The 70,716-nt window shown below is 52.7% G+C and overlaps 3 long non-coding RNA genes across 3 annotated transcripts; 2 read left to right on the top strand and 1 right to left on the bottom strand.

Annotated features, from left to right (window-relative positions):
- The first annotated feature begins 49,739 nt into the window (after nt 1-49,739).
- Nucleotides 49,740-50,367, top strand: LOC309621552. The gene is made up of 2 exons (XR_014240082.1): nt 49,740-49,821; nt 49,862-50,367. It is a non-coding gene; the product is annotated as an uncharacterized lncRNA (long non-coding RNA).
- Nucleotides 50,368-50,602: 235 nt separating this feature from the next.
- On the bottom strand, nt 50,603-51,560 carry LOC309621554. Its single transcript, XR_014240084.1, has 3 exons — nt 51,516-51,560; nt 51,336-51,475; nt 50,603-50,657 (listed from the first exon to the last, which is right to left on the bottom strand). It is a non-coding gene; the product is annotated as an uncharacterized lncRNA (long non-coding RNA).
- LOC309621553 lies at nt 50,674-51,603 on the top strand. The gene is made up of 3 exons (XR_014240083.1): nt 50,674-50,820; nt 51,059-51,178; nt 51,581-51,603. It is a non-coding gene; the product is annotated as an uncharacterized lncRNA (long non-coding RNA).
- Nucleotides 51,604-70,716: the final 19,113 nt, after the last annotated feature.

Genomic DNA, 70,716 nt, shown 5'->3' with positions numbered 1-70,716 from the left:
CACCCTCCCACTACACGTGTGTAGCCAAAAGAGGCGCTGGGCAGTGGGTGTTCTCAGCCCAAGAGCAGTCCTTGTTCTGGGCCGCACCTGCTCTGTGGTTCAAAGGTTCTCTGAGTCTGCTCCTTTGGAGGCATTTCAGAGCTGACGCTATCCCTGGGCTGCCGAAGCAAAGAGGCATAGCGGCCTTTCCCACTGAAGGCATGGGCTTGTTTCCCATTCAGCGAGTGTATGTTGCCCCTCCCAGGCTGGAGGCGCGTTAGGTGACACCATTTGCGCCGTGCCCCTGGAAAATGCAAGTGGCTGTACCCGATTTGGGCTGCCTGGTGAAACAACTTGCAGTCACCAGCACCCTGAGTACCTTTCCTGAAGTCTGAGTCCTAGCTAGGTAAACTCGGCCTTCGGAGGCGAGAGGGGAGCAAACATGTTCAACTTGTGGGGAAAGTCTTTGACCAATGACCAGTATGCTTGTGCTTGGGCGAGGCTTAGGCAGGAGCTTTCCAACACAGGGTTTTGACCTTACCATAAGCCGCCCCTTTGGGCTGAAGCAGGCGGCGGGTCTGTCTGTATCACAGTCTGGGAAGGAGGGCCTCAGGTGAGTCTGCCAACTGACTGCCCTCCATCATAGCCAGCTGAGAAAATATGGCAAGGCTGATGGAACCCACTTACAGCGAAATGTTTCTCTTCCGAAGAGGAGATTTTGCTACCAAACGTCAGCAGCTCCTCAGAGTGCTGTTCTGGTGTAGACTAGGGAAAGCTCCCACGGTCCGAAGATTAGGAACGGCTCTTTTCCAGTTGCTTCATCCGAGAGAGAGCCAGAAGGGCTGATCTCAAGAAATAGGGCTGCACACCGCGAGTGCTTCGGGCAGGGCAGTCCTGAGCCAGTGTGCCACCTAAGGAATGAAAGCAAAGTTTCCTAGCCGCAGGAAAGCAGACCGAGGCCTGCTGTTTTCTCTAGGCGATTGACGTGAGCTTGAGGGTGAGGCCTGTACTACATTGTGGAAAAGCTCGGGGTCACGGCTGTCTTTCTCCCTCTCTCGGGCCCATACCCTGGGCTCAGCCATGGGGGAATGCTGAGTGGGAGAGACTGCCTCTCTGCCGGACTCAGAAGGCTTCCTCCCTTTAGGGCAAGTCCGTTTGTGTCTTACTTCGTGGAGGAGGAATGAGGGCGCCCAGAGATATTCTGACATGAAATGCCTAACGACAGAGGATCTGGAGGAGCTGGTTTGTCAGTGGAAGGAGCCAAAAAGCCTGCATTCCTAAGGCCTCGCTGAGAACTGCCAGACACTCTGCCGTCATAGGCCTAAGAACTGGAAATTGTGACGGCAAGGCAACACTTGGAATCCTAGGAGGCAGTGGAAGTGCGGCTCTCAAACTGGATTGGAAGAAGCTTCCAAGCATAGTGTTCTTTCATGTACCAAAGAGAACCCAAGTGTCTGAGGCTGCTCGCGGTGTTGCTGGAGAGAACTGGCATCCCCGTGGGCCTGTCGGCTCATTTGCTCTTTCTGACCCTCGAAGGAAAGTCTTCCAAAAAGCCTTTGGGACCCGCTTAGAGAGAACAGCTGCCAAGCTGATGCACAGAACTTTGACATAGAGACTAGCCCTGGGTCCCAAGCAGCCACCTATCTCTGGAGAGTACGTACCCCACCCAGGGATTCAAGCAGGGAGTTGGCCTTGTACAACTTACGCAGGACACTGGGAGGAGATGGAGGGCCACTCTACCTGCGCTCACACTACGTGGCCCGGAGAAGTTATCACGCAGCAGAATTCAACACCCTCCCACTACACGTGTGTAGCCAAAAGAGGCGCTGGGCAGTGGGTGTTCTCAGCCCAAGAGCAGTCCTTGTTCTGGGCCGCACCTGCTCTGTGGTTCAAAGGTTCTCTGAGTCTGCTCCTTTGGAGGCATTTCAGAGCTGACGCTATCCCTGGGCTGCCGAAGCAAAGAGGCATAGCGGCCTTTCCCACTGAAGGCATGGGCTTGTTTCCCATTCAGAGAGTGTATGTTGCCCCTCCCAGGCTGGAGGCGCGTTAGGTGACACCATTTGCGCCGTGCCCCTGGAAAATGCAAGTGGCTGTACCCGATTTGGGCTGCCTGGTGAAACAACTTGCAGTCACCAGCACCCTGAGAACCTTTGCTGAAGTCTGAGTCCTGGCTAGGTAAACTCGGCCTTCGGAGGCGAGAGGGGAGCAAACATGTTCAACTTGTGGGGAAAGTCTTTGACCAATGACCAGTATGCTTGTGCTTGGGCGAGGCTTAGGCAGGAGCTTTCCAACACAGGGTTTTGACCTTACCATAAGCCGTCCCTTTGGGCTGAAGCAGGCGGCGGGTCTGTGTGTATCACAGTCTGGGAAGGAGGGCCTCAGGTGAGTCTGCCAACTGACTGCCCTCCATCATAGCCAGCTGAGAAAATATGGCAAGGCTGATGGAACCCACTTACAGCGAAATGTTTCTCTTCAGAAGAGGAGATTTTGCTACCAAACGTCAGCAGCTCCTCAGAGTGCTGTTCTGGTGTAGACTAGGGAAAGCTCCCACGGTCCGAAGATTAGGAACGGCTCTTTTCCAGTGGCTTCATCCGAGAGAGAGCCAGAAGGGCTGATCTCAACAAATAGGGCTGCACACCGCGAGTGCTTCGGGCAGGGCAGTCCTGAGCCAGTGTGCCACCTAAGGAATGAAAGCAAAGTTTCCTAGCCGCAGGAAAGCAGACCGAGGCCTGCTGTTTTCTCTAGGCGATTGACGTGAGCTTGAGGGTGAGGCCTGTACTACATTGTGGAAAAGCTCGGGGTCACGGCTGTCTTCCTCCCTCTCTCGGGCCCATACCCTGGGCTCAGCCATGGGGGAATGCTGAGTGGGAGAGACTGCCTCTCTGCCGGACTCAGAAGGCTTCCTCCCTTTAGGGCAAGTCCGTTTGTGTCTTACTTCGTGGAGGAGGAATGAGGGCGCCCAGAGATATTCTGACATGAAATGCCTAACGACAGAGGATCTGGAGGAGCTGGTTTGTCAGTGGAAGGAGCCAAAAAGCCTGCATTCCTAAGGCCTCGCTGAGAACTGCCAGACACTCTGCCGTCATAGGCCTAAGAACTGGAAATTGTGACGGCAAGGCAACACTTGGAATCCTAGGAGGCAGTGGAAGTGCGGCTCTCAAACTGGATTGGAAGAAGCTTCCAAGCATAGTGTTCTTTCATGTACCAAAGAGAACCCAAGTGTCTGAGGCTGCTCGCGGTGTTGCTGGAGAGAACTGGCGACCCCGTGGGCCTGTCGGCTCATTTGCTCTTTCTGACCCTCGAAGGAAAGTCTTCCAAAAAGCCTTTGGGACCCGCTTAGAGAGAACAGCTGCCAAGCTGATGCACAGAACTTTGACATAGAGACTAGCCCTGGGTCCCAAGCAGCCACCTATCTCTGGAGAGTACGTACCCCACCCAGGGATTCAAGCAGGGAGTTGGCCTTGTACAACTTACGCAGGACACTGGGAGGAGATGGAGGGCCACTCTACCTGCGCTCACACTACGTGGCCCGGAGAAGTTATCACGCAGCAGAATTCAACACCCTCCCACTACACGTGTGTAGCCAAAAGAGGCGCTGGGCAGTGGGTGTTCTCAGCCCAAGAGCAGTCCTTGTTCTGGGCCGCACTTGCTCTGTGGTTCAAAGGTTCTCTGAGTCTGCTCCTTTGGAGGCATTTCAGAGCTGACGCTATCCCTGGGCTGCCGAAGCAAAGAGGCATAGCGGCCTTTCCCACTGAAGGCATGGGCCTGATTCCCATTCAGCGAGTGTATGTTGCCCCTCCCAGGCTGGAGGCGCGTTAGGTGACACCATTTGCGCCGTGCCCCCGGAAAATGCAAGTGGCTGTACCCGATTTGGGCTGCCTGGTGAAACAACTTGCAGTCACCAGCACCCTGAGAACCTTTGCTGAAGTCTGAGTCCTAGCTAGGTAAACTCGGCCTTCGGAGGCGAGAGGGGAGCAAACATGTTCAACTTGTGGGGAAAGTCTTTGACCAATGACCAGTATGCTTGTGCTTGGGCGAGGCTTAGGCAGGAGCTTTCCAACACAGGGTTTTGACCTTACCATAAGCCGCCCCTTTGGGCTGAAGCAGGCGGCGGGTCTGTGTGTATCACAGTCTGGGAAGGAGGGCCTCAGGTGAGTCTGCCAACTGACTGCCCTCCATCATAGCCAGCTGAGAAAATATGGCAAGGCTGATGGAACCCACTTACAGCGAAATGTTTCTCTTCAGAAGAGGAGATTTTGCTACCAAACGTCAGCAGCTCCTCAGAGTGCTGTTCTGGTGTAGACTAGGGAAAGCTCCCACGGTCCGAAGATTAGGAACGGCTCTTTTCCAGTTGCTTCATCCGAGAGAGAGCCAGAAGGGCTGATCTCAACAAATAGGGCTGCACACCGCGAGTGCTTCGGGCAGGGCAGTCCTGAGCCAGTGTGCCACCTAAGGAATGAAAGCAAAGTTTCCTAGCCGCAGGAAAGCAGACCGAGGCCTGCTGTTTTCTCTAGGCGATTGACGTGAGCTTGAGGGTGAGGCCTGTACTACATTGTGGAAAAGCTCGGGGTCACGGCTGTCTTCCTCCCTCTCTCGGGCCCATACCCTGGGCTCAGCCATGGGGGAATGCTGAGTGGGAGAGACTGCCTCTCTGCCGGACTCAGAAGGCTTCCTCCCTTTAGGGCAAGTCCGTTTGTGTCTTACTTCATGGAGGAGGAATGAGGGCGCCCAGAGATATTCTGACATGAAATGCCTAACGACAGAGGATCTGGAGGAGCTGGTTTGTCAGTGGAAGGAGCCAAAAAGCCTGCATTCCTAAGGCCTCGCTGAGAACTGCCAGACACTCTGCCGTCATAGGCCTAAGAACTGGAAATTGTGACGGCAAGGCAACACTTGGAATCCTAGGAGGCAGTGGAAGTGCGGCTCTCAAACTGGATTGGAAGAAGCTTCCAAGCATAGTGTTCTTTCATGTACCAAAGAGAACCCAAGTGTCTGAGGCTGCTCGCCGTGTTGCTGGAGAGAACTGGCGACCCCGTGGGCCTGTCGGCTCATTTGCTCTTTCTGACCCTCGAAGGAAAGTCTTCCAAAAAGCCTTTGGGACCCGCTTAGAGAGAACAGCTGCCAAGCTGATGCACAGAACTTTGACATAGAGACTAGCCCTGGGTCCCAAGCAGCCACCTATCTCTGGAGAGTACGTACCCCACCCAGGGATTCAAGCAGGGAGTTGGCCTTGTACAACTTACGCAGGACACTGGGAGGAGATGGAGGGCCACTCTACCTGCGCTCACACTACGTGGCCCGGAGAAGTTATCACGCAGCAGAATTCAACACCCTCCCACTACACGTGTGTAGCCAAAAGAGGCGCTGGGCAGTGGGTGTTCTCAGCCCAAGAGCAGTCCTTGTTCTGGGCCGCACTTGCTCTGTGGTTCAAAGGTTCTCTGAGTCTGCTCCTTTGGAGGCATTTCAGAGCTGACGCTATCCCTGGGCTGCCGAAGCAAAGAGGCATAGCGGCCTTTCCCACTGAAGGCATGGGCCTGATTCCCATTCAGCGAGTGTATGTTGCCCCTCCCAGGCTGGAGGCGCGTTAGGTGACACCATTTGCGCCGTGCCCCCGGAAAATGCAAGTGGCTGTACCCGATTTGGGCTGCCTGGTGAAACAACTTGCAGTCACCAGCACCCTGAGAACCTTTGCTGAAGTCTGAGTCCTAGCTAGGTAAACTCGGCCTTCGGAGGCGAGAGGGGAGCAAACATGTTCAACTTGTGGGGAAAGTCTTTGACCAATGACCAGTATGCTTGTGCTTGGGCGAGGCTTAGGCAGGAGCTTTCCAACACAGGGTTTTGACCTTACCATAAGCCGCCCCTTTGGGCTGAAGCAGGCGGCGGGTCTGTGTGTATCACAGTCTGGGAAGGAGGGCCTCAGGTGAGTCTGCCAACTGACTGCCCTCCATCATAGCCAGCTGAGAAAATATGGCAAGGCTGATGGAACCCACTTACAGCGAAATGTTTCTCTTCAGAAGAGGAGATTTTGCTACCAAACGTCAGCAGCTCCTCAGAGTGCTGTTCTGGTGTAGACTAGGGAAAGCTCCCACGGTCCGAAGATTAGGAACGGCTCTTTTCCAGTTGCTTCATCCGAGAGAGAGCCAGAAGGGCTGATCTCAACAAATAGGGCTGCACACCGCGAGTGCTTCGGGCAGGGCAGTCCTGAGCCAGTGTGCCACCTAAGGAATGAAAGCAAAGTTTCCTAGCCGCAGGAAAGCAGACCGAGGCCTGCTGTTTTCTCTAGGCGATTGACGTGAGCTTGAGGGTGAGGCCTGTACTACATTGTGGAAAAGCTCGGGGTCACGGCTGTCTTCCTCCCTCTCTCGGGCCCATACCCTGGGCTCAGCCATGGGGGAATGCTGAGTGGGAGAGACTGCCTCTCTGCCGGACTCAGAAGGCTTCCTCCCTTTAGGGCAAGTCCGTTTGTGTCTTACTTCGTGGAGGAGGAATGAGGGCGCCCAGAGATATTCTGACATGAAATGCCTAACGACAGAGGATCTGGAGGAGCTGGTTTGTCAGTGGAAGGAGCCAAAAAGCCTGCATTCCTAAGGCCTCGCTGAGAACTGCCAGACACTCTGCCGTCATAGGCCTAAGAACTGGAAATTGTGACGGCAAGGCAACACTTGGAATCCTAGGAGGCAGTGGAAGTGCGGCTCTCAAACTGGATGGAAGAAGCTTCCAAGCATAGTGTTCTTTCATGTACCAAAGAGAACCCAAGTGTCTGAGGCTGCTAGCCGTGTTGCTGGAGAGAACTGGCATCCCCGTGGGCCTGTCGGCTCATTTGCTCTTTCTGACCCTCGAAGGAAAGTCTTCCCAAAAGCCTTTGGGACCCGCTTAGAGAGAACAGCTGCCAAGCTGATGCACAGAACTTTGACATAGAGACTAGCCCTGGGTCCCAAGCAGCCACCTATCTCTGGAGAGTACGTACCCCACCCAGGGATTCAAGCAGGGAGTTGGCCTTGTACAACTTACGCAGGACACTGGGAGGAGATGGAGGGCCACTCTACCTGCGCTCACACTACGTGGCCCGGAGAAGTTATCACGCAGCAGAATTCAACACCCTCCCACTACACGTGTGTAGCCAAAAGAGGCGCTGGGCAGTGGGTGTTCTCAGCCCAAGAGCAGTCCTTGTTCTGGGCCGCACCTGCTCTGTGGTTCAAAGGTTCTCTGAGTCTGCTCCTTTGGAGGCATTTCAGAGCTGACGCTATCCCTGGGCTGCCGAAGCAAAGAGGCATAGCGGCCTTTCCCACTGAAGGCATGGGCTTGTTTCCCATTCAGCGAGTGTATGTTGCCCCTCCCAGGCTGGAGGCGCGTTAGGTGACACCATTTGCGCCGTGCCCCTGGAAAATGCAAGTGGCTGTACCCGATTTGGGCTGCCTGGTGAAACAACTTGCAGTCACCAGCACCCTGAGTACCTTTCCTGAAGTCTGAGTCCTAGCTAGGTAAACTCGGCCTTCGGAGGCGAGAGGGGAGCAAACATGTTCAACTTGTGGGGAAAGTCTTTGACCAATGACCAGTATGCTTGTGCTTGGGCGAGGCTTAGGCAGGAGCTTTCCAACACAGGGTTTTGACCTTACCATAAGCCGTCCCTTTGGGCTGAAGCAGGCGGCGGGTCTGTGTGTATCACAGTCTGGGAAGGAGGGCCTCAGGTGAGTCTGCCAACTGACTGCCCTCCATCATAGCCAGCTGAGAAAATATGGCAAGGCTGATGGAACCCACTTACAGCGAAATGTTTCTCTTCAGAAGAGGAGATTTTGCTACCAAACGTCAGCAGCTCCTCAGAGTGCTGTTCTGGTGTAGACTAGGGAAAGCTCCCACGGTCCGAAGATTAGGAACGGCTCTTTTCCAGTTGCTTCATCCGAGAGAGAGCCAGAAGGGCTGATCTCAACAAATAGGGCTGCACACCGCGAGTGCTTCGGGCAGGGCAGTCCTGAGCCAGTGTGCCACCTAAGGAATGAAAGCAAAGTTTCCTAGCCGCAGGAAAGCAGACCGAGGCCTGCTGTTTTCTCTAGGCGATTGACGTGAGCTTGAGGGTGAGGCCTGTACTACATTGTGGAAAAGCTCGGGGTCACGGCTGTCTTCCTCCCTCTCTCGGGCCCATACCCTGGGCTCAGCCATGGGGGAATGCTGAGTGGGAGAGACTGCCTCTCTGCCGGACTCAGAAGGCTTCCTCCCTTTAGGGCAAGTCCGTTTGTGTCTTACTTCGTGGAGGAGGAATGAGGGCGCCCAGAGATATTCTGACATGAAATGCCTAACGACAGAGGATCTGGAGGAGCTGGTTTGTCAGTGGAAGGAGCCAAAAAGCCTGCATTCCTAAGGCCTCGCTGAGAACTGCCAGACACTCTGCCGTCATAGGCCTAAGAACTGGAAATTGTGACGGCAAGGCAACACTTGGAATCCTAGGAGGCAGTGGAAGTGCGGCTCTCAAACTGGATTGGAAGAAGCTTCCAAGCATAGTGTTCTTTCATGTACCAAAGAGAACCCAAGTGTCTGAGGCTGCTCGCGGTGTTGCTGGAGAGAACTGGCATCCCCGTGGGCCTGTCGGCTCATTTGCTCTTTCTGACCCTCGAAGGAAAGTCTTCCAAAAAGCCTTTGGGACCCGCTTAGAGAGAACAGCTGCCAAGCTGATGCACAGAACTTTGACATAGAGACTAGCCCTGGGTCCCAAGCAGCCACCTATCTCTGGAGAGTACGTACCCCACCCAGGGATTCAAGCAGGGAGTTGGCCTTGTACAACTTACGCAGGACACTGGGAGGAGATGGAGGGCCACTCTACCTGCGCTCACACTACGTGGCCCGGAGAAGTTATCACGCAGCAGAATTCAACACCCTCCCACTACACGTGTGTAGCCAAAAGAGGCGCTGGGCAGTGGGTGTTCTCAGCCCAAGAGCAGTCCTTGTTCTGGGCCGCACCTGCTCTGTGGTTCAAAGGTTCTCTGAGTCTGCTCCTTTGGAGGCATTTCAGAGCTGACGCTATCCCTGGGCTGCCGAAGCAAAGAGGCATAGCGGCCTTTCCCACTGAAGGCATGGGCCTGTTTCCCATTCAGCGAGTGTATGTTGCCCCTCCCAGGCTGGAGGCGCGTTAGGTGACACCATTTGCGCCGTGCCCCTGGAAAATGCAAGTGGCTGTACCCGATTTGGGCTGCCTGGTGAAACAACTTGCAGTCACCAGCACCCTGAGAACCTTTGCTGAAGTCTGAGTCCTAGCTAGGTAAACTCGGCCTTCGGAGGCGAGAGGGGAGCAAACATGTTCAACTTGTGGGGAAAGTCTTTGACCAATGACCAGTATGCTTGTGCTTGGGCGAGGCTTAGGCAGGAGCTTTCCAACACAGGGTTTTGACCTTACCATAAGCCGCCCCTTTGGGCTGAAGCAGGCGGCGGGTCTGTCTATATCACAGTCTGGGAAGGAGGGCCTCAGGTGAGTCTGCCAACTGACTGCCCTCCATCATAGCCAGCTGAGAAAATATGGCAAGGCTGATGGAACCCACTTACAGCGAAATGTTTCTCTTCAGAAGAGGAGATTTTGCTACCAAACGTCAGCAGCTCCTCAGAGTGCTGTTCTGGTGTAGACTAGGGAAAGCTCCCACGGTCCGAAGATTAGGAACGGCTCTTTTCCAGTGGCTTCATCCGAGAGAGAGCCAGAAGGGCTGATCTCAACAAATAGGGCTGCACACCGCGAGTGCTTCGGGCAGGGCAGTCCTGAGCCAGTGTGCCACCTAAGGAATGAAAGCAAAGTTTCCTAGCCGCAGGAAAGCAGACCGAGGCCTGCTGTTTTCTCTAGGCGATTGACGTGAGCTTGAGGGTGAGGCCTGTACTACATTGTGGAAAAGCTCGGGGTCACGGCTGTCTTCCTCCCTCTCTCGGGCCCATACCCTGGGCTCAGCCATGGGGGAATGCTGAGTGGGAGAGACTGCCTCTCTGCCGGACTCAGAAGGCTTCCTCCCTTTAGGGCAAGTCCGTTTGTGTCTTACTTCGTGGAGGAGGAATGAGGGCGCCCAGAGATATTCTGACATGAAATGCCTAACGACAGAGGATCTGGAGGAGCTGGTTTGTCAGTGGAAGGAGCCAAAAAGCCTGCATTCCTAAGGCCTCGCTGAGAACTGCCAGACACTCTGCCGTCATAGGCCTAAGAACTGGAAATTGTGACGGCAAGGCAACACTTGGAATCCTAGGAGGCAGTGGAAGTGCGGCTCTCAAACTGGATTGGAAGAAGCTTCCAAGCATAGTGTTCTTTCATGTACCAAAGAGAACCCAAGTGTCTGAGGCTGCTCGCGGTGTTGCTGGAGAGAACTGGCATCCCCGTGGGCCTGTCGGCTCATTTGCTCTTTCTGACCCTCGAAGGAAAGTCTTCCAAAAAGCCTTTGGGACCCGCTTAGAGAGAACAGCTGCCAAGCTGATGCACAGAACTTTGACATAGAGACTAGCCCTGGGTCCCAAGCAGCCACCTATCTCTGGAGAGTACGTACCCCACCCAGGGATTCAAGCAGGGAGTTGGCCTTGTACAACTTACGCAGGACACTGGGAGGAGATGGAGGGCCACTCTACCTGCGCTCACACTACGTGGCCCGGAGAAGTTATCACGCAGCAGAATTCAACACCCTCCCACTACACGTGTGTAGCCAAAAGAGGCGCTGGGCAGTGGGTGTTCTCAGCCCAAGAGCAGTCCTTGTTCTGGGCCGCACCTGCTCTGTGGTTCAAAGGTTCTCTGAGTCTGCTCCTTTGGAGGCATTTCAGAGCTGACGCTATCCCTGGGCTGCCGAAGCAAAGAGGCATAGCGGCCTTTCCCACTGAAGGCATGGGCCTGTTTCCCATTCAGAGAGTGTATGTTGCCCCTCCCAGGCTGGAGGCGCGTTAGGTGACACCATTTGCGCCGTGCCCCTGGAAAATGCAAGTGGCTGTACCCGATTTGGGCTGCCTGGTGAAACAACTTGCAGTCACCAGCACCCTGAGAACCTTTGCTGAAGTCTGAGTCCTAGCTAGGTAAACTCGGCCTTCGGAGGCGAGAGGGGAGCAAACATGTTCAACTTGTGGGGAAAGTCTTTGACCAATGACCAGTATGCTTGTGCTTGGGCGAGGCTTAGGCAGGAGCTTTCCAACACAGGGTTTTGACCTTACCATAAGCCGCCCCTTTGGGCTGAAGCAGGCGGCGGGTCTGTCTGTATCACAGTCTGGGAAGGAGGGCCTCAGGTGAGTCTGCCAACTGACTGCCCTCCATCATAGCCAGCTGAGAAAATATGGCAAGGCTGATGGAACCCACTTACAGCGAAATGTTTCTCTTCAGAAGAGGAGATTTTGCTACCAAACGTCAGCAGCTCCTCAGAGTGCTGTTCTGGTGTAGACTAGGGAAAGCTCCCACGGTCCGAAGATTAGGAACGGCTCTTTTCCAGTGGCTTCATCCGAGAGAGAGCCAGAAGGGCTGATCTCAACAAATAGGGCTGCACACCGCGAGTGCTTCGGGCAGGGCAGTCCTGAGCCAGTGTGCCACCTAAGGAATGAAAGCAAAGTTTCCTAGCCGCAGGAAAGCAGACCGAGGCCTGCTGTTTTCTCTAGGCGATTGACGTGAGCTTGAGGGTGAGGCCTGTACTACATTGTGGAAAAGCTCGGGGTCACGGCTGTCTTCCTCCCTCTCTCGGGCCCATACCCTGGGCTCAGCCATGGGGGAATGCTGAGTGGGAGAGACTGCCTCTCTGCCGGACTCAGAAGGCTTCCTCCCTTTAGGGCAAGTCCGTTTGTGTCTTACTTCGTGGAGGAGGAATGAGGGCGCCCAGAGATATTCTGACATGAAATGCCTAACGACAGAGGATCTGGAGGAGCTGGTTTGTCAGTGGAAGGAGCCAAAAAGCCTGCATTCCTAAGGCCTCGCTGAGAACTGCCAGACACTCTGCCGTCATAGGCCTAAGAACTGGAAATTGTGACGGCAAGGCAACACTTGGAATCCTAGGAGGCAGTGGAAGTGCGGCTCTCAAACTGGATTGGAAGAAGCTTCCAAGCATAGTGTTCTTTCATGTACCAAAGAGAACCCAAGTGTCTGAGGCTGCTCGCGGTGTTGCTGGAGAGAACTGGCATCCCCGTGGGCCTGTCGGCTCATTTGCTCTTTCTGACCCTCGAAGGAAAGTCTTCCAAAAAGCCTTTGGGACCCGCTTAGAGAGAACAGCTGCCAAGCTGATGCACAGAACTTTGACATAGAGACTAGCCCTGGGTCCCAAGCAGCCACCTATCTCTGGAGAGTACGTACCCCACCCAGGGATTCAAGCAGGGAGTTGGCCTTGTACAACTTACGCAGGACACTGGGAGGAGATGGAGGGCCACTCTACCTGCGCTCACACTACGTGGCCCGGAGAAGTTATCACGCAGCAGAATTCAACACCCTCCCACTACACGTGTGTAGCCAAAAGAGGCGCTGGGCAGTGGGTGTTCTCAGCCCAAGAGCAGTCCTTGTTCTGGGCCGCACCTGCTCTGTGGTTCAAAGGTTCTCTGAGTCTGCTCCTTTGGAGGCATTTCAGAGCTGACGCTATCCCTGGGCTGCCGAAGCAAAGAGGCATAGCGGCCTTTCCCACTGAAGGCATGGGCCTGTTTCCCATTCAGAGAGTGTATGTTGCCCCTCCCAGGCTGGAGGCGCGTTAGGTGACACCATTTGCGCCGTGCCCCTGGAAAATGCAAGTGGCTGTACCCGATTTGGGCTGCCTGGTGAAACAACTTGCAGTCACCAGCACCCTGAGTACCTTTCCTGAAGTCTGAGTCCTAGCTAGGTAAACTCGGCCTTCGGAGGCGAGAGGGGAGCAAACATGTTCAACTTGTGGGGAAAGTCTTTGACCAATGACCAGTATGCTTGTGCTTGGGCGAGGCTTAGGCAGGAGCTTTCCAACACAGGGTTTTGACCTTACCATAAGCCGCCCCTTTGGGCTGAAGCAGGCGGCGGGTCTGTCTGTATCACAGTCTGGGAAGGAGGGCCTCAGGTGAGTCTGCCAACTGACTGCCCTCCATCATAGCCAGCTGAGAAAATATGGCAAGGCTGATGGAACCCACTTACAGCGAAATGTTTCTCTTCAGAAGAGGAGATTTTGCTACCAAACGTCAGCAGCTCCTCAGAGTGCTGTTCTGGTGTAGACTAGGGAAAGCTCCCACGGTCCGAAGATTAGGAACGGCTCTTTTCCAGTGGCTTCATCCGAGAGAGAGCCAGAAGGGCTGATCTCAACAAATAGGGCTGCACACCGCGAGTGCTTCGGGCAGGGCAGTCCTGAGCCAGTGTGCCACCTAAGGAATGAAAGCAAAGTTTCCTAGCCGCAGGAAAGCAGACCGAGGCCTGCTGTTTTCTCTAGGCGATTGACGTGAGCTTGAGGGTGAGGCCTGTACTACATTGTGGAAAAGCTCGGGGTCACGGCTGTCTTCCTCCCTCTCTCGGGCCCATACCCTGGGCTCAGCCATGGGGGAATGCTGAGTGGGAGAGACTGCCTCTCTGCCGGACTCAGAAGGCTTCCTCCCTTTAGGGCAAGTCCGTTTGTGTCTTACTTCGTGGAGGAGGAATGAGGGCGCCCAGAGATATTCTGACATGAAATGCCTAACGACAGAGGATCTGGAGGAGCTGGTTTGTCAGTGGAAGGAGCCAAAAAGCCTGCATTCCTAAGGCCTCTCTGAGAACTGCCAGACACTCTGCCGTCATAGGCCTAAGAACTGGAAATTGTGACGGCAAGGCAACACTTGGAATCCTAGGAGGCAGTGGAAGTGCGGCTCTCAAACTGGATTGGAAGAAGCTTCCAAGCATAGTGTTCTTTCATGTACCAAAGAGAACCCAAGTGTCTGAGGCTGCTCGCGGTGTTGCTGGAGAGAACTGGCATCCCCGTGGGCCTGTCGGCTCATTTGCTCTTTCTGACCCTCGAAGGAAAGTCTTCCAAAAAGCCTTTGGGACCCGCTTAGAGAGAACAGCTGCCAAGCTGATGCACAGAACTTTGACATAGAGACTAGCCCTGGGTCCCAAGCAGCCACCTATCTCTGGAGAGTACGTACCCCACCCAGGGATTCAAGCAGGGAGTTGGCCTTGTACAACTTACGCAGGACACTGGGAGGAGATGGAGGGCCACTCTACCTGCGCTCACACTACGTGGCCCGGAGAAGTTATCACGCAGCAGAATTCAACACCCTCCCACTACACGTGTGTAGCCAAAAGAGGCGCTGGGCAGTGGGTGTTCTCAGCCCAAGAGCAGTCCTTGTTCTGGGCCGCACCTGCTCTGTGGTTCAAAGGTTCTCTGAGTCTGCTCCTTTGGAGGCATTTCAGAGCTGACGCTATCCCTGGGCTGCCGAAGCAAAGAGGCATAGCGGCCTTTCCCACTGAAGGCATGGGCTTGTTTCCCATTCAGCGAGTGTATGTTGCCCCTCCCAGGCTGGAGGCGCGTTAGGTGACACCATTTGCGCCGTGCCCCTGGAAAATGCAAGTGGCTGTACCCGATTTGGGCTGCCTGGTGAAACAACTTGCAGTCACCAGCACCCTGAGTACCTTTCCTGAAGTCTGAGTCCTAGCTAGGTAAACTCGGCCTTCGGAGGCGAGAGGGGAGCAAACATGTTCAACTTGTGGGGAAAGTCTTTGACCAATGACCAGTATGCTTGTGCTTGGGCGAGGCTTAGGCAGGAGCTTTCCAACACAGGGTTTTGACCTTACCATAAGCCGCCCCTTTGGGCTGAAGCAGGCGGCGGGTCTGTCTGTATCACAGTCTGGGAAGGAGGGCCTCAGGTGAGTCTGCCAACTGACTGCCCTCCATCATAGCCAGCTGAGAAAATATGGCAAGGCTGATGGAACCCACTTACAGCGAAATGTTTCTCTTCAGAAGAGGAGATTTTGCTACCAAACGTCAGCAGCTCCTCAGAGTGCTGTTCTGGTGTAGACTAGGGAAAGCTCCCACGGTCCGAAGATTAGGAACGGCTCTTTTCCAGTTGCTTCATCCGAGAGAGAGCCAGAAGGGCTGATCTCAACAAATAGGGCTGCACACCGCGAGTGCTTCGGGCAGGGCAGTCCTGAGCCAGTGTGCCACCTAAGGAATGAAAGCAAAGTTTCCTAGCCGCAGGAAAGCAGACCGAGGCCTGCTGTTTTCTCTAGGCGATTGACGTGAGCTTGAGGGTGAGGCCTGTACTACATTGTGGAAAAGCTCGGGGTCACGGCTGTCTTCCTCCCTCTCTCGGGCCCATACCCTGGGCTCAGCCATGGGGGAATGCTGAGTGGGAGAGACTGCCTCTCTGCCGGACTCAGAAGGCTTCCTCCCTTTAGGGCAAGTCCGTTTGTGTCTTACTTCGTGGAGGAGGAATGAGGGCGCCCAGAGATATTCTGACATGAAATGCCTAACGACAGAGGATCTGGAGGAGCTGGTTTGTCAGTGGAAGGAGCCAAAAAGCCTGCATTCCTAAGGCCTCGCTGAGAACTGCCAGACACTCTGCCGTCATAGGCCTAAGAACTGGAAATTGTGACGGCAAGGCAACACTTGGAATCCTAGGAGGCAGTGGAAGTGCGGCTCTCAAACTGGATTGGAAGAAGCTTCCAAGCATAGTGTTCTTTCATGTACCAAAGAGAACCCAAGTGTCTGAGGCTGCTCGCGGTGTTGCTGGAGAGAACTGGCGACCCCGTGGGCCTGTCGGCTCATTTGCTCTTTCTGACCCTCGAAGGAAAGTCTTCCAAAAAGCCTTTGGGACCCGCTTAGAGAGAACAGCTGCCAAGCTGATGCACAGAACTTTGACATAGAGACTAGCCCTGGGTCCCAAGCAGCCACCTATCTCTGGAGAGTACGTACCCCACCCAGGGATTCAAGCAGGGAGTTGGCCTTGTACAACTTACGCAGGACACTGGGAGGAGATGGAGGGCCACTCTACCTGCGCTCACACTACGTGGCCCGGAGAAGTTATCACGCAGCAGAATTCAACACCCTCCCACTACACGTGTGTAGCCAAAAGAGGCGCTGGGCAGTGGGTGTTCTCAGCCCAAGAGCAGTCCTTGTTCTGGGCCGCACCTGCTCTGTGGTTCAAAGGTTCTCTGAGTCTGCTCCTTTGGAGGCATTTCAGAGCTGACGCTATCCCTGGGCTGCCGAAGCAAAGAGGCATAGCGGCCTTTCCCACTGAAGGCATGGGCTTGTTTCCCATTCAGAGAGTGTATGTTGCCCCTCCCAGGCTGGAGGCGCGTTAGGTGACACCATTTGCGCCGTGCCCCTGGAAAATGCAAGTGGCTGTACCCGATTTGGGCTGCCTGGTGAAACAACTTGCAGTCACCAGCACCCTGAGAACCTTTGCTGAAGTCTGAGTCCTGGCTAGGTAAACTCGGCCTTCGGAGGCGAGAGGGGAGCAAACATGTTCAACTTGTGGGGAAAGTCTTTGACCAATGACCAGTATGCTTGTGCTTGGGCGAGGCTTAGGCAGGAGCTTTCCAACACAGGGTTTTGACCTTACCATAAGCCGTCCCTTTGGGCTGAAGCAGGCGGCGGGTCTGTGTGTATCACAGTCTGGGAAGGAGGGCCTCAGGTGAGTCTGCCAACTGACTGCCCTCCATCATAGCCAGCTGAGAAAATATGGCAAGGCTGATGGAACCCACTTACAGCGAAATGTTTCTCTTCCGAAGAGGAGATTTTGCTACCAAACGTCAGCAGCTCCTCAGAGTGCTGTTCTGGTGTAGACTAGGGAAAGCTCCCACGGTCCGAAGATTAGGAACGGCTCTTTTCCAGTGGCTTCATCCGAGAGAGAGCCAGAAGGGCTGATCTCAACAAATAGGGCTGCACACCGCGAGTGCTTCGGGCAGGGCAGTCCTGAGCCAGTGTGCCACCTAAGGAATGAAAGCAAAGTTTCCTAGCCGCAGGAAAGCAGACCGAGGCCTGCTGTTTTCTCTAGGCGATTGACGTGAGCTTGAGGGTGAGGCCTGTACTACATTGTGGAAAAGCTCGGGGTCACGGCTGTCTTCCTCCCTCTCTCGGGCCCATACCCTGGGCTCAGCCATGGGGGAATGCTGAGTGGGAGAGACTGCCTCTCTGCCGGACTCAGAAGGCTTCCTCCCTTTAGGGCAAGTCCGTTTGGGTCTTACTTCGTGGAGGAGGAATGAGGGCGCCCAGAGATATTCTGACATGAAATGCCTAACGACAGAGGATCTGGAGGAGCTGGTTTGTCAGTGGAAGGAGCCAAAAAGCCTGCATTCCTAAGGCCTCGCTGAGAACTGCCAGACACTCTGCCGTCATAGGCCTAAGAACTGGAAATTGTGACGGCAAGGCAACACTTGGAATCCTAGGAGGCAGTGGAAGTGCGGCTCTCAAACTGGATTGGAAGAAGCTTCCAAGCATAGTGTTCTTTCATGTACCAAAGAGAATCCAAGTGTCTGAGGCTCCTCGCGGTGTTGCTGGAGAGAACTGGCGACCCCGTGGGCCTGTCGGCTCATTTGCTCTTTCTGACCCTCGAAGGAAAGTCTTCCAAAAAGCCTTTGGGACCCGCTTAGAGAGAACAGCTGCCAAGCTGATGCACAGAACTTTGACATAGAGACTAGCCCTGGGTCCCAAGCAGCCACCTATCTCTGGAGAGTACGTACCCCACCCAGGGATTCAAGCAGGGAGTTGGCCTTGTACAACTTACGCAGGACACTGGGAGGAGATGGAGGGCCACTCTACCTGCGCTCACACTACGTGGCCCGGAGAAGTTATCACGCAGCAGAATTCAACACCCTCCCACTACACGTGTGTAGCCAAAAGAGGCGCTGGGCAGTGGGTGTTCTCAGCCCAAGAGCAGTCCTTGTTCTGGGCCGCACCTGCTCTGTGGTTCAAAGGTTCTCTGAGTCTGCTCCTTTGGAGGCATTTCAGAGCTGACGCTATCCCTGGGCTGCCGAAGCAAAGAGGCATAGCGGCCTTTCCCACTGAAGGCATGGGCCTGTTTCCCATTCAGAGAGTGTATGTTGCCCCTCCCAGGCTGGAGGCGCGTTAGGTGACACCATTTGCGCCGTGCCCCTGGAAAATGCAAGTGGCTGTACCCGATTTGGGCTGCCTGGTGAAACAACTTGCAGTCACCAGCACCCTGAGTACCTTTCCTGAAGTCTGAGTCCTAGCTAGGTAAACTCGGCCTTCGGAGGCGAGAGGGGAGCAAACATGTTCAACTTGTGGGGAAAGTCTTTGACCAATGACCAGTATGCTTGTGCTTGGGCGAGGCTTAGGCAGGAGCTTTCCAACACAGGGTTTTGACCTTACCATAAGCCGCCCCTTTGGGCTGAAGCAGGCGGCGGGTCTGTCTGTATCACAGTCTGGGAAGGAGGGCCTCAGGTGAGTCTGCCAACTGACTGCCCTCCATCATAGCCAGCTGAGAAAATATGGCAAGGCTGATGGAACCCACTTACAGCGAAATGTTTCTCTTCAGAAGAGGAGATTTTGCTACCAAACGTCAGCAGCTCCTCAGAGTGCTGTTCTGGTGTAGACTAGGGAAAGCTCCCACGGTCCGAAGATTAGGAACGGCTCTTTTCCAGTTGCTTCATCCGAGAGAGAGCCAGAAGGGCTGATCTCAACAAATAGGGCTGCACACCGCGAGTGCTTCGGGCAGGGCAGTCCTGAGCCAGTGTGCCACCTAAGGAATGAAAGCAAAGTTTCCTAGCCGCAGGAAAGCAGACCGAGGCCTGCTGTTTTCTCTAGGCGATTGACGTGAGCTTGAGGGTGAGGCCTGTACTACATTGTGGAAAAGCTCGGGGTCACGGCTGTCTTCCTCCCTCTCTCGGGCCCATACCCTGGGCTCAGCCATGGGGGAATGCTGAGTGGGAGAGACTGCCTCTCTGCCGGACTCAGAAGGCTTCCTCCCTTTAGGGCAAGTCCGTTTGTGTCTTACTTCGTGGAGGAGGAATGAGGGCGCCCAGAGATATTCTGACATGAAATGCCTAACGACAGAGGATCTGGAGGAGCTGGTTTGTCAGTGGAAGGAGCCAAAAAGCCTGCATTCCTAAGGCCTCGCTGAGAACTGCCAGACACTCTGCCGTCATAGGCCTAAGAACTGGAAATTGTGACGGCAAGGCAACACTTGGAATCCTAGGAGGCAGTGGAAGTGCGGCTCTCAAACTGGATTGGAAGAAGCTTCCAAGCATAGTGTTCTTTCATGTACCAAAGAGAACCCAAGTGTCTGAGGCTGCTCGCGGTGTTGCTGGAGAGAACTGGCATCCCCGTGGGCCTGTCGGCTCATTTGCTCTTTCTGACCCTCGAAGGAAAGTCTTCCAAAAAGCCTTTGGGACCCGCTTAGAGAGAACAGCTGCCAAGCTGATGCACAGAACTTTGACATAGAGACTAGCCCTGGGTCCCAAGCAGCCACCTATCTCTGGAGAGTACGTACCCCACCCAGGGATTCAAGCAGGGAGTTGGCCTTGTACAACTTACGCAGGACACTGGGAGGAGATGGAGGGCCACTCTACCTGCGCTCACACTACGTGGCCCGGAGAAGTTATCACGCAGCAGAATTCAACACCCTCCCACTACACGTGTGTAGCCAAAAGAGGCGCTGGGCAGTGGGTGTTCTCAGCCCAAGAGCAGTCCTTGTTCTGGGCCGCACCTGCTCTGTGGTTCAAAGGTTCTCTGAGTCTGCTCCTTTGGAGGCATTTCAGAGCTGACGCTATCCCTGGGCTGCCGAAGCAAAGAGGCATAGCGGCCTTTCCCACTGAAGGCATGGGCTTGTTTCCCATTCAGCGAGTGTATGTTGCCCCTCCCAGGCTGGAGGCGCGTTAGGTGACACCATTTGCGCCGTGCCCCTGGAAAATGCAAGTGGCTGTACCCGATTTGGGCTGCCTGGTGAAACAACTTGCAGTCACCAGCACCCTGAGTACCTTTCCTGAAGTCTGAGTCCTAGCTAGGTAAACTCGGCCTTCGGAGGCGAGAGGGGAGCAAACATGTTCAACTTGTGGGGAAAGTCTTTGACCAATGACCAGTATGCTTGTGCTTGGGCGAGGCTTAGGCAGGAGCTTTCCAACACAGGGTTTTGACCTTACCATAAGCCGCCCCTTTGGGCTGAAGCAGGCGGCGGGTCTGTCTGTATCACAGTCTGGGAAGGAGGGCCTCAGGTGAGTCTGCCAACTGACTGCCCTCCATCATAGCCAGCTGAGAAAATATGGCAAGGCTGATGGAACCCACTTACAGCGAAATGTTTCTCTTCAGAAGAGGAGATTTTGCTACCAAACGTCAGCAGCTCCTCAGAGTGCTGTTCTGGTGTAGACTAGGGAAAGCTCCCACGGTCCGAAGATTAGGAACGGCTCTTTTCCAGTTGCTTCATCCGAGAGAGAGCCAGAAGGGCTGATCTCAACAAATAGGGCTGCACACCGCGAGTGCTTCGGGCAGGGCAGTCCTGAGCCAGTGTGCCACCTAAGGAATGAAAGCAAAGTTTCCTAGCCGCAGGAAAGCAGACCGAGGCCTGCTGTTTTCTCTAGGCGATTGACGTGAGCTTGAGGGTGAGGCCTGTACTACATTGTGGAAAAGCTCGGGGTCACGGCTGTCTTCCTCCCTCTCTCGGGCCCATACCCTGGGCTCAGCCATGGGGGAATGCTGAGTGGGAGAGACTGCCTCTCTGCCGGACTCAGAAGGCTTCCTCCCTTTAGGGCAAGTCCGTTTGTGTCTTACTTCGTGGAGGAGGAATGAGGGCGCCCAGAGATATTCTGACATGAAATGCCTAACGACAGAGGATCTGGAGGAGCTGGTTTGTCAGTGGAAGGAGCCAAAAAGCCTGCATTCCTAAGGCCTCGCTGAGAACTGCCAGACACTCTGCCGTCATAGGCCTAAGAACTGGAAATTGTGACGGCAAGGCAACACTTGGAATCCTAGGAGGCAGTGGAAGTGCGGCTCTCAAACTGGATTGGAAGAAGCTTCCAAGCATAGTGTTCTTTCATGTACCAAAGAGAACCCAAGTGTCTGAGGCTGCTCGCGGTGTTGCTGGAGAGAACTGGCGACCCCGTGGGCCTGTCGGCTCATTTGCTCTTTCTGACCCTCGAAGGAAAGTCTTCCAAAAAGCCTTTGGGACCCGCTTAGAGAGAACAGCTGCCAAGCTGATGCACAGAACTTTGACATAGAGACTAGCCCTGGGTCCCAAGCAGCCACCTATCTCTGGAGAGTACGTACCCCACCCAGGGATTCAAGCAGGGAGTTGGCCTTGTACAACTTACGCAGGACACTGGGAGGAGATGGAGGGCCACTCTACCTGCGCTCACACTACGTGGCCCGGAGAAGTTATCACGCAGCAGAATTCAACACCCTCCCACTACACGTGTGTAGCCAAAAGAGGCGCTGGGCAGTGGGTGTTCTCAGCCCAAGAGCAGTCCTTGTTCTGGGCCGCACCTGCTCTGTGGTTCAAAGGTTCTCTGAGTCTGCTCCTTTGGAGGCATTTCAGAGCTGACGCTATCCCTGGGCTGCCGAAGCAAAGAGGCATAGCGGCCTTTCCCACTGAAGGCATGGGCTTGTTTCCCATTCAGAGAGTGTATGTTGCCCCTCCCAGGCTGGAGGCGCGTTAGGTGACACCATTTGCGCCGTGCCCCTGGAAAATGCAAGTGGCTGTACCCGATTTGGGCTGCCTGGTGAAACAACTTGCAGTCACCAGCACCCTGAGAACCTTTGCTGAAGTCTGAGTCCTGGCTAGGTAAACTCGGCCTTCGGAGGCGAGAGGGGAGCAAACATGTTCAACTTGTGGGGAAAGTCTTTGACCAATGACCAGTATGCTTGTGCTTGGGCGAGGCTTAGGCAGGAGCTTTCCAACACAGGGTTTTGACCTTACCATAAGCCGTCCCTTTGGGCTGAAGCAGGCGGCGGGTCTGTGTGTATCACAGTCTGGGAAGGAGGGCCTCAGGTGAGTCTGCCAACTGACTGCCCTCCATCATAGCCAGCTGAGAAAATATGGCAAGGCTGATGGAACCCACTTACAGCGAAATGTTTCTCTTCAGAAGAGGAGATTTTGCTACCAAACGTCAGCAGCTCCTCAGAGTGCTGTTCTGGTGTAGACTAGGGAAAGCTCCCACGGTCCGAAGATTAGGAACGGCTCTTTTCCAGTGGCTTCATCCGAGAGAGAGCCAGAAGGGCTGATCTCAACAAATAGGGCTGCACACCGCGAGTGCTTCGGGCAGGGCAGTCCTGAGCCAGTGTGCCACCTAAGGAATGAAAGCAAAGTTTCCTAGCCGCAGGAAAGCAGACCGAGGCCTGCTGTTTTCTCTAGGCGATTGACGTGAGCTTGAGGGTGAGGCCTGTACTACATTGTGGAAAAGCTCGGGGTCACGGCTGTCTTCCTCCCTCTCTCGGGCCCATACCCTGGGCTCAGCCATGGGGGAATGCTGAGTGGGAGAGACTGCCTCTCTGCCGGACTCAGAAGGCTTCCTCCCTTTAGGGCAAGTCCGTTTGGGTCTTACTTCGTGGAGGAGGAATGAGGGCGCCCAGAGATATTCTGACATGAAATGCCTAACGACAGAGGATCTGGAGGAGCTGGTTTGTCAGTGGAAGGAGCCAAAAAGCCTGCATTCCTAAGGCCTCGCTGAGAACTGCCAGACACTCTGCCGTCATAGGCCTAAGAACTGGAAATTGTGACGGCAAGGCAACACTTGGAATCCTAGGAGGCAGTGGAAGTGCGGCTCTCAAACTGGATTGGAAGAAGCTTCCAAGCATAGTGTTCTTTCATGTACCAAAGAGAATCCAAGTGTCTGAGGCTCCTCGCGGTGTTGCTGGAGAGAACTGGCGACCCCGTGGGCCTGTCGGCTCATTTGCTCTTTCTGACCCTCGAAGGAAAGTCTTCCAAAAAGCCTTTGGGACCCGCTTAGAGAGAACAGCTGCCAAGCTGATGCACAGAACTTTGACATAGAGACTAGCCCTGGGTCCCAAGCAGCCACCTATCTCTGGAGAGTACGTACCCCACCCAGGGATTCAAGCAGGGAGTTGGCCTTGTACAACTTACGCAGGACACTGGGAGGAGATGGAGGGCCACTCTACCTGCGCTCACACTACGTGGCCCGGAGAAGTTATCACGCAGCAGAATTCAACACCCTCCCACTACACGTGTGTAGCCAAAAGAGGCGCTGGGCAGTGGGTGTTCTCAGCCCAAGAGCAGTCCTTGTTCTGGGCCGCACCTGCTCTGTGGTTCAAAGGTTCTCTGAGTCTGCTCCTTTGGAGGCATTTCAGAGCTGACGCTATCCCTGGGCTGCCGAAGCAAAGAGGCATAGCGGCCTTTCCCACTGAAGGCATGGGCCTGTTTCCCATTCAGAGAGTGTATGTTGCCCCTCCCAGGCTGGAGGCGCGTTAGGTGACACCATTTGCGCCGTGCCCCTGGAAAATGCAAGTGGCTGTACCCGATTTGGGCTGCCTGGTGAAACAACTTGCAGTCACCAGCACCCTGAGTACCTTTCCTGAAGTCTGAGTCCTAGCTAGGTAAACTCGGCCTTCGGAGGCGAGAGGGGAGCAAACATGTTCAACTTGTGGGGAAAGTCTTTGACCAATGACCAGTATGCTTGTGCTTGGGCGAGGCTTAGGCAGGAGCTTTCCAACACAGGGTTTTGACCTTACCATAAGCCGCCCCTTTGGGCTGAAGCAGGCGGCGGGTCTGTCTGTATCACAGTCTGGGAAGGAGGGCCTCAGGTGAGTCTGCCAACTGACTGCCCTCCATCATAGCCAGCTGAGAAAATATGGCAAGGCTGATGGAACCCACTTACAGCGAAATGTTTCTCTTCAGAAGAGGAGATTTTGCTACCAAACGTCAGCAGCTCCTCAGAGTGCTGTTCTGGTGTAGACTAGGGAAAGCTCCCACGGTCCGAAGATTAGGAACGGCTCTTTTCCAGTTGCTTCATCCGAGAGAGAGCCAGAAGGGCTGATCTCAACAAATAGGGCTGCACACCGCGAGTGCTTCGGGCAGGGCAGTCCTGAGCCAGTGTGCCACCTAAGGAATGAAAGCAAAGTTTCCTAGCCGCAGGAAAGCAGACCGAGGCCTGCTGTTTTCTCTAGGCGATTGACGTGAGCTTGAGGGTGAGGCCTGTACTACATTGTGGAAAAGCTCGGGGTCACGGCTGTCTTTCTCCCTCTCTCGGGCCCATACCCTGGGCTCAGCCATGGGGGAATGCTGAGTGGGAGAGACTGCCTCTCTGCCGGACTCAGAAGGCTTCCTCCCTTTAGGGCAAGTCCGTTTGTGTCTTACTTCGTGGAGGAGGAATGAGGGCGCCCAGAGATATTCTGACATGAAATGCCTAACGACAGAGGATCTGGAGGAGCTGGTTTGTCAGTGGAAGGAGCCAAAAAGCCTGCATTCCTAAGGCCTCGCTGAGAACTGCCAGACACTCTGCCGTCATAGGCCTAAGAACTGGAAATTGTGACGGCAAGGCAACACTTGGAATCCTAGGAGGCAGTGGAAGTGCGGCTCTCAAACTGGATTGGAAGAAGCTTCCAAGCATAGTGTTCTTTCATGTACCAAAGAGAACCCAAGTGTCTGAGGCTGCTCGCGGTGTTGCTGGAGAGAACTGGCATCCCCGTGGGCCTGTCGGCTCATTTGCTCTTTCTGACCCTCGAAGGAAAGTCTTCCAAAAAGCCTTTGGGACCCGCTTAGAGAGAACAGCTGCCAAGCTGATGCACAGAACTTTGACATAGAGACTAGCCCTGGGTCCCAAGCAGCCACCTATCTCTGGAGAGTACGTACCCCACCCAGGGATTCAAGCAGGGAGTTGGCCTTGTACAACTTACGCAGGACACTGGGAGGAGATGGAGGGCCACTCTACCTGCGCTCACACTACGTGGCCCGGAGAAGTTATCACGCAGCAGAATTCAACACCCTCCCACTACACGTGTGTAGCCAAAAGAGGCGCTGGGCAGTGGGTGTTCTCAGCCCAAGAGCAGTCCTTGTTCTGGGCCGCACCTGCTCTGTGGTTCAAAGGTTCTCTGAGTCTGCTCCTTTGGAGGCATTTCAGAGCTGACGCTATCCCTGGGCTGCCGAAGCAAAGAGGCATAGCGGCCTTTCCCACTGAAGGCATGGGCTTGTTTCCCATTCAGCGAGTGTATGTTGCCCCTCCCAGGCTGGAGGCGCGTTAGGTGACACCATTTGCGCCGTGCCCCTGGAAAATGCAAGTGGCTGTACCCGATTTGGGCTGCCTGGTGAAACAACTTGCAGTCACCAGCACCCTGAGAACCTTTGCTGAAGTCTGAGTCCTGGCTAGGTAAACTCGGCCTTCGGAGGCGAGAGGGGAGCAAACATGTTCAACTTGTGGGGAAAGTCTTTGACCAATGACCAGTATGCTTGTGCTTGGGCGAGGCTTAGGCAGGAGCTTTCCAACACAGGGTTTTGACCTTATCATAAGCCGTCCCTTTGGGCTGAAGCAGGCGGCGGGTCTGTGTGTATCACAGTCTGGGAAGGAGGGCCTCAGGTGAGTCTGCCAACTGACTGCCCTCCATCATAGCCAGCTGAGAAAATATGGCAAGGCTGATGGAACCCACTTACAGCGAAATGTTTCTCTTCAGAAGAGGAGATTTTGCTACCAAACGTCAGCAGCTCCTCAGAGTGCTGTTCTGGTGTAGACTAGGGAAAGCTCCCACGGTCCGAAGATTAGGAACGGCTCTTTTCCAGTGGCTTCATCCGAGAGAGAGCCAGAAGGGCTGATCTCAACAAATAGGGCTGCACACCGCGAGTGCTTCGGGCAGGGCAGTCCTGAGCCAGTGTGCCACCTAAGGAATGAAAGCAAAGTTTCCTAGCCGCAGGAAAGCAGACCGAGGCCTGCTGTTTTCTCTAGGCGATTGACGTGAGCTTGAGGGTGAGGCCTGTACTACATTGTGGAAAAGCTCGGGGTCACGGCTGTCTTCCTCCCTCTCTCGGGCCCATACCCTGGGCTCAGCCATGGGGGAATGCTGAGTGGGAGAGACTGCCTCTCTGCCGGACTCAGAAGGCTTCCTCCCTTTAGGGCAAGTCCGTTTGTGTCTTACTTCGTGGAGGAGGAATGAGGGCGCCCAGAGATATTCTGACATGAAATGCCTAACGACAGAGGATCTGGAGGAGCTGGTTTGTCAGTGGAAGGAGCCAAAAAGCCTGCATTCCTAAGGCCTCGCTGAGAACTGCCAGACACTCTGCCGTCATAGGCCTAAGAACTGGAAATTGTGACGGCAAGGCAACACTTGGAATCCTAGGAGGCAGTGGAAGTGCGGCTCTCAAACTGGATTGGAAGAAGCTTCCAAGCATAGTGTTCTTTCATGTACCAAAGAGAATCCAAGTGTCTGAGGCTGCTCGCGGTGTTGCTGGAGAGAACTGGCGACCCCGTGGGCCTGTCGGCTCATTTGCTCTTTCTGACCCTCGAAGGAAAGTCTTCCAAAAAGCCTTTGGGACCCGCTTAGAGAGAACAGCTGCCAAGCTGATGCACAGAACTTTGACATAGAGACTAGCCCTGGGTCCCAAGCAGCCACCTATCTCTGGAGAGTACGTACCCCACCCAGGGATTCAAGCAGGGAGTTGGCCTTGTACAACTTACGCAGGACACTGGGAGGAGATGGAGGGCCACTCTACCTGCGCTCACACTACGTGGCCCGGAGAAGTTATCACGCAGCAGAATTCAACACCCTCCCACTACACGTGTGTAGCCAAAAGAGGCGCTGGGCAGTGGGTGTTCTCAGCCCAAGAGCAGTCCTTGTTCTGGGCCGCACCTGCTCTGTGGTTCAAAGGTTCTCTGAGTCTGCTCCTTTGGAGGCATTTCAGAGCTGACGCTATCCCTGGGCTGCCGAAGCAAAGAGGCATAGCGGCCTTTCCCACTGAAGGCATGGGCCTGTTTCCCATTCAGAGAGTGTATGTTGCCCCTCCCAGGCTGGAGGCGCGTTAGGTGACACCATTTGCGCCGTGCCCCTGGAAAATGCAAGTGGCTGTACCCGATTTGGGCTGCCTGGTGAAACAACTTGCAGTCACCAGCACCCTGAGTACCTTTCCTGAAGTCTGAGTCCTAGCTAGGTAAACTCGGCCTTCGGAGGCGAGAGGGGAGCAAACATGTTCAACTTGTGGGGAAAGTCTTTGACCAATGACCAGTATGCTTGTGCTTGGGCGAGGCTTAGGCAGGAGCTTTCCAACACAGGGTTTTGACCTTACCATAAGCCGCCCCTTTGGGCTGAAGCAGGCGGCGGGTCTGTCTGTATCACAGTCTGGGAAGGAGGGCCTCAGGTGAGTCTGCCAACTGACTGCCCTCCATCATAGCCAGCTGAGAAAATATGGCAAGGCTGATGGAACCCACTTACAGCGAAATGTTTCTCTTCAGAAGAGGAGATTTTGCTACCAAACGTCAGCAGCTCCTCAGAGTGCTGTTCTGGTGTAGACTAGGGAAAGCTCCCACGGTCCGAAGATTAGGAACGGCTCTTTTCCAGTTGCTTCATCCGAGAGAGAGCCAGAAGGGCTGATCTCAACAAATAGGGCTGCACACCGCGAGTGCTTCGGGCAGGGCAGTCCTGAGCCAGTGTGCCACCTAAGGAATGAAAGCAAAGTTTCCTAGCCGCAGGAAAGCAGACCGAGGCCTGCTGTTTTCTCTAGGCGATTGACGTGAGCTTGAGGGTGAGGCCTGTACTACATTGTGGAAAAGCTCGGGGTCACGGCTGTCTTCCTCCCTCTCTCGGGCCCATACCCTGGGCTCAGCCATGGGGGAATGCTGAGTGGGAGAGACTGCCTCTCTGCCGGACTCAGAAGGCTTCCTCCCTTTAGGGCAAGTCCGTTTGTGTCTTACTTCGTGGAGGAGGAATGAGGGCGCCCAGAGATATTCTGACATGAAATGCCTAACGACAGAGGATCTGGAGGAGCTGGTTTGTCAGTGGAAGGAGCCAAAAAGCCTGCATTCCTAAGGCCTCGCTGAGAACTGCCAGACACTCTGCCGTCATAGGCCTAAGAACTGGAAATTGTGACGGCAAGGCAACACTTGGAATCCTAGGAGGCAGTGGAAGTGCGGCTCTCAAACTGGATTGGAAGAAGCTTCCAAGCATAGTGTTCTTTCATGTACCAAAGAGAACCCAAGTGTCTGAGGCTGCTCGCCGTGTTGCTGGAGAGAACTGGCATCCCCGTGGGCCTGTCGGCTCATTTGCTCTTTCTGACCCTCGAAGGAAAGTCTTCCAAAAAGCCTTTGGGACCCGCTTAGAGAGAACAGCTGCCAAGCTGATGCACAGAACTTTGACATAGAGACTAGCCCTGGGTCCCAAGCAGCCACCTATCTCTGGAGAGTACGTACCCCACCCAGGGATTCAAGCAGGGAGTTGGCCTTGTACAACTTACGCAGGACACTGGGAGGAGATGGAGGGCCACTCTACCTGCGCTCACACTACGTGGCCCGGAGAAGTTATCACGCAGCAGAATTCAACACCCTCCCACTACACGTGTGTAGCCAAAAGAGGCGCTGGGCAGTGGGTGTTCTCAGCCCAAGAGCAGTCCTTGTTCTGGGCCGCACCTGCTCTGTGGTTCAAAGGTTCTCTGAGTCTGCTCCTTTGGAGGCATTTCAGAGCTGACGCTATCCCTGGGCTGCCGAAGCAAAGAGGCATAGCGGCCTTTCCCACTGAAGGCATGGGCTTGTTTCCCATTCAGCGAGTGTATGTTGCCCCTCCCAGGCTGGAGGCGCGTTAGGTGACACCATTTGCGCCGTGCCCCTGGAAAATGCAAGTGGCTGTACCCGATTTGGGCTGCCTGGTGAAACAACTTGCAGTCACCAGCACCCTGAGTACCTTTCCTGAAGTCTGAGTCCTAGCTAGGTAAACTCGGCCTTCGGAGGCGAGAGGGGAGCAAACATGTTCAACTTGTGGGGAAAGTCTTTGACCAATGACCAGTATGCTTGTGCTTGGGCGAGGCTTAGGCAGGAGCTTTCCAACACAGGGTTTTGACCTTACCATAAGCCGCCCCTTTGGGCTGAAGCAGGCGGCGGGTCTGTCTGTATCACAGTCTGGGAAGGAGGGCCTCAGGTGAGTCTGCCAACTGACTGCCCTCCATCATAGCCAGCTGAGAAAATATGGCAAGGCTGATGGAACCCACTTACAGCGAAATGTTTCTCTTCCGAAGAGGAGATTTTGCTACCAAACGTCAGCAGCTCCTCAGAGTGCTGTTCTGGTGTAGACTAGGGAAAGCTCCCACGGTCCGAAGATTAGGAACGGCTCTTTTCCAGTTGCTTCATCCGAGAGAGAGCCAGAAGGGCTGATCTCAACAAATAGGGCTGCACACCGCGAGTGCTTCGGGCAGGGCAGTCCTGAGCCAGTGTGCCACCTAAGGAATGAAAGCAAAGTTTCCTAGCCGCAGGAAAGCAGACCGAGGCCTGCTGTTTTCTCTAGGCGATTGACGTGAGCTTGAGGGTGAGGCCTGTACTACATTGTGGAAAAGCTCGGGGTCACGGCTGTCTTCCTCCCTCTCTCGGGCCCATACCCTGGGCTCAGCCATGGGGGAATGCTGAGTGGGAGAGACTGCCTCTCTGCCGGACTCAGAAGGCTTCCTCCCTTTAGGGCAAGTCCGTTTGTGTCTTACTTCGTGGAGGAGGAATGAGGGCGCCCAGAGATATTCTGACATGAAATGCCTAACGACAGAGGATCTGGAGGAGCTGGTTTGTCAGTGGAAGGAGCCAAAAAGCCTGCATTCCTAAGGCCTCGCTGAGAACTGCCAGACACTCTGCCGTCATAGGCCTAAGAACTGGAAATTGTGACGGCAAGGCAACACTTGGAATCCTAGGAGGCAGTGGAAGTGCGGCTCTCAAACTGGATTGGAAGAAGCTTCCAAGCATAGTGTTCTTTCATGTACCAAAGAGAACCCAAGTGTCTGAGGCTGCTCGCGGTGTTGCTGGAGAGAACTGGCATCCCCGTGGGCCTGTCGGCTCATTTGCTCTTTCTGACCCTCGAAGGAAAGTCTTCCAAAAAGCCTTTGGGACCCGCTTAGAGAGAACAGCTGCCAAGCTGATGCACAGAACTTTGACATAGAGACTAGCCCTGGGTCCCAAGCAGCCACCTATCTCTGGAGAGTACGTACCCCACCCAGGGATTCAAGCAGGGAGTTGGCCTTGTACAACTTACGCAGGACACTGGGAGGAGATGGAGGGCCACTCTACCTGCGCTCACACTACGTGGCCCGGAGAAGTTATCACGCAGCAGAATTCAACACCCTCCCACTACACGTGTGTAGCCAAAAGAGGCGCTGGGCAGTGGGTGTTCTCAGCCCAAGAGCAGTCCTTGTTCTGGGCCGCACCTGCTCTGTGGTTCAAAGGTTCTCTGAGTCTGCTCCTTTGGAGGCATTTCAGAGCTGACGCTATCCCTGGGCTGCCGAAGCAAAGAGGCATAGCGGCCTTTCCCACTGAAGGCATGGGCTTGTTTCCCATTCAGCGAGTGTATGTTGCCCCTCCCAGGCTGGAGGCGCGTTAGGTGACACCATTTGCGCCGTGCCCCTGGAAAATGCAAGTGGCTGTACCCGATTTGGGCTGCCTGGTGAAACAACTTGCAGTCACCAGCACCCTGAGTACCTTTCCTGAAGTCTGAGTCCTAGCTAGGTAAACTCGGCCTTCGGAGGCGAGAGGGGAGCAAACATGTTCAACTTGTGGGGAAAGTCTTTGACCAATGACCAGTATGCTTGTGCTTGGGCGAGGCTTAGGCAGGAGCTTTCCAACACAGGGTTTTGACCTTACCATAAGCCGCCCCTTTGGGCTGAAGCAGGCGGCGGGTCTGTCTGTATCACAGTCTGGGAAGGAGGGCCTCAGGTGAGTCTGCCAACTGACTGCCCTCCATCATAGCCAGCTGAGAAAATATGGCAAGGCTGATGGAACCCACTTACAGCGAAATGTTTCTCTTCAGAAGAGGAGATTTTGCTACCAAACGTCAGCAGCTCCTCAGAGTGCTGTTCTGGTGTAGACTAGGGAAAGCTCCCACGGTCCGAAGATTAGGAACGGCTCTTTTCCAGTTGCTTCATCCGAGAGAGAGCCAGAAGGGCTGATCTCAACAAATAGGGCTGCACACCGCGAGTGCTTCGGGCAGGGCAGTCCTGAGCCAGTGTGCCACCTAAGGAATGAAAGCAAAGTTTCCTAGCCGCAGGAAAGCAGACCGAGGCCTGCTGTTTTCTCTAGGCGATTGACGTGAGCTTGAGGGTGAGGCCTGTACTACATTGTGGAAAAGCTCGGGGTCACGGCTGTCTTCCTCCCTCTCTCGGGCCCATACCCTGGGCTCAGCCATGGGGGAATGCTGAGTGGGAGAGACTGCCTCTCTGCCGGACTCAGAAGGCTTCCTCCCTTTAGGGCAAGTCCGTTTGTGTCTTACTTCGTGGAGGAGGAATGAGGGCGCCCAGAGATATTCTGACATGAAATGCCTAACGACAGAGGATCTGGAGGAGCTGGTTTGTCAGTGGAAGGAGCCAAAAAGCCTGCATTCCTAAGGCCTCTCTGAGAACTGCCAGACACTCTGCCGTCATAGGCCTAAGAACTGGAAATTGTGACGGCAAGGCAACACTTGGAATCCTAGGAGGCAGTGGAAGTGCGGCTCTCAAACTGGATTGGAAGAAGCTTCCAAGCATAGTGTTCTTTCATGCACCAAAGAGAACCCAAGTGTCTGAGGCTGCTCGCGGTGTTGCTGGAGAGAACTGGCATCCCCGTGGGCCTGTCGGCTCATTTGCTCTTTCTGACCCTCGAAGGAAAGTCTTCCAAAAAGCCTTTGGGACCCGCTTAGAGAGAACAGCTGCCAAGCTGATGCACAGAACTTTGACATAGAGACTAGCCCTGGGTCCCAAGCAGCCACCTATCTCTGGAGAGTACGTACCCCACCCAGGGATTCAAGCAGGGAGTTGGCCTTGTACAACTTACGCAGGACACTGGGAGGAGATGGAGGGCCACTCTACCTGCGCTCACACTACGTGGCCCGGAGAAGTTATCACGCAGCAGAATTCAACACCCTCCCACTACACGTGTGTAGCCAAAAGAGGCGCTGGGCAGTGGGTGTTCTCAGCCCAAGAGCAGTCCTTGTTCTGGGCCGCACCTGCTCTGTGGTTCAAAGGTTCTCTGAGTCTGCTCCTTTGGAGGCATTTCAGAGCTGACGCTATCCCTGGGCTGCCGAAGCAAAGAGGCATAGCGGCCTTTCCCACTGAAGGCATGGGCTTGTTTCCCATTCAGCGAGTGTATGTTGCCCCTCCCAGGCTGGAGGCGCGTTAGGTGACACCATTTGCGCCGTGCCCCTGGAAAATGCAAGTGGCTGTACCCGATTTGGGCTGCCTGGTGAAACAACTTGCAGTCACCAGCACCCTGAGTACCTTTCCTGAAGTCTGAGTCCTAGCTAGGTAAACTCGGCCTTCGGAGGCGAGAGGGGAGCAAACATGTTCAACTTGTGGGGAAAGTCTTTGACCAATGACCAGTATGCTTGTGCTTGGGCGAGGCTTAGGCAGGAGCTTTCCAACACAGGGTTTTGACCTTACCATAAGCCGCCCCTTTGGGCTGAAGCAGGCGGCGGGTCTGTCTGTATCACAGTCTGGGAAGGAGGGCCTCAGGTGAGTCTGCCAACTGACTGCCCTCCATCATAGCCAGCTGAGAAAATATGGCAAGGCTGATGGAACCCACTTACAGCGAAATGTTTCTCTTCCGAAGAGGAGATTTTGCTACCAAACGTCAGCAGCTCCTCAGAGTGCTGTTCTGGTGTAGACTAGGGAAAGCTCCCACGGTCCGAAGATTAGGAACGGCTCTTTTCCAGTTGCTTCATCCGAGAGAGAGCCAGAAGGGCTGATCTCAACAAATAGGGCTGCACACCGCGAGTGCTTCGGGCAGGGCAGTCCTGAGCCAGTGTGCCACCTAAGGAATGAAAGCAAAGTTTCCTAGCCGCAGGAAAGCAGACCGAGGCCTGCTGTTTTCTCTAGGCGATTGACGTGAGCTTGAGGGTGAGGCCTGTACTACATTGTGGAAAAGCTCGGGGTCACGGCTGTCTTTCTCCCTCTCTCGGGCCCATACCCTGGGCTCAGCCATGGGGGAATGCTGAGTGGGAGAGACTGCCTCTCTGCCGGACTCAGAAGGCTTCCTCCCTTTAGGGCAAGTCCGTTTGTGTCTTACTTCGTGGAGGAGGAATGAGGGCGCCCAGAGATATTCTGACATGAAATGCCTAACGACAGAGGATCTGGAGGAGCTGGTTTGTCAGTGGAAGGAGCCAAAAAGCCTGCATTCCTAAGGCCTCTCTGAGAACTGCCAGACACTCTGCCGTCATAGGCCTAAGAACTGGAAATTGTGACGGCAAGGCAACACTTGGAATCCTAGGAGGCAGTGGAAGTGCGGCTCTCAAACTGGATTGGAAGAAGCTTCCAAGCATAGTGTTCTTTCATGCACCAAAGAGAACCCAAGTGTCTGAGGCTGCTCGCGGTGTTGCTGGAGAGAACTGGCATCCCCGTGGGCCTGTCGGCTCATTTGCTCTTTCTGACCCTCGAAGGAAAGTCTTCCAAAAAGCCTTTGGGACCCGCTTAGAGAGAACAGCTGCCAAGCTGATGCACAGAACTTTGACATAGAGACTAGCCCTGGGTCCCAAGCAGCCACCTATCTCTGGAGAGTACGTACCCCACCCAGGGATTCAAGCAGGGAGTTGGCCTTGTACAACTTACGCAGGACACTGGGAGGAGATGGAGGGCCACTCTACCTGCGCTCACACTACGTGGCCCGGAGAAGTTATCACGCAGCAGAATTCAACACCCTCCCACTACACGTGTGTAGCCAAAAGAGGCGCTGGGCAGTGGGTGTTCTCAGCCCAAGAGCAGTCCTTGTTCTGGGCCGCACCTGCTCTGTGGTTCAAAGGTTCTCTGAGTCTGCTCCTTTGGAGGCATTTCAGAGCTGACGCTATCCCTGGGCTGCCGAAGCAAAGAGGCATAGCGGCCTTTCCCACTGAAGGCATGGGCTTGTTTCCCATTCAGAGAGTGTATGTTGCCCCTCCCAGGCTGGAGGCGCGTTAGGTGACACCATTTGCGCCGTGCCCCTGGAAAATGCAAGTGGCTGTACCCGATTTGGGCTGCCTGGTGAAACAACTTGCAGTCACCAGCACCCTGAGTACCTTTCCTGAAGTCTGAGTCCTAGCTAGGTAAACTCGGCCTTCGGAGGCGAGAGGGGAGCAAACATGTTCAACTTGTGGGGAAAGTCTTTGACCAATGACCAGTATGCTTGTGCTTGGGCGAGGCTTAGGCAGGAGCTTTCCAACACAGGGTTTTGACCTTACCATAAGCCGCCCCTTTGGGCTGAAGCAGGCGGCGGGTCTGTCTGTATCACAGTCTGGGAAGGAGGGCCTCAGGTGAGTCTGCCAACTGACTGCCCTCCATCATAGCCAGCTGAGAAAATATGGCAAGGCTGATGGAACCCACTTACAGCGAAATGTTTCTCTTCCGAAGAGGAGATTTTGCTACCAAACGTCAGCAGCTCCTCAGAGTGCTGTTCTGGTGTAGACTAGGGAAAGCTCCCACGGTCCGAAGATTAGGAACGGCTCTTTTCCAGTTGCTTCATCCGAGAGAGAGCCAGAAGGGCTGATCTCAACAAATAGGGCTGCACACCGCGAGTGCTTCGGGCAGGGCAGTCCTGAGCCAGTGTGCCACCTAAGGAATGAAAGCAAAGTTTCCTAGCCGCAGGAAAGCAGACCGAGGCCTGCTGTTTTCTCTAGGCGATTGACGTGAGCTTGAGGGTGAGGCCTGTACTACATTGTGGAAAAGCTCGGGGTCACGGCTGTCTTTCTCCCTCTCTCGGGCCCATACCCTGGGCTCAGCCATGGGGGAATGCTGAGTGGGAGAGACTGCCTCTCTGCCGGACTCAGAAGGCTTCCTCCCTTTAGGGCAAGTCCGTTTGTGTCTTACTTCGTGGAGGAGGAATGAGGGCGCCCAGAGATATTCTGACATGAAATGCCTAACGACAGAGGATCTGGAGGAGCTGGTTTGTCAGTGGAAGGAGCCAAAAAGCCTGCATTCCTAAGGCCTCTCTGAGAACTGCCAGACACTCTGCCGTCATAGGCCTAAGAACTGGAAATTGTGACGGCAAGGCAACACTTGGAATCCTAGGAGGCAGTGGAAGTGCGGCTCTCAAACTGGATTGGAAGAAGCTTCCAAGCATAGTGTTCTTTCATGCACCAAAGAGAACCCAAGTGTCTGAGGCTGCTCGCGGTGTTGCTGGAGAGAACTGGCATCCCCGTGGGCCTGTCGGCTCATTTGCTCTTTCTGACCCTCGAAGGAAAGTCTTCCAAAAAGCCTTTGGGACCCGCTTAGAGAGAACAGCTGCCAAGCTGATGCACAGAACTTTGACATAGAGACTAGCCCTGGGTCCCAAGCAGCCACCTATCTCTGGAGAGTACGTACCCCACCCAGGGATTCAAGCAGGGAGTTGGCCTTGTACAACTTACGCAGGACACTGGGAGGAGATGGAGGGCCACTCTACCTGCGCTCACACTACGTGGCCCGGAGAAGTTATCACGCAGCAGAATTCAACACCCTCCCACTACACGTGTGTAGCCAAAAGAGGCGCTGGGCAGTGGGTGTTCTCAGCCCAAGAGCAGTCCTTGTTCTGGGCCGCACCTGCTCTGTGGTTCAAAGGTTCTCTGAGTCTGCTCCTTTGGAGGCATTTCAGAGCTGACGCTATCCCTGGGCTGCCGAAGCAAAGAGGCATAGCGGCCTTTCCCACTGAAGGCATGGGCTTGTTTCCCATTCAGAGAGTGTATGTTGCCCCTCCCAGGCTGGAGGCGCGTTAGGTGACACCATTTGCGCCGTGCCCCTGGAAAATGCAAGTGGCTGTACCCGATTTGGGCTGCCTGGTGAAACAACTTGCAGTCACCAGCACCCTGAGTACCTTTCCTGAAGTCTGAGTCCTAGCTAGGTAAACTCGGCCTTCGGAGGCGAGAGGGGAGCAAACATGTTCAACTTGTGGGGAAAGTCTTTGACCAATGACCAGTATGCTTGTGCTTGGGCGAGGCTTAGGCAGGAGCTTTCCAACACAGGGTTTTGACCTTACCATAAGCCGTCCCTTTGGGCTGAAGCAGGCGGCGGGTCTGTCTGTATCACAGTCTGGGAAGGAGGGCCTCAGGTGAGTCTGCCAACTGACTGCCCTCCATCATAGCCAGCTGAGAAAATATGGCAAGGCTGATGGAACCCACTTACAGCGAAATGTTTCTCTTCAGAAGAGGAGATTTTGCTACCAAACGTCAGCAGCTCCTCAGAGTGCTGTTCTGGTGTAGACTAGGGAAAGCTCCCACGGTCCGAAGATTATGAACGGCTCTTTTCCAGTTGCTTCATCCGAGAGAGAGCCAGAAGGGCTGATCTCAACAAATAGGGCTGCACACCGCGAGTGCTTCGGGCAGGGCAGTCCTGAGCCAGTGTGCCACCTAAGGAATGAAAGCAAAGTTTCCTAGCCGCAGGAAAGCAGACCGAGGCCTGCTGTTTTCTCTAGGCGATTGACGTGAGCTTGAGGGTGAGGCCTGTACTACATTGTGGAAAAGCTCGGGGTCACGGCTGTCTTTCTCCCTCTCTCGGGCCCATACCCTGGGCTCAGCCATGGGGGAATGCTGAGTGGGAGAGACTGCCTCTCTGCCGGACTCAGAAGGCTTCCTCCCTTTAGGGCAAGTCCGTTTGTGTCTTACTTCGTGGAGGAGGAATGAGGGCGCCCAGAGATATTCTGACATGAAATGCCTAACGACAGAGGATCTGGAGGAGCTGGTTTGTCAGTGGAAGGAGCCAAAAAGCCTGCATTCCTAAGGCCTCTCTGAGAACTGCCAGACACTCTGCCGTCATAGGCCTAAGAACTGGAAATTGTGACGGCAAGGCAACACTTGGAATCCTAGGAGGCAGTGGAAGTGCGGCTCTCAAACTGGATTGGAAGAAGCTTCCAAGCATAGTGTTCTTTCATGCACCAAAGAGAACCCAAGTGTCTGAGGCTGCTCGCGGTGTTGCTGGAGAGAACTGGCATCCCCGTGGGCCTGTCGGCTCATTTGCTCTTTCTGACCCTCGAAGGAAAGTCTTCCAAAAAGCCTTTGGGACCCGCTTAGAGAGAACAGCTGCCAAGCTGATGCACAGAACTTTGACATAGAGACTAGCCCTGGGTCCCAAGCAGCCACCTATCTCTGGAGAGTACGTACCCCACCCAGGGATTCAAGCAGGGAGTTGGCCTTGTACAACTTACGCAGGACACTGGGAGGAGATGGAGGGCCACTCTACCTGCGCTCACACTACGTGGCCCGGAGAAGTTATCACGCAGCAGAATTCAACACCCTCCCACTACACGTGTGTAGCCAAAAGAGGCGCTGGGCAGTGGGTGTTCTCAGCCCAAGAGCAGTCCTTGTTCTGGGCCGCACCTGCTCTGTGGTTCAAAGGTTCTCTGAGTCTGCTCCTTTGGAGGCATTTCAGAGCTGACGCTATCCCTGGGCTGCCGAAGCAAAGAGGCATAGCGGCCTTTCCCACTGAAGGCATGGGCTTGTTTCCCATTCAGAGAGTGTATGTTGCCCCTCCCAGGCTGGAGGCGCGTTAGGTGACACCATTTGCGCCGTGCCCCTGGAAAATGCAAGTGGCTGTACCCGATTTGGGCTGCCTGGTGAAACAACTTGCAGTCACCAGCACCCTGAGTACCTTTCCTGAAGTCTGAGTCCTAGCTAGGTAAACTCGGCCTTCGGAGGCGAGAGGGGAGCAAACATGTTCAACTTGTGGGGAAAGTCTTTGACCAATGACCAGTATGCTTGTGCTTGGGCGAGGCTTAGGCAGGAGCTTTCCAACACAGGGTTTTGACCTTACCATAAGCCGTCCCTTTGGGCTGAAGCAGGCGGCGGGTCTGTCTGTATCACAGTCTGGGAAGGAGGGCCTCAGGTGAGTCTGCCAACTGACTGCCCTCCATCATAGCCAGCTGAGAAAATATGGCAAGGCTGATGGAACCCACTTACAGCGAAATGTTTCTCTTCAGAAGAGGAGATTTTGCTACCAAACGTCAGCAGCTCCTCAGAGTGCTGTTCTGGTGTAGACTAGGGAAAGCTCCCACGGTCCGAAGATTATGAACGGCTCTTTTCCAGTTGCTTCATCCGAGAGAGAGCCAGAAGGGCTGATCTCAACAAATAGGGCTGCACACCGCGAGTGCTTCGGGCAGGGCAGTCCTGAGCCAGTGTGCCACCTAAGGAATGAAAGCAAAGTTTCCTAGCCGCAGGAAAGCAGACCGAGGCCTGCTGTTTTCTCTAGGCGATTGACGTGAGCTTGAGGGTGAGGCCTGTACTACATTGTGGAAAAGCTCGGGGTCACGGCTGTCTTTCTCCCTCTCTCGGGCCCATACCCTGGGCTCAGCCATGGGGGAATGCTGAGTGGGAGAGACTGCCTCTCTGCCGGACTCAGAAGGCTTCCTCCCTTTAGGGCAAGTCCGTTTGTGTCTTACTTCGTGGAGGAGGAATGAGGGCGCCCAGAGATATTCTGACATGAAATGCCTAACGACAGAGGATCTGGAGGAGCTGGTTTGTCAGTGGAAGGAGCCAAAAAGCCTGCATTCCTAAGGCCTCTCTGAGAACTGCCAGACACTCTGCCGTCATAGGCCTAAGAACTGGAAATTGTGACGGCAAGGCAACACTTGGAATCCTAGGAGGCAGTGGAAGTGCGGCTCTCAAACTGGATTGGAAGAAGCTTCCAAGCATAGTGTTCTTTCATGCACCAAAGAGAACCCAAGTGTCTGAGGCTGCTCGCGGTGTTGCTGGAGAGAACTGGCATCCCCGTGGGCCTGTCGGCTCATTTGCTCTTTCTGACCCTCGAAGGAAAGTCTTCCAAAAAGCCTTTGGGACCCGCTTAGAGAGAACAGCTGCCAAGCTGATGCACAGAACTTTGACATAGAGACTAGCCCTGGGTCCCAAGCAGCCACCTATCTCTGGAGAGTACGTACCCCACCCAGGGATTCAAGCAGGGAGTTGGCCTTGTACAACTTACGCAGGACACTGGGAGGAGATGGAGGGCCACTCTACCTGCGCTCACACTACGTGGCCCGGAGAAGTTATCACGCAGCAGAATTCAACACCCTCCCACTACACGTGTGTAGCCAAAAGAGGCGCTGGGCAGTGGGTGTTCTCAGCCCAAGAGCAGTCCTTGTTCTGGGCCGCACCTGCTCTGTGGTTCAAAGGTTCTCTGAGTCTGCTCCTTTGGAGGCATTTCAGAGCTGACGCTATCCCTGGGCTGCCGAAGCAAAGAGGCATAGCGGCCTTTCCCACTGAAGGCATGGGCTTGTTTCCCATTCAGAGAGTGTATGTTGCCCCTCCCAGGCTGGAGGCGCGTTAGGTGACACCATTTGCGCCGTGCCCCTGGAAAATGCAAGTGGCTGTACCCGATTTGGGCTGCCTGGTGAAACAACTTGCAGTCACCAGCACCCTGAGTACCTTTCCTGAAGTCTGAGTCCTAGCTAGGTAAACTCGGCCTTCGGAGGCGAGAGGGGAGCAAACATGTTCAACTTGTGGGGAAAGTCTTTGACCAATGACCAGTATGCTTGTGCTTGGGCGAGGCTTAGGCAGGAGCTTTCCAACACAGGGTTTTGACCTTACCATAAGCCGTCCCTTTGGGCTGAAGCAGGCGGCGGGTCTGTCTGTATCACAGTCTGGGAAGGAGGGCCTCAGGTGAGTCTGCCAACTGACTGCCCTCCATCATAGCCAGCTGAGAAAATATGGCAAGGCTGATGGAACCCACTTAGAGCGAAATGTTTCTCTTCAGAAGAGGAGATTTTGCTACCAAACGTCAGCAGCTCCTCAGAGTGCTGTTCTGGTGTAGACTAGGGAAAGCTCCCACGGTCCGAAGATTATGAACGGTCTTTTCCAGTTGCTTCATCCGAGAGAGAGCCAGAAGGGCTGATCTCAACAAATAGGGCTGCACACCGCGAGTGCTTCGGGCAGGGCAGTCCTGAGCCAGTGTGCCACCTAAGGAATGAAAGCAAAGTTTCCTAGCCGCAGGAAAGCAGACCGAGGCCTGCTGTTTTCTCTAGGCGATTGACGTGAGCTTGAGGGTGAGGCCTGTACTACATTGTGGAAAAGCTCGGGGTCACGGCTGTCTTCCTCCCTCTCTCGGGCCCATACCCTGGGCTCAGCCATGGGGGAATGCTGAGTGGGAGAGACTGCCTCTCTGCCGGACTCAGAAGGCTTCCTCCCTTTAGGGCAAGTCCGTTTGTGTCTTACTTCGTGGAGGAGGAATGAGGGCGCCCAGAGATATTCTGACATGAAATGCCTAACGACAGAGGATCTGGAGGAGCTGGTTTGTCAGTGGAAGGAGCCAAAAAGCCTGCATTCCTAAGGCCTCTCTGAGAACTGCCAGACACTCTGCCGTCATAGGCCTAAGAACTGGAAATTGTGACGGCAAGGCAACACTTGGAATCCTAGGAGGCAGTGGAAGTGCGGCTCTCAAACTGGATTGGAAGAAGCTTCCAAGCATAGTGTTCTTTCATGCACCAAAGAGAACCCAAGTGTCTGAGGCTGCTCGCGGTGTTGCTGGAGAGAACTGGCATCCCCGTGGGCCTGTCGGCTCATTTGCTCTTTCTGACCCTCGAAGGAAAGTCTTCCAAAAAGCCTTTGGGACCCGCTTAGAGAGAACAGCTGCCAAGCTGATGCACAGAACTTTGACATAGAGACTAGCCCTGGGTCCCAAGCAGCCACCTATCTCTGGAGAGTACGTACCCCACCCAGGGATTCAAGCAGGGAGTTGGCCTTGTACAACTTACGCAGGACACTGGGAGGAGATGGAGGGCCACTCTACCTGCGCTCACACTACGTGGCCCGGAGAAGTTATCACGCAGCAGAATTCAACACCCTCCCACTACACGTGTGTAGCCAAAAGAGGCGCTGGGCAGTGGGTGTTCTCAGCCCAAGAGCAGTCCTTGTTCTGGGCCGCACCTGCTCTGTGGTTCAAAGGGTCTCTGAGTCTACTCCTTTGGAGGCATTTCAGAGCTGACGCTATCCCTGGGCTGCCGAAGCAAGGAGGCATCGCGGCCTTTCACACTGAAGGCATGGGCCTGTTTCCCATTCAGCGAGTGTATGTTGCCCCTCCCAGGCTGGAGGCGTGTAAGGTGACACCTTTTGGGCCGTGCCCCTGGAAAATGCAAGTGGCTGTACCCGATTTGGGCTGCCTGGTGAAACAACTTGCAGTCACCAGCACCCTGAGTACCTTTCCTGAAGTGTGAGTCCTAGCTAGGTAAACTCGGCCTTCGGAGGCGAGAGGGGAGCAAACATGTTCAACTTGTGGGGAAAGTCTTTGACCAATGACCAATATGCTTGTGCTTGGGCGAGGCTTAGGCAGGAGCTTTCCAACACAGGGTTTTGACCTTACCATAAGCCGTCCCTTTGGGCTGAAGCAGGCGGCGGGTCTGTCTGTATCACAGTCTGGGAAGGAGGGCCTCAGGTGAGTCTGCAAACTGACTGCCCTCCATCATAGCCAGCTGAGAAAATATGGCAAGGCTGATGGAACCCACTTACAGCGCAATGTTTCTCTTCAGAAGAGGAGATTTTGCTACCAAACGTCAGCAGCTCCTCAGAGTGCTGTTCTGGTGTAGACTAGGGCAAGCTCCCACGGTCCGAAGATTATGAACGGCTCTTTTCCAGTTGCTTCATCCGAGAGAGAGCCAGAAGGGCTGATCTCAACAAATAGGGCTGCACACCGTGAGTGCTTCGGGCAGGGCAGTCCTGAGCCAGTGTGCCACCTAAGGAATGAAAGCAAAGTTTCCTAGCCACAGGAAAGCAGACCGAGGCCTGCTGTTTTCTCTATGCGACTGACGTGAGTTTGAGGGTGAGGCCTATACTACATTGTGGAAAAGCTCGGGGTCACGGCTGTCTTCCTCCCTCTCTCGGGCCCATACCCTGGGCTCAGCCATGGGGGAATGCTGAGTGGGAGAGACTGCCTCTCTGCCGGACTCAGAAGGCTTCCTCCCTTTAGGGCAATTCCGTCTGGGTCTTACTTCGTGGAGGAGGAATGAGGGCGCCCAGAGATATTCTGACATGAAATAGCTAACGACAGAGGATCTGGAGGAGCTGGTTTGTCAGTGGAAGGAGCCAAAAAGCCTGCATTCCTAAGGCCTCTCTGAGAACTGCCAGACACTCTGCCGTCATAGGCCTAAGAACTGGAAATTGTGACGGCAAGGCAACACTTGGAATCCTAGGAGGCAGTGGAAGTGCGGCTCTCAAACTGGATGGAAGAAGCTTCCAAGCATAGTGTTCTTTCATGTACCAAAGAGAACCCAAGTGTCTGAGGCTGCTCGCGGTGTTGCTGGAGAGAACTGGCATCCCCGTGGGCCTGTCGGCTCATTTGCTCTTTCTGACCCTCGAAGGAAAGTCTTCCAAAAAGCCTTTGGGACCCGCTTAGAGAGAACAGCTGCCAAGCTGATGCACAGAACTTTGACATAGAGACTAGCCCTGGGTCCCAAGCAGCCACCTATCTCTGGAGAGTACGTACCCCACCCAGGGATTCAAGCAGGGAGTTGGCCTTGTACAACTTACGCAGGACACTGGGAGGAGATGGAGGGCCACTCTACCTGCGCTCACACTACGTGGCCCGGAGAAGTTATCACGCAGCAGAATTCAACACCCTCCCACTACACGTGTGTAGCCAAAAGAGGCGCTGGGCAGTGGGTGTTCTCAGCCCAAGAGCAGTCCTTGTTCTGGGCCGCACCTGCTCTGTGGTTCAAAGGTTCTCTGAGTCTGCTCCTTTGGAGGCATTTCAGAGCTGACGCTATCCCTGGGCTGCCGAAGCAAAGAGGCATAGCGGCCTTTCCCACTGAAGGCATGGGCTTGTTTCCCATTCAGAGAGTGTATGTTGCCCCTCCCAGGCTGGAGGCGCGTTAGGTGACACCATTTGCGCCGTGCCCCTGGAAAATGCAAGTGGCTGTACCCGATTTGGGCTGCCTGGTGAAACAACTTGCAGTCACCAGCACCCTGAGTACCTTTCCTGAAGTCTGAGTCCTAGCTAGGTAAACTCGGCCTTCGGAGGCGAGAGGGGAGCAAACATGTTCAACTTGTGAGGAAAGTCTTTGACCAATGACCAATATGCTTGTGCTTGGGCGAGGCTTAGGCAGGAGCTTTCCAACACAGGGTTTTGACCTTACCATAAGCCGTCCCTTTGGGCTGAAGCAGGCGGCGGGTCTGTCTGTATCACAGTCTGGGAAGGAGGGCCTCAGGTGAGTCTGCAAACTGACTGCCCTCCATCATAGCCAGCTGAGAAAATATGGCAAGGCTGATGGAACCCACTTACAGCGCAATGTTTCTCTTCAGAAGAGGAGATTTTGCTACCAAACGTCAGCAGCTCCTCAGAGTGCTGTTCTGGTGTAGACTAGGGCAAGCTCCCACGGTCCGAAGATTATGAACGGCTCTTTTCCAGTTGCTTCATCCGAGAGAGAGCCAGAAGGGCTGATCTCAACAAATAGGGCTGCACACCGTGAGTGCTTCGGGCAGGGCAGTCCTGAGCCAGTGTGCCACCTAAGGAATGAAAGCAAAGTTTCCTAGCCACAGGAAAGCAGACCGAGGCCTGCTGTTTTCTCTATGCGACTGACGTGAGTTTGAGGGTGAGGCCTATACTACATTGTGGAAAAGCTCGGGGTCACGGCTGTCTTCCTCCCTCTCTCGGGCCCATACCCTGGGCTCAGCCATGGGGGAATGCTGAGTGGGAGAGACTGCCTCTCTGCCGGACTCAGAAGGCTTCCTCCCTTTAGGGCAATTCCGTCTGGGTCTTACTTCGTGGAGGAGGAATGAGGGCGCCCAGAGATATTCTGACATGAAATAGCTAACGACAGAGGATCTGGAGGAGCTGGTTTGTCAGTGGAAGGAGCCAAAAAGCCTGCATTCCTAAGGCCTCTCTGAGAACTGCCAGACACTCTGCCGTCATAGGCCTAAGAACTGGAAATTGTGACGGCAAGGCAACACTTGGAATCCTAGGAGGCAGTGGAAGTGCGGCTCTCAAACTGGATGGAAGAAGCTTCCAAGCATAGTGTTCTTTCATGTACCAAAGAGAACCCAAGTGTCTGAGGCTGCTCGCGGTGTTGCTGGAGAGAACTGGCATCCCCGTGGGCCTGTCGGCTCATTTGCTCTTTCTGACCCTCGAAGGAAAGTCTTCCAAAAAGCCTTTGGGACCCGCTTAGAGAGAACAGCTGCCAAGCTGATGCACAGAACTTTGACATAGAGACTAGCCCTGGGTCCCAAGCAGCCACCTATCTCTGGAGAGTACGTACCCCACCCAGGGATTCAAGCAGGGAGTTGGCCTTGTACAACTTACGCAGGACACTGGGAGGAGATGGAGGGCCACTCTACCTGCGCTCACACTACGTGGCCCGGAGAAGTTATCACGCAGCAGAATTCAACACCCTCCCACTACACGTGTGTAGCCAAAAGAGGCGCTGGGCAGTGGGTGTTCTCAGCCCAAGAGCAGTCCTTGTTCTGGGCCGCACCTGCTCTGTGGTTCAAAGGTTCTCTGAGTCTGCTCCTTTGGAGGCATTTCAGAGCTGACGCTATCCCTGGGCTGCCGAAGCAAAGAGGCATAGCGGCCTTTCCCACTGAAGGCATGGGCTTGTTTCCCATTCAGAGAGTGTATGTTGCCCCTCCCAGGCTGGAGGCGCGTTAGGTGACACCATTTGCGCCGTGCCCCTGGAAAATGCAAGTGGCTGTACCCGATTTGGGCTGCCTGGTGAAACAACTTGCAGTCACCAGCACCCTGAGTACCTTTCCTGAAGTCTGAGTCCTAGCTAGGTAAACTCGGCCTTCGGAGGCGAGAGGGGAGCAAACATGTTCAACTTGTGAGGAAAGTCTTTGACCAATGACCAATATGCTTGTGCTTGGGCGAGGCTTAGGCAGGAGCTTTCCAACACAGGGTTTTGACCTTACCATAAGCCGTCCCTTTGGGCTGAAGCAGGCGGCGGGTCTGTCTGTATTACAGTCTGGGAAGGAGGGCCTCAGGTGAGTCTGCCAACTGACTGCCCTCCATCATAGCCAGCTGAGAAAATATGGCAAGGCTGATGGAACCCACTTACAGCGAAATGTTTCTCTTCAGAAGAGGAGATTTTGCTACCAAACTTCAGCAGCTCCTCAGAGTGCTGTTCTGGTGTAGACTAGGGAAAGACACCATGGTCCCCAGGATAGAATGGCAATTTTCTTTGTTGGTTTCACCCATGAAAGAGCCAGAAGTGTTGATCCCAACTAATCGGGCTGCATATCCCTGAATCCTTGGGGTAGGGCCGTTCTGAGCAGGTATGCCACCTAAGGAATGAAAGCAAATTTTCCTTGCCATATGAAAGCACACCGAGGCCTGGTGTTTTCTCTGTGAAATTGGCGTGGGCTTGAAGGGTGAGTCCTTCTGACTGCTCTCCTTTATATCCAGCTGAGAAATTGTGGCAAGGCTGATGCAACCCGCTTACAACGAAATGTTTCTCTACAGAATAGGAGATTTTGCTACCAAACGCCAGCAGCTCCTCTCCCTCAGAGTGCTGTGTCTGTGTAGACTAGGGAAAGACACCATGGTCCCTAGCTAGAACGGCTGTTTTCTCAGTTGGTTTCATCCATGAAATAGCCAGAAGGGCTGATCTCAACTAATCGGCCTGCAGATTCCTGAATCCTTAGCGTAGGGCAGTTCTGAGCAAATGTGCCACCTATGGAATGAAAGCAAAGTTTCCTTGCCACAGGAAAACCCACTGAGGCCTGGTGTTTTCTCAATGAAATAGATATGGGCTTAAATTGGGAGACATATACTACATTGTTCCTGGCAACATGACTGAGGCTTGATTCTTGAACCCTGTGACCTGGGAACATGACTGAGGTTTGATGGTGGAACACTTTGGCCTGGGAACATGACTGAGGTTTGATTTTGGATCACTGTGGCCTGGGAACATGACTGAGGTTTGATTGTGGAACTCTATGGGCTGGGAATATAACTGAGGCTTGATTCTGGAAAACTGTGGCCTGGGAACATATAGGAGGATTGATTTGGAACCCTGTGTCCTGGGAACATGACTGAGGTTTGATTCTGGAAGCCTCTGGCCTGGGAAATTAAAGGAGGCTTGATTTGGAACCCTGTGGCCTGGGAACATGACTGACGTTTGATTCTGGAACACTCTGTTCTGGGACCATGACGTAGGTTTGATTGTGGAATGCTGTGGCCTGGGAAAATGACTGAGGCTTGACTCTGGAACCGTGTGGCCTGGGAACATGACATCGGTTGTTTATGGAACCCTGTGCCCTTGGAACATGACTGAAGTTTGATTGTGGAACCCTCTGGCCTGGGAACATGACTGAGGTTTGATTGAGAAATCCTGTGGCCTGGGAAATTTACTGAGGTTTGATGGTGGAAACCTGTGGCCTGGCAACATGGCTGAGGATTGATTCTGGAACCCTTTGTCCTGGGAACATAACTGAGGCTTGATTCTGAAAACCAGTGTCCTGGGAACATGAGTGAGGTTTGATGCTGGAACCCTGTGGACTGGGAACATGATATCGGTTTGATTCTGGAAGCTTCTGGCCTGCGAACATGACTTGGGTTTGATTGTGGAAGCCTTTGGCCTGGGAACATGACTAAGGTTTGCATCTGGAGTCCTGAGACCTGGGAACATGAATGAAGTTTGATTCTGGAACCCTGTGGCCTATGAATATGAGTGAGGATTGATTCTGGAAACATGTGGCCTGGGGAAATGACTGAGGTTTGATTCAGGAGCACTGTGGCCTGGGACCATGACTGAGGTTGGATTCTGGAACCCTGTGGCCTGGGAGCATGAAATCGGTTTGATTCTGGAAACCTGTGGCCTGGGAATATGACTGAGGTTTGATGGTGGTACCCAATGGCCTGGCAACATGACTGAGGTTTGATTCTGGATCCCTGTGGCCTGAAAACATGACTGAGGCGTGGTTCTGGAAACCTGTGACCTGGGAACATGACATCTGTTTAGATTGTGGAATACTGTGCCCTGGGGACCTGACTGAGGCTTGGTTCTGGAAACCTGTGGCCTGGAAATATGACATCGGTTGGATTCTGGAAACCTGTGGCCTTCGAAGATGACGGAGGTTTGATTGTGGAACCCTGTGGCATGGGATCATGACTGTGGTTTGATTCTGAAAACGTGTGGCCTGGGAACATGACTGAGGTTTGGTTCTGGAACCCTGTTCCCTGGGAACATGACTGAGGTTTGATTCTGGAGACCTGCGTCCCTGGAACATAACTGAGGTTTGACTGTGGAAAACTGTGGCCTGGGAAAATGACTGATGTTTGATGGTTGAACCCTGTGGCCTGGCAACATGACTGAGGCTTGATTCTGGAACCCTGTGGCCTGGGAACTTGAATGTGGTTTGATAGCAGAAACCTGTGGACTGGCGACATGACTGAGGTTTGATGGTGGAACCCTGTGCACTGGGAACATGACTGAGGCCTGATACTGGAACCCGGTGTCCTGGGAACATGACATTGGTTTGACTCTGGAACCCTGTTTCCAGGGAACATGACTGAGGTTTGATGGTTGAACCCTGTGGCCTGGTAACATGACAGAGGTTTAATTGTGGAACCCTCAGGCTTGGGAACATGACTGAGGCTTGATGGTGGAAGCCTGTGGCCTGGCAAAAGGACAGAGGTTTGATGGTGGAATCCTGTGGCCTGGCAAGATGACTTAGGTTTGATTGTGGAACACTCTGGCCTGGGAATATGAGTGAGGCTTGATTCTGGAACCCTGTGTCCTGGGAACTTGACTGAGGTTTGATTGTGGAACCTTCAGGTTTTGGAACATGACTGAGGCTTGATGGTGGAAACCTGTGGCCTGGGAATATGACTGAAGTTTGATTCTGGAAACCTGTGGCCTGGGAAATTGACTTAGTTTTGATTCTGGAACCATGTGGCCTAGGAAAATGACTGAGGTATGATTCTGGAACGATGTGGCCTGGGAATATGACTGAGGTTTGATTCTCCAAACCTGTGACCTGGGAACATGACTGAGGTTTGTTGCTGGAACCCTGTGCACTGGGAAGATGACTGAGGCCTGATACTGGAACCCCGTGGCCTGGGAACATGATATTGGTTTCATTCTGGAACCCTGTTTCCTGGGAACATGACTGAGGTTTGATTCTGGAACCCTGTGGCCTGGGAATATGACAGAGGTTTGATTGTGGAACCCTCAGGCTTGGGAACATGACTGAGGATTGATGGTGGAACCCTGTGGCCTGGGAATATGACTGAGGCTTGATTCTGGAACCCTGTGGCCTGGGAAAATGACTGGGGTGTTACTTTGGAAACCTGTGCCCACGGAACATGCCTGCGGTTTTATTCTGGAACCCTGTGTCCTGGGAACATGACTGAGGTTTGATTCTGGATCCCTGTGGCCTGGGAACATGACTGAGGCGTGATTCTGGAAATCTGTGGCCTGGGAACATGACATCTGTTTAGATTGTGGAATACTGTGCCCTGGGAACCTGACTGAGGCTTGGTTCTGGAACCCTGTGGACTGGGAACATGACTGAGGTTTTATTCTGGAACCCTGTAGCCTGGGAACAAACTGAGGATTGATTCTTGAACCCTGTGGCCTGGGAACATGACATCGGTGGATTCTGGAAACCTGTGGCCTGGGAACATGAGAACGGTTTGATTCTGGAACCCTGTTGCCTGGGAACATGTCTGAGGTTTGATGGTGGAAACCTGTGGCCTGGCAACATGAATGAGGTTTATTTCTGGAACCCTGTTCCCTGGGAACATGACTGAGGTTTGATTCTGGACACCTTTGTCCTGGGAACATGACTGAGGTTTGATTGTTGAACCCTGTGGCCTGGCAAGATGACTTAGGTTTGATTGTGGAACACTCTGGCCTGGGAACATGACTGAGACTTGATGGTGGAACTGTGGCCTGGCAACAGGACTGAGGTTTGATTGTGGAACCCTTTGGCCTGGGAATATGAGTGAGGCTTGATTCTGGAACCCTGTGGCCTGAGAACATGACTGGGGTTTTATTTTTGAAACCTGTGTACAGGGAACATGACTGCGGTTTTATTCTGGAACCCTGTCTCCTGGTAACATGACTGAGGTTTGTTTCTGGAACCCTGTTGCCTGGGAACATGACTGAAGTTTGATTCTGGAAACCTGTGACCTGGGAACATGACATCTGTTTAGATTGTGGAATACTGTGCCCTGGGAACCTGACTGAGGCTTGGTTCTGGAACCCTGTGGACTGGGAACATGACTGAGGTTTTATTCTGGAACCCTGTAGCCTGGGAACAAACTGAGGATTGATTCTTGAACCCTGTCACCTGGGAACATGACATCGGTGGATTCTGGAACCCTGTGGCCTGGGAACATGAGAACGGTTTGATTCTGGAACCCTGTTGCCTGGGAACATGTCTGAGGTTTGCTGTTGGAAACCTGTGGCTTGGCAACATGACTGAGGTTTATTTCTGGAACCCTGTTCCCTGGGAACATGATTGAGGTTTGATTCTGGAAACCATTGGTCTGGGAACATGACTGATGTTAGACTGTGGAATCCTGTGGCCTGGGAACATGACAGAGGTTTGATGGAGGAACCCGGTGGCCTGGGAACTTGACTCTGATTTGATCGCAGAAACCTGTGGACTGGCAACATGACTGAGGTTTGATGGTGGAACCCTGTGCACTGGGAACATGACTGAGGCCTGATACTGGAACCCCGTGGCCTGGGAACATGACATTTGTCTGACTTTGGAACCCTGTTTCCAGGGAACATGACTGAGGTTTGATGGTTGAACCCTGTGGCCTGGTAACATGACAGAGGTTTGATTATGGAACCCTCAGGCTTGGGAACATGACTGAGGCTTGATGGTGGAAGCCTGTGGCCTGGCAACAGGACTGAGGTTTGATGGTGGAATCCTGTGGCCTGGCAAGATGAGTGAGGTTTGATTGTGGAACACTCTGGCCTGGGAACATGACTGAGGCTTGATGGTGGAACCGTGGCCTGGCAACAGGACTGAGGTTTGATGGTGGAATCCTGTGGCCTGGCAAGATGACTGAGGTTTGATTGTGGAACCCTCTGACCTGGGAATATGAGTGAGGCTTGATTCTGGAACCCTGTGTCCTGGGAACATGACTGAGGTTTGATTGTGGAACCTTCAGGTTTTGGAACTTGACTGAGGCTTGATGGTGGAAACCTGTGGCCTGGGAATATGACTGAGGTTTGATTCTGGAAACCTGTGGCCTGGGAAATTGACTTAGATTTGATTCTGTAACCATGTGGCCTGGGAAAATGACTGAGGTATGATTCTGGAACGATGTGGCCTGGGAATATGACTGAGGTTTGATTCTCCAAACCTGTGACCTGGGAACATGACTGAGGTTTGTTGCTGGAACCCTGTGCACTGGGAAGATGACTGAGGCCTGATACTGGAACCCCGTGGCCTGGGAACATGATATTGGTTTCATTCTGGAACCCTGTTTCCTGGGAACATGACTGAGGTTTGATTGTGGAACCCTCAGGCTTGGGAACATGACTGAGGATTGATGGTGGAACCCTGTGGCCTGGGAATATGACTGAGGCTTTATTCTGGAACCCTGCGGCCTGGGAAAATGACTGGGGTGTTATTTTGGAAACCTGTGTCCACGGAACATGCCTGCGGTTTTATTCTGGAACCCTGTGTCCTGGGAACATGACTGAGGTTTGATTCTGGATCCCTGTGGCCTGGGAACATGACTGAGGCGTGATTCTGGAAACCTGTGGCCTGGGAACATGACATCTGTTCAGATTGTGGAATACTGTGCCCTGGGAACCTGACTGAGGCTTGGTTCTGGAACCCTGTGGACTGGGAGCATGACTGAGGTTTTATTCTGGAACCCTGTAGCCTCGGAACAAACTGAGGATTGATTCTTGAACCCTGTGGCCTGGGAACATGACATCGGTGGATTCTGGAACCCTGTGGCCTGGGAACATGAGAACGGTTTGATTCTGGAACCCTCTTGCCTGGGAACATGTCTGAGGTTTAATGGTGGAACCCTGTTCCCTGGGAACATGACTGAGGTTTTATTCTGGATAACTTTGTCCTGGGAACATGACTGAGGTTTGATTGTTGAACCCTGTGGCCTGGCAAGATGACTTAGGTTTGATTGTGGAACACTCTGGCCTGGGAACATGACTGAGACTTGATGGTGGAACTGTGGCCTGGCAACAGAACTGAGGTTTGATTGTGGAACCCTTTGGCCTGGGAATATGAGTGAGGCTTGATTCTGGAACCCTGTGGCCTGAGAACATGACTGGGGTTTTATTTTTGAAACCTGTGTACAGGGAACATGACTGCGGTTTTATTCTGGAACCCTGTCTCCTGGTAACAAGACTGAGGTTTGTTTCTGGAACCCTGTTCCCTGGGAACATGACAGAAGTTTGATTCTGGAAACCTGTGACCTGGGAACATGACATCTGTTTAGATTGTGGAATACTGTGCCCTGGGAACCTGATTGAGGCTTGGTTCTGGAAACCTGTGGACTGGGAACATGACTGAGGATTTATTCTGGAACCCTGTTGCCTGGGAACATAACTGAGGATTGATTCTGGAACCCTGTTTCCTGGGAACATGACTGAGGTTTGATGGTGGTACCCTATGGCCTGGCAACATGACTGAGGTTTGATTCTGGATCCCTGTGGCCTTGGAACATGACTGAGGCGTGATTCTGGAAACCTGTGGCCTGGGAACATGACATCTGTTTAGATTGTGGAACACTGTGCCCTGGGAAAATGACTGAGTTATGATTCTGGAACCATGTGGCCTGGGAAAATGACTGAGGTATGATTCTGGAACGATGTGGCCTGGGAGTATGACTGAGGTTTGCTTCTCCAAACCTGTGATCTGGGAACATGACTGAGGTTTGTTGCTAGAACCCTGTGCACTGGGAAGATGACAGAGGCCTGATACTGGAACCCCGTGGCCTGGGAACATGACATTGGTATGACTCTGCAACCCTGTTTCCAGGGAACATGACTGAGGTTTGATGGTTGAACCCTGTGGCCTGGTAACATGACAGAGGTTTGATTGTGGAACCCTCAGGCTTGGGAAGATGACTGAGGCTTGATGGTGGAAGCCTGTGGCCTGGCAACAGGACTGAGGTTTGATGGTGCAATCCTGTGGCCTGGCAAGATGAGTGAGGTTTGATTGTGGAACACTCTGGCCTGTGAACATGACTGAGGCTTGATGGTGGAACCGTGGCCTCGCAACAGGACTGAGGTTTGATTGTGGAACCCTCTGGCCTGGGAATATGAGTGAGGCTTGATTCTGGAACCCTGTGTCCTGGGAACATGACTGAGATTTGGTTGTGGAACCTTCAGGTTTTGGAACATGACTGAGGCTTGATGGTGGAAACCTGTGGCCTGGGAATATGACTGAGGTTTGATTCTGGAAACCTGTGGCCTGGGAAATTGACTTAGTTTTGATTCTGGAACCATGTGGCCTGGGAAAATGACTGAGGTATGATTCTGGAACGATGTGGCCTGGGAATATGACTGAGGTTTGATTCTCCAAACCTGTGACCTGGGAAAATGACTGAGGTTTGTTGCTGGAACCCTGTGCACTGGGTAGATGACTGAGGCCTGATACTGGAACCCCGTGGCCTGGGAACATGATATTGGTTTCATTCTGGAACCCTGTTTCCTGGGAACATGACTGAGGTATGATTCTGGAACCCTGTGGCCTGGGAACATGACAGAGGTTTGATTGTGGAACCCTCAGGCTTGGGAACATGACTGAGGCTTGATGGTGGAAGCCTGTGGCCTGGCAACATGACTGAGGTTTATTTCTGGAACCCTGTTCCCTGGGAACATGACTGAGGTTTGATTGTTGAACCCTGTGGCCTGGCAAGGTGACTTAGGTTTCATAGTGGAACACTCTGGCCTGGGAACATGACTGAGACTTGATGGTGGAACTGTGGCCTGGCAACAGGACTGAGGTTTGATTGTGGAACCCTTTGGCCTGGGAATATGAGTGAGGCTTGATTCTGGAACCCTGTGGCCTGAGAACATGACTGCGGTTTTATTTTTGAAAAGTGTGTACAGGGAACATGACTGCGGTTTTATTCTGGAACCCTGTCTCCTGGTAACATGACTGAGGTTTGTTTCTGGAACCCTGATCCCTGGGAAAGTGACTGAAGTTTGATTCTGGAAACCTGTGACCTGGGAACATGACATCTGTATAGATTGTGGAATTCTGTGCCCTGGGAACCTGATTGAGGCTTGGTTCTGGAAACCTGTGGACTGGGAACATGACTGAGGATTTATTCTGGAACCCTGTTGCCTGGGAACATAACTGAGAATTGATTCTGGAACCCTGTTTCCTGGGAACATGACTGAGGTTTGATGGTTGAACCCTGTGGCCTTGTAACATGACAGTGGTTTGATTGTGGAACCCTCAGGCTTGGGAACATGATTGAGGCTTGATGGTGGAACCCTGTGGCCTGGCCACAGGAATGAGGTTTGAGGGTGGAACCCTGTGGCCTGGGAACATGACATCGGTTTGGATTCTAGTACCCTGTTGCCTGGGAATATGAAATCGGTTTGATTCTGGAAACCTGTGGCCTGGGAATATGACTGAGGTTTGATGGTGGTACCCTATGGCCTGGCAACATGACATCGGTTGGATTCTGGAACCCAGTGGCCTGGGAACATGACTGAGGTTTGATTGTGGAACCCTGTGGCCTGCCAACATGACTGAGGTTTGATTCTTGAACAATGTGTCCTGGGAATATGACTGAGGCTTGATTCTAGAACCCTGTTGCCTGAGAACTTGACTGAGGTTTGATGGCAGAAACCTGTGGACTGGCACTATGACTAAGATTTGATTGTGGAACCCTGTGCCCTGGAAATATGACTGAGGCCTGGTCCTGGAAACCCATGGCCTGGGAACTTGACCTTTGTTTGATTCTTGAACCCTGTGTCCTGGGAACATGATTGAGGTATGATGGAGGAACCCTGTGGCCTGGGAACATGACTGAGGTTTGATGGTGGTACCCTATGGCCTGGCAACAGGACTGAGGTTTGATTCTGGATCCCTGTGACCTTGGAACATGACTGAGGCGTGATTCTGGAAACCTGTGACCTGGGAACATGACATCTGTTTAGATTGTGGAATAGTGTGCCCTGGGAACCTGACTGAGGCTTGGTTCTGGAACCCTGTGGCCTGGGAACATGACATCGGTTGGATTCTGGAACCCTGTGTCATGGGAATATGACTGAGGCGTGATTCTGGAAACCTGTGACCTGGGAACATGACATCTGTTTAGATTGTGGAATACTGTGCCCTGGGAACCTGATTGAGGCTTGGTTTTGGAAACCTGTGGACTGGGAACATGACTGAGGATTTATTCAGGAACCTTGTTGCCTGGGAATATAAGTGAGGATTGATTCTGGAACCCTGTTTCCTGGGAACATGACTGAGGTTTGATGGTTGAACCCTGTGGCCTGGCAACATGACAGTGCTTTGATTGTGGAACCCTCAGGCTTGGGAACATGATTGAGGCTTGATGGTGGAACACTGTGGCCTGGCCACAGGAATGAGGTTTGATGGTGGAAACCTGTGGCCTGGGAACATGACATTGGTTTGGATTCTAGTACCCTGTTGCCTGGGAACATGAAATCGGTTTGATTCTGGAAACTTGTGCCCTGTGAATATGACTAAGGTTTGCTGGTGATACCCTATGGCCTGGCAACATGACTGAGGTTTGATTCTGGATCCCTGTGGCCTTGGAACATGACTGAGGCGTGATTCTGGAAACCTGTGGCCTGGGAACATGACATCTGTTTAGATTGTGGAACACTGTGCCCTGGGAAAATGACTGAGTTATGATTCTGGAACCATGTGGCCTGGGAAAATGACTGAGGTATGATTCTGGAACGATGTGGCCTGGGAGTATGACTGAGGTTTGCTTCTCCAAACCTGTGATCTGGGAACATGACTGAGGTTTGTTGCTAGAACCCTGTGCACTGGGAAGATGACAGAGGCCTGATACTGGAACCCCGTGGCCTGGGAACATGACATTGGTATGACTCTGCAACCCTGTTTCCAGGGAACATGACTGAGGTTTGATGGTTGAACCCTGTGGCCTGGTAACATGACAGAGGTTTGATTGTGGAACCCTCAGGCTTGGGAAGATGACTGAGGCTTGATGGTGGAAGCCTGTGGCCTGGCAACAGGACTGAGGTTTGATGGTGCAATCCTGTGGCCTGGCAAGATGAGTGAGGTTTGATTGTGGAACACTCTGGCCTGTGAACATGACTGAGGCTTGATGGTGGAACCGTGGCCTCGCAACAGGACTGAGGTTTGATTGTGGAACCCTCTGGCCTGGGAATATGAGTGAGGCTTGATTCTGGAACCCTGTGTCCTGGGAACATGACTGAGATTTGGTTGTGGAACCTTCAGGTTTTGGAACATGACTGAGGCTTGATGGTGGAAACCTGTGGCCTGGGAATATGACTGAGGTTTGATTCTGGAAACCTGTGGCCTGGGAAATTGACTTAGTTTTGATTCTGGAACCATGTGGCCTGGGAAAATGACTGAGGTATGATTCTGGAACGATGTGGCCTGGGAATATGACTGAGGTTTGATTCTCCAAACCTGTGACCTGGGAAAATGACTGAGGTTTGTTGCTGGAACCCTGTGCACTGGGTAGATGACTGAGGCCTGATACTGGAACCCCGTGGCCTGGGAACATGATATTGGTTTCATTCTGGAACCCTGTTTCCTGGGAACATGACTGAGGTATGATTCTGGAACCCTGTGGCCTGGGAACATGACAGAGGTTTGATTGTGGAACCCTCAGGCTTGGGAACATGACTGAGGCTTGATGGTGGAAGCCTGTGGCCTGGCAACATGACTGAGGTTTATTTCTGGAACCCTGTTCCCTGGGAACATGACTGAGGTTTGATTGTTGAACCCTGTGGCCTGGCAAGGTGACTTAGGTTTCATAGTGGAACACTCTGGCCTGGGAACATGACTGAGACTTGATGGTGGAACTGTGGCCTGGCAACAGGACTGAGGTTTGATTGTGGAACCCTTTGGCCTGGGAATATGAGTGAGGCTTGATTCTGGAACCCTGTGGCCTGAGAACATGACTGCGGTTTTATTTTTGAAAAGTGTGTACAGGGAACATGACTGCGGTTTTATTCTGGAACCCTGTCTCCTGGTAACATGACTGAGGTTTGTTTCTGGAACCCTGATCCCTGGGAAAGTGACTGAAGTTTGATTCTGGAAACCTGTGACCTGGGAACATGACATCTGTTTAGATTGTGGAATTCTGTGCCCTGGGAACCTGATTGAGGCTTGGTTCTGGAAACCTGTGGACTGGGAACATGACTGAGGATTTATTCTGGAACCCTGTTGCCTGGGAACATAACTGAGAATTGATTCTGGAACCCTGTTTCCTGGGAACATGACTGAGGTTTGATGGTTGAACCCTGTGGCCTTGTAACATGACAGTGGTTTGATTGTGGAACCCTCAGGCTTGGGAACATGATTGAGGCTTGATGGTGGAACCCTGTGGCCTGGCCACAGGAATGAGGTTTGAGGGTGGAACCCTGTGGCCTGGGAACATGACATCGGTTTGGATTCTAGTACCCTGTTGCCTGGGAATATGAAATCGGTTTGATTCTGGAAACCTGTGGCCTGGGAATATGACTGAGGTTTGATGGTGGTACCCTATGGCCTGGCAACATGACATCGGTTGGATTCTGGAACCCAGTGGCCTGGGAACATGACTGAGGTTTGATTGTGGAACCCTGTGGCCTGCCAACATGACTGAGGTTTGATTCTTGAACAATGTGTCCTGGGAATATGACTGAGGCTTGATTCTAGAACCCTGTTGCCTGAGAACTTGACTGAGGTTTGATGGCAGAAACCTGTGGACTGGCACTATGACTAAGATTTGATTGTGGAACCCTGTGCCCTGGAAATATGACTGAGGCCTGGTCCTGGAAACCCATGGCCTGGGAACTTGACCTTTGTTTGATTCTTGAACCCTGTGTCCTGGGAACATGATTGAGGTATGATGGAGGAACCCTGTGGCCTGGGAACATGACTGAGGTTTGATGGTGGTACCCTATGGCCTGGCAACAGGACTGAGGTTTGATTCTGGATCCCTGTGACCTTGGAACATGACTGAGGCGTGATTCTGGAAACCTGTGACCTGGGAACATGACATCTGTTTAGATTGTGGAATAGTGTGCCCTGGGAACCTGACTGAGGCTTGGTTCTGGAACCCTGTGGCCTGGGAACATGACATCGGTTGGATTCTGGAACCCTGTGTCATGGGAATATGACTGAGGCGTGATTCTGGAAACCTGTGACCTGGGAACATGACATCTGTTTAGATTGTGGAATACTGTGCCCTGGGAACCTGATTGAGGCTTGGTTTTGGAAACCTGTGGACTGGGAACATGACTGAGGATTTATTCAGGAACCTTGTTGCCTGGGAATATAAGTGAGGATTGATTCTGGAACCCTGTTTCCTGGGAACATGACTGAGGTTTGATGGTTGAACCCTGTGGCCTGGCAACATGACAGTGCTTTGATTGTGGAACCCTCAGGCTTGGGAACATGATTGAGGCTTGATGGTGGAACACTGTGGCCTGGCCACAGGAATGAGGTTTGATGGTGGAAACCTGTGGCCTGGGAACATGACATTGGTTTGGATTCTAGTACCCTGTTGCCTGGGAACATGAAATCGGTTTGATTCTGGAAACTTGTGCCCTGTGAATATGACTAAGGTTTGCTGGTGATACCCTATGGCCTGGCAACATGACTGAGGTTTGATTCTGGATCCCTGTGGCCTTGGAACATGACTGAGGCGTGATTCTGGAAACCTGTGGCCTGGGAACATGACATCTGTTTAGATTGTGGAACACTGTGCCCTGGGAAAATGACTGAGTTATGATTCTGGAACGATGTGGCCTGGGAATATGACTGAGGTTTGATTCTCCAAACCTGTGACCTGGGAAAATGACTGAGGTTTGTTGCTGGAACCCTGTGCACTGGGTAGATGACTGAGGCCTGATACTGGAACCCCGTGGCCTGGGAACATGATATTGGTTTCATTCTGGAACCCTGTTTCCTGGGAAAATGACTGAGGTATGATTCTGGAACCCTGTGGCCTGGGAACATGACAGAGGTTTGATTGTGGAACCCTCAGGCTTGGGAACATGACTGAGGCTTGATGGTGGAAGCCTGTGGCCTGGCAACATGACTGAGGTTTATTTCTGGAACCCTGTTCCCTGGGAACATGACTGAGGTTTGATTGTTGAACCCTGTGGCCTGGCAAGGTGACTTAGGTTTCATAGTGGAACACTCTGGCCTGGGAACATGACTGAGACTTGATGGTGGAACTGTGGCCTGGCAACAGGACTGAGGTTTGATTGTGGAACCCTTTGGCCTGGGAATATGAGTGAGGCTTGATTCTGGAACCCTGTGGCCTGAGAACATGACTGCGGTTTTATTTTTGAAAAGTGTGTACAGGGAACATGACTGCGGTTTTATTCTGGAACCCTGTCTCCTGGTAACATGACTGAGGTTTGTTTCTGGAACCCTGATCCCTGGGAAAGTGACTGAAGTTTGATTCTGGAAACCTGTGACCTGGGAACATGACATCTGTTTAGATTGTGGAATTCTGTGCCCTGGGAACCTGATTGAGGCTTGGTTCTGGAACCCTGTGGACTGGGAACATGACTGAGGATTTATTCTGGAACCCTGTTGCCTGGGAACATAACTGAGAATTGATTCTGGAACCCTGTTTCCTGGGAACATGACTGAGGTTTGATGGTTGAACCCTGTGGCCTTGTAACATGACAGTGGTTTGATTGTGGAACCCTCAGGCTTGGGAACATGATTGAGGCTTGATGGTGGAACCCTGTGGCCTGGCCACAGGAATGAGGTTTGAGAGTGGAACCCTGTGGCCTGGGAACATGACATCGGTTTGGATTCTAGTACCCTGTTGCCTGGGAATATGAAATCGGTTTGATTCTGGAAACCTGTGGCCTGGGAATATGACTGAGGTTTGATGGTGGTACCCTATGGCCTGGCAACATGACATCGGTTGGATTCTGGAACCCAGTGGCCTGGGAACATGACTGAGGTTTGATTGTGGAACCCTGTGGCCTGCCAACATGACTGAGGTTTGATTCTTGAACAATGTGTCCTGGGAATATGACTGAGGCTTGATTCTAGAACCCTGTTGCCTGAGAACTTGACTGAGGTTTGATGGCAGAAACCTGTGGACTGGCACTATGACTAAGATTTGATTGTGGAACCCTGTGCCCTGGAAATATGACTGAGGCCTGGTCCTGGAAACCCATGGCCTGGGAACTTGACCTTTGTTTGATTCTTGAACCCTGTGTCCTGGGAACATGATTGAGGTATGATGGAGGAACCCTGTGGCCTGGGAACATGACTGAGGTTTGATGGTGGTACCCTATGGCCTGGCAACAGGACTGAGGTTTGATTCTGGATCCCTGTGACCTTGGAACATGACTGAGGCGTGATTCTGGAAACCTGTGACCTGGGAACATGACATCTGTTTAGATTGTGGAATAGTGTGCCCTGGGAACCTGACTGAGGCTTGGTTCTGGAACCCTGTGGCCTGGGAACATGACATCGGTTGGATTCTGGAACCCTGTGTCATGGGAATATGACTGAGGCGTGATTCTGGAAACCTGTGACCTGGGAACATGACATCTGTTTAGATTGTGGAATACTGTGCCCTGGGAACCTGATTGAGGCTTGGTTTTGGAAACCTGTGGACTGGGAACATGACTGAGGATTTATTCAGGAACCTTGTTGCCTGGGAATATAAGTGAGGATTGATTCTGGAACCCTGTTTCCTGGGAACATGACTGAGGTTTGATGGTTGAACCCTGTGGCCTGGCAACATGACAGTGCTTTGATTGTGGAACCCTCAGGCTTGGGAACATGATTGAGGCTTGATGGTGGAACACTGTGGCCTGGCCACAGGAATGAGGTTTGATGGTGGAAACCTGTGGCCTGGGAACATGACATTGGTTTGGATTCTAGTACCCTGTTGCCTGGGAACATGAAATCGGTTTGATTCTGGAAACTTGTGCCCTGTGAATATGACTAAGGTTTGCTGGTGATACCCTATGGCCTGGCAACATGACTGAGGTTTGATTCTGGATCCCTGTGGCCTTGGAACATGACTGAGGCGTGATTCTGGAAACCTGTGGCCTGGGAACATGACATCTGTTTAGATTGTGGAACACTGTGCCCTGGGAAAATGACTGAGTTATGATTCTGGAACCATGTGGCCTGGGAAAATGACTGAGGTATGATTCTGGAACGATGTGGCCTGGGAGTATGACTGAGGTTTGCTTCTCCAAACCTTTGATCTGGGAACATGACTGAGGTTTGTTGCTAGAACCCTGTGCACTGGGAAGATGACTGAGGCCTGATACTGGAACCCCGTGGCCTGGGAACATGACATTGGTATGACTCTGCAACCCTGTTTCCAGGGAACATGACTGAGGTTTGATGGTTGAACCCTGTGGCCTGGTAACATGACAGAGGTTTGATTGTGGAACCCTCAGTCTTGGGAAGATGACTGAGGCTTGATGGTGGAAGCCTGTGGCCTGGCAACAGGACTGAGGTTTGATGGTGCAATCCTGTGGCCTGGCAAGATGAGTGAGGTTTGATTGTGGAACACTCTGGCCTGTGAACATGACTGAGGCTTGATGGTGGAACCGTGGCCTCGCAACAGGACTGAGGTTTGATTGTGGAACCCTCTGGCCTGGGAATATGAGTGAGGCTTGATTCTGGAACCCTGTGTCCTGGGAACATGACTGAGGTTTGATTGTGGAACCTTCAGGTTTTGGAACATGACTGAGGCTTGATGGTGGAAACCTGTGGCCTGGGAATATGACTGAGGTTTGATTCTGGAAACCTGTGGCCTGGGAAATTGACTTAGTTTTGATTCTGGAACCATGTGGCCTGGGAAAATGACTGAGGTATGATTCTGGAACGATGTGGCCTGGGAATATGACTGAGGTTTGATTCTCCAAACCTGTGACCTGGGAAAATGACTGAGGTTTGTTGCTGGAACCCTGTGCACTGGGTAGATGACTGAGGCCTGATACTGGAACCCCGTGGCCTGGGAACATGATATTGGTTTCATTCTGGAACCCTGTTTCCTGGGAACATGACTGAGGTATGATTCTGGAACCCTGTGGCCTGGGAACATGACAGAGGTTTGATTGTGGAACCCTCAGGCTTGGGAACATGACTGAGGCTTGATGGTGGAAGCCTGTGGCCTGGCAACATGACTGAGGTTTATTTCTGGAACCCTGTTCCCTGGGAACATGACTGAGGTTTGATTGTTGAACCCTGTGGCCTGGCAAGGTGACTTAGGTTTCATAGTGGAACACTCTGGCCTGGGAACATGACTGAGACTTGATGGTGGAACTGTGGCCTGGCAACAGGACTGAGGTTTGATTGTGGAACCCTTTGGCCTGGGAATATGAGTGAGGCTTGATTCTGGAACCCTGTGGCCTGAGAACATGACTGCGGTTTTATTTTTGAAAAGTGTGTACAGGGAACATGACTGCGGTTTTATTCTGGAACCCTGTCTCCTGGTAACATGACTGAGGTTTGTTTCTGGAACCCTGATCCCTGGGAAAGTGACTGAAGTTTGATTCTGGAAACCTGTGACCTGGGAACATGACATCTGTTTAGATTGTGGAATTCTGTGCCCTGGGAACCTGATTGAGGCTTGGTTCTGGAAACCTGTGGACTGGGAACATGACTGAGGATTTATTCTGGAACCCTGTTGCCTGGGAACATAACTGAGAATTGATTCTGGAACCCTGTTTCCTGGGAACATGACTGAGGTTTGATGGTTGAACCCTGTGGCCTTGTAACATGACAGTGGTTTGATTGTGGAACCCTCAGGCTTGGGAACATGATTGAGGCTTGATGGTGGAACCCTGTGGCCTGGCCACAGGAATGAGGTTTGAGGGTGGAACCCTGTGGCCTGGGAACATGACATCGGTTTGGATTCTAGTACCCTGTTGCCTGGGAATATGAAATCGGTTTGATTCTGGAAACCTGTGGCCTGGGAATATGACTGAGGTTTGATGGTGGTACCCTATGGCCTGGCAACATGACATCGGTTGGATTCTGGAACCCAGTGGCCTGGGAACATGACTGAGGTTTGATTGTGGAACCCTGTGGCCTGCCAACATGACTGAGGTTTGATTCTTGAACAATGTGTCCTGGGAATATGACTGAGGCTTGATTCTAGAACCCTGTTGCCTGAGAACTTGACTGAGGTTTGATGGCAGAAACCTGTGGACTGGCACTATGACTAAGATTTGATTGTGGAACCCTGTGCCCTGGAAATATGACTGAGGCCTGGTCCTGGAAACCCATGGCCTGGGAACTTGACCTTTGTTTGATTCTTGAACCCTGTGTCCTGGGAACATGATTGAGGTATGATGGAGGAACCCTGTGGCCTGGGAACATGACTGAGGTTTGATGGTGGTACCCTATGGCCTGGCAACAGGACTGAGGTTTGATTCTGGATCCCTGTGACCTTGGAACATGACTGAGGCGTGATTCTGGAAACCTGTGACCTGGGAACATGACATCTGTTTAGATTGTGGAATAGTGTGCCCTGGGAACCTGACTGAGGCTTGGTTCTGGAACCCTGTGGCCTGGGAACATGACATCGGTTGGATTCTGGAACCCTGTGTCATGGGAATATGACTGAGGCGTGATTCTGGAAACCTGTGACCTGGGAACATGACATCTGTTTAGATTGTGGAATACTGTGCCCTGGGAACCTGATTGAGGCTTGGTTTTGGAAACCTGTGGACTGGGAACATGACTGAGGATTTATTCAGGAACCTTGTTGCCTGGGAATATAAGTGAGGATTGATTCTGGAACCCTGTTTCCTGGGAACATGACTGAGGTTTGATGGTTGAACCCTGTGGCCTGGCAACATGACAGTGCTTTGATTGTGGAACCCTCAGGCTTGGGAACATGATTGAGGCTTGATGGTGGAACACTGTGGCCTGGCCACAGGAATGAGGTTTGATGGTGGAAACCTGTGGCCTGGGAACATGACATTGGTTTGGATTCTAGTACCCTGTTGCCTGGGAACATGAAATCGGTTTGATTCTGGAAACTTGTGCCCTGTGAATATGACTAAGGTTTGCTGGTGATACCCTATGGCCTGGCAACATGACTGAGGTTTGATTCTGGATCCCTGTGGCCTTGGAACATGACTGAGGCGTGATTCTGGAAACCTGTGGCCTGGGAACATGACATCTGTTTAGATTGTGGAACACTGTGCCCTGGGAAAATGACTGAGTTATGATTCTGGAACGATGTGGCCTGGGAATATGACTGAGGTTTGATTCTCCAAACCTGTGACCTGGGAAAATGACTGAGGTTTGTTGCTGGAACCCTGTGCACTGGGTAGATGACTGAGGCCTGATACTGGAACCCCGTGGCCTGGGAACATGATATTGGTTTCATTCTGGAACCCTGTTTCCTGGGAAAATGACTGAGGTATGATTCTGGAACCCTGTGGCCTGGGAACATGACAGAGGTTTGATTGTGGAACCCTCAGGCTTGGGAACATGACTGAGGCTTGATGGTGGAAGCCTGTGGCCTGGCAACATGACTGAGGTTTATTTCTGGAACCCTGTTCCCTGGGAACATGACTGAGGTTTGATTGTTGAACCCTGTGGCCTGGCAAGGTGACTTAGGTTTCATAGTGGAACACTCTGGCCTGGGAACATGACTGAGACTTGATGGTGGAACTGTGGCCTGGCAACAGGACTGAGGTTTGATTGTGGAACCCTTTGGCCTGGGAATATGAGTGAGGCTTGATTCTGGAACCCTGTGGCCTGAGAACATGACTGCGGTTTTATTTTTGAAAAGTGTGTACAGGGAACATGACTGCGGTTTTATTCTGGAACCCTGTCTCCTGGTAACATGACTGAGGTTTGTTTCTGGAACCCTGATCCCTGGGAAAGTGACTGAAGTTTGATTCTGGAAACCTGTGACCTGGGAACATGACATCTGTTTAGATTGTGGAATTCTGTGCCCTGGGAACCTGATTGAGGCTTGGTTCTGGAACCCTGTGGACTGGGAACATGACTGAGGATTTATTCTGGAACCCTGTTGCCTGGGAACATAACTGAGAATTGATTCTGGAACCCTGTTTCCTGGGAACATGACTGAGGTTTGATGGTTGAACCCTGTGGCCTTGTAACATGACAGTGGTTTGATTGTGGAACCCTCAGGCTTGGGAACATGATTGAGGCTTGATGGTGGAACCCTGTGGCCTGGCCACAGGAATGAGGTTTGAGAGTGGAACCCTGTGGCCTGGGAACATGACATCGGTTTGGATTCTAGTACCCTGTTGCCTGGGAATATGAAATCGGTTTGATTCTGGAAACCTGTGGCCTGGGAATATGACTGAGGTTTGATGGTGGTACCCTATGGCCTGGCAACATGACATCGGTTGGATTCTGGAACCCAGTGGCCTGGGAACATGACTGAGGTTTGATTGTGGAACCCTGTGGCCTGCCAACATGACTGAGGTTTGATTCTTGAACAATGTGTCCTGGGAATATGACTGAGGCTTGATTCTAGAACCCTGTTGCCTGAGAACTTGACTGAGGTTTGATGGCAGAAACCTGTGGACTGGCACTATGACTAAGATTTGATTGTGGAACCCTGTGCCCTGGAAATATGACTGAGGCCTGGTCCTGGAAACCCATGGCCTGGGAACTTGACCTTTGTTTGATTCTTGAACCCTGTGTCCTGGGAACATGATTGAGGTATGATGGAGGAACCCTGTGGCCTGGGAACATGACTGAGGTTTGATGGTGGTACCCTATGGCCTGGCAACAGGACTGAGGTTTGATTCTGGATCCCTGTGACCTTGGAACATGACTGAGGCGTGATTCTGGAAACCTGTGACCTGGGAACATGACATCTGTTTAGATTGTGGAATAGTGTGCCCTGGGAACCTGACTGAGGCTTGGTTCTGGAACCCTGTGGCCTGGGAACATGACATCGGTTGGATTCTGGAACCCTGTGTCATGGGAATATGACTGAGGCGTGATTCTGGAAACCTGTGACCTGGGAACATGACATCTGTTTAGATTGTGGAATACTGTGCCCTGGGAACCTGATTGAGGCTTGGTTTTGGAAACCTGTGGACTGGGAACATGACTGAGGATTTATTCAGGAACCTTGTTGCCTGGGAATATAAGTGAGGATTGATTCTGGAACCCTGTTTCCTGGGAACATGACTGAGGTTTGATGGTTGAACCCTGTGGCCTGGCAACATGACAGTGCTTTGATTGTGGAACCCTCAGGCTTGGGAACATGATTGAGGCTTGATGGTGGAACACTGTGGCCTGGCCACAGGAATGAGGTTTGATGGTGGAAACCTGTGGCCTGGGAACATGACATTGGTTTGGATTCTAGTACCCTGTTGCCTGGGAACATGAAATCGGTTTGATTCTGGAAACTTGTGCCCTGTGAATATGACTAAGGTTTGCTGGTGATACCCTATGGCCTGGCAACATGACTGAGGTTTGATTCTGGATCCCTGTGGCCTTGGAACATGACTGAGGCGTGATTCTGGAAACCTGTGGCCTGGGAACATGACATCTGTTTAGATTGTGGAACACTGTGCCCTGGGAAAATGACTGAGTTATGATTCTGGAACCATGTGGCCTGGGAAAATGACTGAGGTATGATTCTGGAACGATGTGGCCTGGGAGTATGACTGAGGTTTGCTTCTCCAAACCTTTGATCTGGGAACATGACTGAGGTTTGTTGCTAGAACCCTGTGCACTGGGAAGATGACTGAGGCCTGATACTGGAACCCCGTGGCCTGGGAACATGACATTGGTATGACTCTGCAACCCTGTTTCCAGGGAACATGACTGAGGTTTGATGGTTGAACCCTGTGGCCTGGTAACATGACAGAGGTTTGATTGTGGAACCCTCAGTCTTGGGAAGATGACTGAGGCTTGATGGTGGAAGCCTGTGGCCTGGCAACAGGACTGAGGTTTGATGGTGCAATCCTGTGGCCTGGCAAGATGAGTGAGGTTTGATTGTGGAACACTCTGGCCTGTGAACATGACTGAGGCTTGATGGTGGAACCGTGGCCTCGCAACAGGACTGAGGTTTGATTGTGGAACCCTCTGGCCTGGGAATATGAGTGAGGCTTGATTCTGGAACCCTGTGTCCTGGGAACATGACTGAGGTTTGATTGTGGAACCTTCAGGTTTTGGAACATGACTGAGGCTTGATGGTGGAAACCTGTGGCCTGGGAATATGACTGAGGTTTGATTCTGGAAACCTGTGGCCTGGGAAATTGACTTAGTTTTGATTCTGGAACCATGTGGCCTGGGAAAATGACTGAGGTATGATTCTGGAACGATGTGGCCTGGGAATATGACTGAGGTTTGATTCTCCAAACCTGTGACCTGGGAAAATGACTGAGGTTTGTTGCTGGAACCCTGTGCACTGGGTAGATGACTGAGGCCTGATACTGGAACCCCGTGGCCTGGGAACATGATATTGGTTTCATTCTGGAACCCTGTTTCCTGGGAACATGACTGAGGTATGATTCTGGAACCCTGTGGCCTGGGAACATGACAGAGGTTTGATTGTGGAACCCTCAGGCTTGGGAACATGACTGAGGCTTGATGGTGGAAGCCTGTGGCCTGGCAACATGACTGAGGTTTATTTCTGGAACCCTGTTCCCTGGGAACATGACTGAGGTTTGATTGTTGAACCCTGTGGCCTGGCAAGGTGACTTAGGTTTCATAGTGGAACACTCTGGCCTGGGAACATGACTGAGACTTGATGGTGGAACTGTGGCCTGGCAACAGGACTGAGGTTTGATTGTGGAACCCTTTGGCCTGGGAATATGAGTGAGGCTTGATTCTGGAACCCTGTGGCCTGAGAACATGACTGCGGTTTTATTTTTGAAAAGTGTGTACAGGGAACATGACTGCGGTTTTATTCTGGAACCCTGTCTCCTGGTAACATGACTGAGGTTTGTTTCTGGAACCCTGATCCCTGGGAAAGTGACTGAAGTTTGATTCTGGAAACCTGTGACCTGGGAACATGACATCTGTTTAGATTGTGGAATTCTGTGCCCTGGGAACCTGATTGAGGCTTGGTTCTGGAACCCTGTGGACTGGGAACATGACTGAGGATTTATTCTGGAACCCTGTTGCCTGGGAACATAACTGAGAATTGATTCTGGAACCCTGTTTCCTGGGAACATGACTGAGGTTTGATGGTTGAACCCTGTGGCCTTGTAACATGACAGTGGTTTGATTGTGGAACCCTCAGGCTTGGGAACATGATTGAGGCTTGATGGTGGAACCCTGTGGCCTGGCCACAGGAATGAGGTTTGAGGGTGGAACCCTGTGGCCTGGGAACATGACATCGGTTTGGATTCTAGTACCCTGTTGCCTGGGAATATGAAATCGGTTTGATTCTGGAAACCTGTGGCCTGGGAATATGACTGAGGTTTGATGGTGGTACCCTATGGCCTGGCAACATGACATCGGTTGGATTCTGGAACCCAGTGGCCTGGGAACATGACTGAGGTTTGATTGTGGAACCCTGTGGCCTGCCAACATGACTGAGGTTTGATTCTTGAACAATGTGTCCTGGGAATATGACTGAGGCTTGATTCTAGAACCCTGTTGCCTGAGAACTTGACTGAGGTTTGATGGCAGAAACCTGTGGACTGGCACTATGACTAAGATTTGATTGTGGAACCCTGTGCCCTGGAAATATGACTGAGGCCTGGTCCTGGAAACCCATGGCCTGGGAACTTGACCTTTGTTTGATTCTTGAACCCTGTGTCCTGGGAACATGATTGAGGTATGATGGAGGAACCCTGTGGCCTGGGAACATGACTGAGGTTTGATGGTGGTACCCTATGGCCTGGCAACAGGACTGAGGTTTGATTCTGGATCCCTGTGACCTTGGAACATGACTGAGGCGTGATTCTGGAAACCTGTGACCTGGGAACATGACATCTGTTTAGATTGTGGAATAGTGTGCCCTGGGAACCTGACTGAGGCTTGGTTCTGGAACCCTGTGGCCTGGGAACATGACATCGGTTGGATTCTGGAACCCTGTGTCATGGGAATATGACTGAGGCGTGATTCTGGAAACCTGTGACCTGGGAACATGACATCTGTTTAGATTGTGGAATACTGTGCCCTGGGAACCTGATTGAGGCTTGGTTTTGGAAACCTGTGGACTGGGAACATGACTGAGGATTTATTCAGGAACCTTGTTGCCTGGGAATATAAGTGAGGATTGATTCTGGAACCCTGTTTCCTGGGAACATGACTGAGGTTTGATGGTTGAACCCTGTGGCCTGGCAACATGACAGTGCTTTGATTGTGGAACCCTCAGGCTTGGGAACATGATTGAGGCTTGATGGTGGAACACTGTGGCCTGGCCACAGGAATGAGGTTTGATGGTGGAAACCTGTGGCCTGGGAACATGACATTGGTTTGGATTCTAGTACCCTGTTGCCTGGGAACATGAAATCGGTTTGATTCTGGAAACTTGTGCCCTGTGAATATGACTAAGGTTTGCTGGTGATACCCTATGGCCTGGCAACATGACTGAGGTTTGATTCTGGATCCCTGTGGCCTTGGAACATGACTGAGGCGTGATTCTGGAAACCTGTGGCCTGGGAACATGACATCTGTTTAGATTGTGGAACACTGTGCCCTGGGAAAATGACTGAGTTATGATTCTGGAACGATGTGGCCTGGGAATATGACTGAGGTTTGATTCTCCAAACCTGTGACCTGGGAAAATGACTGAGGTATGTTGCTGGAACCCTGTGCACTGGGTAGATGACTGAGGCCTGATACTGGAACCCCGTGGCCTGGGAACATGATATTGGTTTCATTCTGGAACCCTGTTTCCTGGGAAAATGACTGAGGTATGATTCTGGAACCCTGTGGCCTGGGAACATGACAGAGGTTTGATTGTGGAACCCTAAGGCTTGGGAACATGACTGAGGCTTGATGGTGGAAGCCTGTGGCCTGGCAACATGACTGAGGTTTATTTCTGGAACCCTGTTCCCTGGGAACATGACTGAGGTTTGATTGTTGAACCCTGTGGCCTGGCAAGGTGACTTAGGTTTCATAGTGGAACACTCTGGCCTGGGAACATGACTGAGACTTGATGGTGGAACTGTGGCCTGGCAACAGGACTGAGGTTTGATTGTGGAACCCTTTGGCCTGGGAATATGAGTGAGGCTTGATTCTGGAACCCTGTGGCCTGAGAACATGACTGCGGTTTTATTTTTGAAAAGTGTGTACAGGGAACATGACTGCGGTTTTATTCTGGAACCCTGTCTCCTGGTAACATGACTGAGGTTTGTTTCTGGAACCCTGATCCCTGGGAAAGTGACTGAAGTTTGATTCTGGAAACCTGTGACCTGGGAACATGACATCTGTTTAGATTGTGGAATTCTGTGCCCTGGGAACCTGATTGAGGCTTGGTTCTGGAACCCTGTGGACTGGGAACATGACTGAGGATTTATTCTGGAACCCTGTTGCCTGGGAACATAACTGAGAATTGATTCTGGAACCCTGTTTCCTGGGAACATGACTGAGGTTTGATGGTTGAACCCTGTGGCCTTGTAACATGACAGTGGTTTGATTGTGGAACCCTCAGGCTTGGGAACATGATTGAGGCTTGATGGTGGAACCCTGTGGCCTGGCCACAGGAATGAGGTTTGAGAGTGGAACCCTGTGGCCTGGGAACATGACATCGGTTTGGATTCTAGTACCCTGTTGCCTGGGAATATGAAATCGGTTTGATTCTGGAAACCTGTGGCCTGGGAATATGACTGAGGTTTGATGGTGGTACCCTATGGCCTGGCAACATGACATCGGTTGGATTCTGGAACCCAGTGGCCTGGGAACATGACTGAGGTTTGATTGTGGAACCCTGTGGCCTGCCAACATGACTGAGGTTTGATTCTTGAACAATGTGTCCTGGGAATATGACTGAGGCTTGATTCTAGAACCCTGTTGCCTGAGAACTTGACTGAGGTTTGATGGCAGAAACCTGTGGACTGGCACTATGACTAAGATTTGATTGTGGAACCCTGTGCCCTGGAAATATGACTGAGGCCTGGTCCTGGAAACCCATGGCCTGGGAACTTGACCTTTGTTTGATTCTTGAACCCTGTGTCCTGGGAACATGATTGAGGTATGATGGAGGAACCCTGTGGCCTGGGAACATGACTGAGGTTTGATGGTGGTACCCTATGGCCTGGCAACAGGACTGAGGTTTGATTCTGGATCCCTGTGACCTTGGAACATGACTGAGGCGTGATTCTGGAAACCTGTGACCTGGGAACATGACATCTGTTTAGATTGTGGAATAGTGTGCCCTGGGAACCTGACTGAGGCTTGGTTCTGGAACCCTGTGGCCTGGGAACATGACATCGGTTGGATTCTGGAACCCTGTGTCATGGGAATATGACTGAGGCGTGATTCTGGAAACCTGTGACCTGGGAACATGACATCTGTTTAGATTGTGGAATACTGTGCCCTGGGAACCTGATTGAGGCTTGGTTTTGGAAACCTGTGGACTGGGAACATGACTGAGGATTTATTCAGGAACCTTGTTGCCTGGGAATATAAGTGAGGATTGATTCTGGAACCCTGTTTCCTGGGAACATGACTGAGGTTTGATGGTTGAACCCTGTGGCCTGGCAACATGACAGTGCTTTGATTGTGGAACCCTCAGGCTTGGGAACATGATTGAGGCTTGATGGTGGAACACTGTGGCCTGGCCACAGGAATG

Source organism: Balaenoptera borealis (assembly GCF_965194805.1).
Source record: "Balaenoptera borealis genome assembly, contig: HAP1_SCAFFOLD_659, whole genome shotgun sequence".
NCBI classification, from domain to species: domain Eukaryota; kingdom Metazoa; phylum Chordata; class Mammalia; order Artiodactyla; family Balaenopteridae; genus Balaenoptera; species Balaenoptera borealis.
Note: the sequence above shows the minus strand (reverse complement) of the source record. Positions and strands in the feature narration are given on the sequence as shown.